Source organism: Bufo bufo, chromosome 1 (assembly GCF_905171765.1).
Source record: "Bufo bufo chromosome 1, aBufBuf1.1, whole genome shotgun sequence".
Taxonomy (NCBI): Eukaryota; Metazoa; Chordata; class Amphibia; order Anura; family Bufonidae; genus Bufo; species Bufo bufo.
Window position 1 is genome coordinate 657,301,194 of NC_053389.1, and position 72,089 is coordinate 657,373,282.

Below are 72,089 nucleotides of genomic sequence, written 5' to 3' on the forward strand. Positions count from 1 at the left end.
GTATTTTTTCCTCGTTCTGGATAACCATTTAAGGCCAAATTGACACCAAGTCAATGGGGCTCTGTCTCCTAATGCATATGACATCTTGCTGTGGCCAAACATATGTCAAAGGCAATCTATCAATGTATTGGTATCATGTACTTAACAATGGTTCCGAGAAGCCAAAGTGCTTAACATTTGAGTGTTGACACGCAGCAGATAACATCAGTTTCTTATAAGCCTTGCATTAATCATATGTTATTTCGGAAAAGAAATGCAGATTTTGTTCTCTGTGGAAAAATTTGAACTGCAAAACAGTTGACATGATTGATTCATGATTAACGGCATGAGCCCACTGCGTTATGAATGATCAATGAACATTATCATCAGAACAATGTCATGCTGTTACAATTATGGAGCATCATAAATGCAAACATAATTGCATTGTATTTAATGATCTCATTAGAGGTTTCTTCGGGAGAGAGAAAAAATTGAAGGGCGCCATAAAACTCTGTAGTCTTTGGAATTATTTTTGCATATTAGCCAGAAGGGAGCACAGTCAGTATACATACAGCGGATTTACAAGGGCGGCATTAACAAGATGCACATTTTGTGCACAGATTAGGGTATGTCTGCCTCCACAGACCCATGAAGAGCACATGAACATTTTGCTCATAACAGGGTGCAGATGTTTGCTTAAAAATAGCATTAGCTTGATGTATGTTGGAGATTATTGAAAAGCCTGTCTCATTTTAAATTGCTGCTCTTCAATTAGCAAAATTTGTACAGTGACCATGCTGCAATAATTGATGTACAGTCGTTTAAAACAGGTTTGTTCCTAGGACACATTCTGCGCCAGGAAAAGTTTTTTTTCTTTGGTTTGCATTAGGATGAATTGGATGCATAAACAAATTTCAGAACAACAAGTTACATTTTAAGGATTCAGCATGCATATACCGTATGTATGATTACAATGGTCGCCTGAGTTTTAGATTTATTCTCTGCAGATTATTACCTGACATGTAACATAGTTGCTAGCGTTACTAATGACTTTCGTTTGACAGATCAGTGCAAAATGATCTGTGGGTTGGCTGAATTTTTTCTAAACATTCTTGCAAAAAATAGTAGGCAAAAGTAAAGCAATTTAATAATAATAAAGCCTATTGTGGAAAAAAATTATAATTGCAGTGTTCAATGTACCCCATATGGCATCCTGTATCTATTCTCAGCTATACAACATAGATCATCATAGGCAAAGTAGTATCCTGCAATGAACAATGGCATGGAAAGCAGCCTCTTTGAAGCTGGATAGCGTACCAAAAAGGTTATAAAGCCATTGAAAACTTGAATAAACAAAATTAAAGGGTTTCTGTCATCAGAAAAATTGTTTTGTAGCTGGCTGACATTAGCGATGTGCTAATGTCAGCAGAACATAACTGTATGACTTATATCTCCCTCCCTGCCGCCGTTCACGCTAAATAATGACTTTTATAATATGCAAAAAAGATTTGCAGGGCACAGAGGAGACCGAGGATGTCAATCACCTTTACAAGGGCGTGCCAAACGGTGAGAGGACGGAGCCTCTAGGTGCTGCAGCAACGCCCAACTAGCACCGAGAGGCTCATTTGCATATTATAAAAGTCATTATTTAGCACGAAATGCGGCAGGCAGGGAGATATAAGTCATACAGTTATGTTCTGCTGACATTAGCACTTTGCTAATGTCAGCTAGCTACATAACGATTTTTCTGATGAATCCCTTTAAATGCACTTAATGCTGAAACCTGTCATCACTGTGTGGTTGGCTGACTAATCTCTTTATATATCTTTCTAGTGTTCGGAGATAGTAGGTGTGATAGAGAGGTCTAAAGAGGCTGAACAGCAGGGTCAAATGGCGATACACCCTACAGGGAAACCTCACTGTGGGCTGACGCCCAGGGAGTCGTCTGAGCTCTTCTCACGACTGCCAACCATGGTAAGTAAAGACCAGATGCTTTCCCCTGATTCCTGAATTTAACTGTATTGTTTTCCTAAGGCAACTGGAGTAGGAGGACAGAATGTGGCAGTTGGCGCTGGCAACCACCAAGGGGCAGTTTTTGAGGAAGTATTTTGTCAAGAGCAGGCTGAGAATTCAAAGTGGCCCTGGAAAAAACTAAAAGTGCCTCTATTTTGTAGTGGGTCCAAATTGACAGAAGGCAGGGTCAACACCAGTAGGTGGGGTCAGCAATAATATAATGTGGCACCATATACCACCCCAGCCAAATACCACAGTACATCACAAAATACTGCCCCAGCAGGACAAAATGCCTCCCTAAAAACTGCACCTTGGAGCTAGCCAGAGCTTCCTTCTACGTTTTGTCCACCTACTCCTGTTTCCTTAAGAAAGCGATACAATTAAATTCAGTAGTCAGGGGGGGATCAGATCATTACTTAACATGGCTATTGTCAGAAAGAGAGCTCAGACAGCCCCCTGGTTATTGGCCCATGAGGGAGTTTCCCTGTAGGGTCTATGGCCAGTCCGTCCCTGGTTTCTAGTGGCCATGGGATCATTTGTTGAAAATAAAACCATGTCTCCAGTGATCTACTTAAAGGAATACTCCTGTAATGACCGGCGTCACGCATAGGGAGGGAAAAGGGAAAGCCCTGCCCAAGGGAGAGGGTAAGGTGGTGACCCCTGACTCACCTTGCAGCTGGTACCTGACTGCCCTGACGTCCCTAGACGGTTTCCTCACCCGTGCGGCGATCATGTGCCTAAACCCTGGCTTTCCCTAAAATGAGCCCTAGATAGTGAACGGGCCGGTGGGATCGCTAGTCCGCACCACTGACACTAAGAGGGAAACACCAGGGAGAGGACAGACAATACAGACAAACACATACACCCAGGTGGGCGACCACAGCAGACCACAAAGGTCCAACAGGGATCCGGAGGGTAGCGTTCTGGACCAACAACCAGAGAACGCAGCAACACAGCTCCAGAGGGTCAGAATAGATGTCCAGGCAGGAAGCTCTATATCTGGCAACCAGAGAAGTGTGAGAGGGGAATATAAGGAGGTTTGGGAGTGCTGGACAAGGAACAGCTGAGGAGAAGGAGCTACGGATCCCTGAGTGAGCCAAAAGGGTTTGCAAAGCAAACCCAGAAAGCTACCATAAGGAAACAGCCCTATCTTACATAGAGCGCGCAGCCAACCGCTGCGACTTCCTGACCCCGGGTATAACGGAGTTAGGCGTGGTTCTTGACACCCTCGTGACAGTACCCCCCTCTCTACGAGGGGCCTCCGGACACTCAGGACCAGGTCTCTCAGAATGAGAGGCATGAAAAACCCGAACTAGCCTGTCGGCGTTTACCTCAGACGCAGGAACCCACATTCTTTCCTCGGAACCGTAACCTCTCCAATGCACCAGATATTGAAGAGAGCGGCGGACCAGACGAGAATTAACAATTTTGGATATCTGATATTCTAGATTACCATCCACAACAACAGGAGGGGGTGGCAGCGGTGACGGTTCTAGAGGTGGAACATATTTTTTGAGTAACGACTTATGAAAGACATTATGGATTTTAAAAGTCTGAGGTAACTCCAGGCAAAAAGCCACGGGGTTGATGATGGCCATAATTTTGTAAGGACCAATAAACCTAGGACCCAGTTTCCAAGAGGGAACCTTCAATTTAATATTCCTAGTAGACAACCACACATAGTCATTCACTCCTAGGTCCGGACCTGGCGACCGTCTCTTATCAGCCATGCATTTGTATTTACCTCCCATATTTTTCAAGTTAGCTTGCACCTTCTGCCATACCGATGAAAGAGATGAAGAAAGCCGTTCCTCTTCGGGAACCCAGAAGACACCCCCTCTTTGAAAGTACAGAATTGGGGATGAAAACCATATGCACCAAGAAATGGTGACTTGCCAGTGGATTCCTGACGACGATTATTTATGGCAAACTCAGCTAACGGTAAATATGATGACCACAACTCTTGGTTTTCAGACACAAAACATCTTAGATATGTCTCCAGGTTTTGGTTGGTACGCTCAGTCTGTCCATTCGACTGAGGATGGAAAGCTGAGGAAAAGGACAAGTGTACCCCCAAACGGGCACAAAAAGCTTTCCAAAATTTAGAAATAAACTGGGTACCCCGATCCGAAACAACATCGGAGGGGACCCCGTGAAGCTTCACGATTTCACTGACGAATAGCTGAGCAAGAGTCTTAGCATTAGGTAGTGCGGGTGACGCAATGAAGTGTACCATTTTGCTAAACCTGTCCACTACTACCAAAATAACTGTTTTACCCGCAGACAAAGGTAAGTCAGTGATAAAATCCATTGACAGATGTGTCCATGGTCTATTGGGAATGACGAGTGGTAATAGAGACCCTGTAGGACGTGTATGTGAAACTTTTGCGAGCGCACAGGTAGAACAAGAAGACACAAAATCCAATACATCCTGACGCAACCTTGGCCACCAAAAACGACGAGACAATAGCTCCAAGGTTGCTTTACTACCCGGGTGCCCAGCAAGTGCCGAATTATGATGTTCCTTTAATAATTCGAAACGTAGGTTCAACGGTACAAACAATTTCTCTGAGGGGCAAGAGACCGGGGCGTCCCCCTGGGCCTCTAACACCTTCCCCTCCAGAACAGAGTGTACCGCAGAAACAACCACTCTTTGAAGAATGGGCACCGGATCACTCACATTACCCCCTCCAGGGAAAAATAGCGACCACCTAGCCTGTCTAGGGGTGAGACGCTTAGCTGATTCGAGGTACAGAAGATTTTTGTGGTCCGTAATCACAGCGACGGGGTGGACTGCCCCCTCTAAAAAGTGACGCCACTCCTCAAACGCAAGTTTAATAGCTAATAGTTCCCTATTGCCAATATCGTAGTTCTTTTCTGCTGCAGATAGTTTTTTAGAAAAGAAAGCACAAGGACGCCATTTGCCAGGAGACGGACCCTGAGACAGTACAGCCCCCACTCTCACCTCTGATGCATCAACTTCAACAATAAAAGGCTGAGAGACATCAGGTTGGACTAGTACAGGTGCTGAGGTAAACCTCTCTTTTAGAGAGGAAAAAGCAACTTTAGCGGCGTCAGACCATTTAGAAAAATCAGTCCCCTTCCTAGTCATGTCAGTAAGGGGTTTTACAATAAGTGAATAATTTTTAATGAATTTCCTATAGAAATTCGCGAAGCCCAAGAACCGTTGTAGTGCTTTGAGGTTCTCAGGAAGATCCCAATCCAAAATTGCCTGGACCTTCCTAGGATCCATACGGAAACCTGAAGCAGATAAAAAATAACCTAGGAATTGTATCTCCTGAACGGCGAAGACACATTTTTCAATTTTAGCATATAATTTATTCGTCCGTAGGACCTGCAGTACTTGTCTGACATGCACCTCATGTGTTCTCAGATCAGACGAATAAATTAAAATATCATCTAGGTATATTACCACAAACCTGCCGATTAGATGACTAAAAATGTCATTAACGAAATGTTGAAAGACGGCAGGAGCATTGGTCAGACCGAAAGGCATAACTAGATTTTCATAATGCCCCTCAGGGGTGTTAAAAGCTGTCTTCCACTCATCCCCCTCCTTAATATGAATCAGATTGTAGGCCCCCCTAAGATCAAGTTTGGAGAACCACCTAGCACCCGCAATCTGGTTAAACAGGTCAGGAATGAGAGGAAGAGGGTATGGGTCTCGGATGGTTATCCGATTTAATTCGCGAAAATCTAGGCAAGGACGCAGGCCCCCATCTTTCTTTTTGACGAAGAAAAACCCTGCAGCCACGGGTGAAGAAGAGGGTCTGATGTGTCCCTTAGCCAAGCTCTCGGAGATATAATCTTTTATGGCTTGTCTCTCTGGACCTGAAAGATTATATAACCTGGTCTTGGGTAATTTTGCGCCGGGAATAAGGTTAACCGGGCAATCATAAGGACGATGAGGTGGTAACTTCTGACAACCCTTTTCAGAAAAAACGTCCTCAAAATCCGAAATAAATGTAGGCAGCGTAGTTATGGGAATAGGTCTCTGTAGCGTACAGAGAGACAAACCCATAGTGCGGGCAAAATGGGCATCTATCAAATTTACCCCTGCTCCACTGTCTAGAAAGAAAGAAATAGTCTCTGTCTTATCACCAAAAACAATAACCGCTGGCAACACAAATTGCGATGTACAGTACAGACCAAAAGTTTGGACACACCTTCCCATTCAAAGAGTTTTCTTTATTTTCATGACTATGAAAATTGTAGATTCACACTGAAGGCATCAAAACTATGAATTAACACATGTGGAATTATATACATAACAAACAAGTGTGAAACAACTGAAAATGTCATATTCTAGGTTCTTCAAAGTAGCCACCTTTTGCTTTGATTACTGCTTTGCACACTCTTGGCATTCTCTTGATGAGCTTCAAGAGGTAGTCCCCTGAAATGGTCTTCACTTTACAGGTGTGCCCTGTCAGGTTTAATAAGTGGGATTTCTTGCCTTATAAATGGGGTTGGGACCATCAGTTGCGTTGAGGAGAAGTCAGGTGGATACACAGCTGATAGTCCTACTGAATAGACTGTTAGAATTTGTATTATGGCAAGAAAAAAGCAGCTAAGTAAAGAAAAACAAGTGGCCATCATTACTTTAAGAAATGAAGGTCAGTCAGTCAGGCAAAAAATTGGGAAAACTTTGAAAGTAAGGGCTATTTGACCATGAAGGAGAGTGATGGGGTGGTGCGCCAGATGACCTGGCCTCCACAGTCACCGGACCTGAACCCAATCGAGATGGTTTGGGGTGAGCTGTACCGCAGAGTGAAGGCAAAAGGGCCAACAAGTGCTAAGCATCTCTGGGAACTCCTTCAAGACTGTTGGAAGACCATTTCAGGGGACTACCTCTTGAAGCTCATCAAGAGAATGCCAAGAGTGTGCAAAGCAGTAATCAAAGCAAAAGGTGGCTACTTTGAAGAACCTAGAATATGGCATATTTTCTGTTGTTTCACACTTGTTTGTTATGTATATAATTCCACATGTGTTAATTCATAGTTTTGATGCCTTTATAGTCATGAAAAAAAAGAAAACTCTTTGAATGAGAAGGTGTGTCCAAACTTTTGGTCTGTACTGTACGTATGGAGGAAACGTATACCCCCCAGCTGACATCCTCCACACAGCCTGGGGTTAGTAGTTTTCTGACAGTCTTTTGTTTCTGAGGAAAGAAGGACAGACATTAATGAAATGACCCCTCTCCCCACTAAAAAAAACAAAAAGAAACCTGTCTACGGCGAGCCTCAGGAGGACGGACCTGACGAGTAGTTCCTCCTAGCTGCATAGGCCCGTCTAAGTCCGTACTGCTGCTTGGGAGGGGTTACCAATCGCTCCGGTTTTTTCAACCTGTCCCTAAGGCGTCTATCTATTCAGATAGAAAGGGACATAACCACATCAAGGGAAAAGGGGGTCTCATATAATGCAAGCGCATCCTTAACCCTTTCGGATAACCCAGAGCAGAACTGACTCCTGAGAGCCGGGTCGTTCCATTGGGTATCCGTAGCCCACCTACGGAAGTCAGAGCAATATTCCTCTACCGGCCGCTCTCCTTGTAGGAGTCTCCGGAATCTTGATTCAGCCAGTGCGACTCGGTCAGGGTCGTCATATATGAGACCCAAGGCCCCGAAAAACTCATCCACTGACCGAAGCGCCTGGGAATCAGTAGGTAAAGAGAATGCCCAGGACTGCGGGTCCCCCTGCAGCAGGGAAATAACAACCCCCACCCGCTGTTCTTCATTACCAGAGGAGTAAGGGCGCAGTTTAAAGTATAATTTACAGGCCTCACGGAATGTCAAAAACTTGTCCCTTCCCCCAGAAAATCTGTCAGGGAGAGGGACCTTGGGTTCCGCAACAACCTGGTTACCAGTAGCAACCGCTGGGCTTGCGGTCTGTTGTAATTGCTGCTGTTGCTGGAGGACCGACGCCTTCAATCCTGCCACCTCCAAAGACAGGCCATGAAATTGTTTGGACAGAGCAGCAATTTGATCCATACTGGATTCTAAGTTTTTTTTTTTTTTACCTACACAAAATAAGGGCCAGATATAATGTAATGACCGGCGTCACGCACAGGGAGGGAAAAGGGAAAGCCCTGCCCAAGGGAGAGGGTAAGGTGGTGACCCCTGACTCACCTTGCAGCTGGCACCTGACTGCCCTGACGTCCCTAGACGGGTTCCTCACCCGTGCGGCGATCACGTGCCTAAACCCTGGCTTTCCCTAAAATGAGCCCTAGATAGTGAACGGGCCGGTGGGATCGCTAGTCCGCACCACTGACACTAAGAGGGAAACACCAGGGAGAGGACAGACAATACAGACAAACACATACACCCAGGTGGGCGACCACAGCAGACCACAAAGGTCCAACAGGGATCCGGAGGGTAGCGTTCTGGACCAACAACCAGAGAACGCAGCAACACAGCTCCAGAGGGTCAGAATAGATGTCCAGGCAGGAAGCTCTATATCTGGCAACCAGAGAAGTGTGAGAGGGGAATATAAGGAGGTTTGGGAGTGCTGGACAAGGAACAGCTGAGGAGAAGGAGCTACGGATCCCTGAGTGAGCCAAAAGGGTTTGCAAAGCAAACCCAGAAAGCTACCATAAGGAAACAGCCCTATCTTACATAGAGCGCACAGCCAACCGCTGCGACTTCCTGACCCCGGGTATAACGGAGTCAGGCGTGGTTCTTGACACCCTCGTGACAACTCCAGTCTAAAGGGTTTATCACCTACCTACCAGATTGTCACGAACCAGCTAATGTAAACCCACTGTGCCACGTGTCCTACCTCTAATAAGGGAGTTGTCTAAGTGAACCCTTCGATCTTCACAGTACCCCTGATGGTGGGGATAGACTTTCCCGAGGGGAACACCAGGTCATTACCTGCTGAGAAGGATTGGCACACAAGGCAGCTGGTCCAGGCGGTCTAGGAGGTACCTGAGCAAGGTACCAGAGGTACAGTCATTGTCAGCAGGCAACCAGGAGCAACAGTGCAGGACTGAAGGATGAGGCAGATGCGAAGTCAAACAGGCAATAGGTCAGGGCAGGTGGCACAGGTACAGGTCAGGCAATTCGGGTCGGCACCACGAGAGTCAAGGCAAGCAGAGTCCAGGAATACAATAGTCCAGGAATACAAGTATGAGTAAGGAATACAAGAACATAAGCAGATATCAGAAACCTTAGCAGGACACAAGGACTTGACACTGAGGCTTCTGGCAAGGAGGCTGAGCCATTTATATATGTGCAGGAGGGCTAATATTGGTCAGCGAGGTCACATGATCCAACCCATAAAGCACAGGAAGTGACGTGCGTCAGCTCTTAAGGAAATGCTGCAGGAAACAAGCAGCAAGCATGCTGTGGCCAGGGCTGAAAGGAAAACTGGCAGCAGATCACCGCTGAACACGGCGCCTGGGACCGCGGCTTTAAGCATGGGAACAGATGATCACAACCGCTGCTTTTACATAGATGATAAAGAATTTTGACCAGAGCGGTAGCGGCAGACTGCATATTTCATTCATTTCAATGTTGGAGGAAACTTGACTTATGGTAGCACTTTAATTCATGCATGTTTGGGGGAAAACTGTCTATCTAGTGCCACCTATAGGTAGTTACCTGTAAACCAATGAACAGCCCATGATTGAGAATACATGATGAATGATATTAGCCAAACCAGAAACACCTATCTGTAGCCAGTACTGTTTTGGTAGCAGAGTAGGATCTTGGTTGGCTGGGTGACATGCCTTTAAGGGGGGTTGTTCGGGAATTAATAAAACAAATGACTGAAAAAAACGAAATATTACTTTCTTTTAAACACATTCCCAAATAGATTTTGTTATTTATAATGGCTTCTTTTCTCTATGAGGCAAGCATCAGGGGAAATAAAATGGCTGCTGCCCTTTTAGCACACACAAAATACGTCCTAATAGTCCTAGCAACACAACTGGACGGGTTACCTCAAAGCAGTTAGCTAAAGAGTTGTCTTAGCTCTCCTTACTACTCTTGCTGCCATGAATTACAATCTCACATACAACTGATAAGATATCAGCTGTGTGTAGTAATGGAGCGAAGTGAAAGTAAAGAAAGGATGGGAGGAGCAGCAGCACTTGTATGCACGGTGCGACATTACTACATCCACACAGCCATCTGTCTTGTCCTTCCTCTCTGTACTTTCACTTTGCTCCATTCCTAATCACAGTGGTTTCTAAACACAGCAACAGACCACCAAAGTAATACCCTGACACAAGTTTTGTGGTCAGCTTCCTCAAGGAGTACTAAAAGCAGCTTGATGTTGTAGGTAAGGCCAACATAAATAGATGGGGCCGGCACTACAACAGAATATCTCCCCAGCAGAACCAATACCACAGTGTAGCACTGTCGCAGTGATGGCCCCACCTACAGCATCAATCTACTTTTCGTTTTTTCCAGGTTCTTCCCAGTCCACCCCTGCTAGCAACCTTCATCTTTACCTCTATTTACTGAACACTGGGAAAAATGTGCTTTGTATACATTCAAATTATTTCCCCCAGTACAGTAGTAGGCAATAAAATGAACAGAAACACAAAGGGGCATCTGCCATTTAGTATGTTAATGCTTCATAAAGTAAAATGATACATTATTCAATCCTCATAAAGGGACATTTCACAAGTCAGAATACTTGCAACATTAAAGAGCTGACTAAGTATATAAGGCAATGTGGGAACATTTCATATTTTTGCAACTGTAACTTCCTTATAAACATGATATTGTTTTTGCTAATTATATGCAGGCCATAAAATTGGTGCTTTCTGTTGGTTTTCTGTGCCTGCACTCCTGAGAGAATACCGTCTAAGCAGCTGCAGATAGAATCAATGAATGGAGTCTTAATAGGACTGATGAATAGATCCTTATTCATATTTTACTTTACTTCTATCACCCTAGGGAACTCACTCTATACTCTAGAAGGCACGTGTTATTTAGAAAATGTTAGATTTTTTTCTAAACACCCTGTTGCATGGTAAAAGCGAGCTATGATTCACAGCAATATGATTGTACAAAAAGTATACTGTCAAATAATGGGATATTTAACTTAAAAGGGAAATCCGTGCAAAAAGATTCCATTGCAGAACCAGCCTCATGTCAGCCAACCCAGGCACACATCACCTTCCATCGTTATTTTATTACTTTCTACTCTACAATCCCCACAAAATGAAGTTTGTACGGTTATGCTGGTAGCTGAAACAAATAAAAGCATAGCATCACTACACTCTCCATTAGAGATGAGCGAAGTATTGAAAAATTTGATTTGGCTGCTTCGTCAAATATTTTTAAAAAAATTTGCTTTGTGAAGAATGACTTAATCATGAAGCACATTTCTTTGTAAGTAGTGGGTGCAATGACGGGGAGCGTCCGCTCCCCGTGATTGTACCCCTCAGATGCCTTGTTCATAGCTGATTGCACCATCTGATAGTAATAACACAGTGTAAAATAAAAATGAAAAAATTAAATCATACTTACCTCATCCATTTGATTGCGAAGAGCCATCGGCCGCCATCTTGACTAAACATCTAGCCGCCCGTGAGGACGTCATACTCAAACAGAGAAGGGAAGTATGATTTTTGACATTTTTTTTACCAGCATTTAGGGAAAATCGATTCCCTACCATCAAGCATGTGGAAATCCGGCTTTGTGGCGAATTGAATTTTCCCTGAAATTCGGATTGAACGCTCAACACTACTTTTCATCACACGGCTGGATCACATCATTGCACAGACTGTATGAGATGTATTGCATTTGCATCTTTATTTTGGCCTATAAAAATGCATACTTCCATGTAACATAAATACTGAATTAAAGAGGACTTGTCACATCTCCTGACATGTCTGTGTTAGAAACTGCTTGCATTCCCTCTTGTAATAACAATTCTAGAGCATGTGACTTTCATGTATTATTCCTGCTAGAAATGTATTACTTGAAGTCCATCTGGGTGTTACCGCTGTCTGATACTGGCAGCACTGATTGGATCGTGTCAGATTGTGCAGGGACACCCCCCCCAACTGGTGACAGCCACTTGGACATTTATTGACAATTCATTCATAAAACGTCTTCTAACCCCTTAGGGACCCATGACGTATCGGTTCGGCATTTTTCCCGAGTCCTTAAGGACCCATGTGTTGTTACGATCACCGCCGCCCGGTGTAATATAGAGCAACCAAAAATCATATGTACCCTGAACTAGTACCAACAATACTGCCACCCTATCCGGTAGTTTCTGAAATGGGGTCACTTTTTTGGAGTTTCTACTCTAGGGGTGCATCAGGGGGGCTTCAAATGGGACATGGTGTAAAAAAAACAGTCCAGCAAAATCTGCCTTCCAAAAACTGTATGGCATTCCTTTCCTTCTGCGCCCTGCCATGTGCCCGTACAGCTGTTTACGACCACATATGGGGTGTTTCTGTAAACTACAGAATCAGGGCCATAAATATTAAGTTTTGTTTGGCTGTTAACCCTTGCATTGTAAAAGTTAAAAAAATATTTAAATGGAAAATCTGCCAAAAAACTTTGAAATTGTGTCTCTATTTTCCATTAATTCTTGTGGAACACCTAAAGGGTTAACGACGTTTGTAAAATCAGTTTTGAATACCTTGATGGGTGTAGTTTCTTAGATGGGGTCACTTTTATGGAGTGTCTACTCTAGAGGGGCATCAGGGGGGCTTCAAATGGGACATGGTGTAAAAAAAAAACAGTCCAGCAAAATCTGCCTTCCAAAAACCGTATGGCATTCCTTTCCTTCTGCGCCCTGCCGTGTGCCCGTACAGTAGTTTACGACCACATATGTTTACGACCACAAATTTTGAAATTGTATCTCTATTTTCCATTAATTCTTGTGGAACACCTAAAGGGTTAACGACGTTTGTAAAATCAGTTTTGAATACCTTGATGGGTGTAGTTTCTTAGATGGGGTCACTTTTATGGAGTGTCTACTCTAGAGGGGCATCAGGGGGGCTTCAAATGGGACATGGTGTAAAAAAAAAACAGTCCAGCAAAATCTGCCTTCCAAAAACCGTATGGCATTCCTTTCCTTCTGCGCCCTGCCGTGTGCCCGTACAGTAGTTTACGACCACATATGGGGTGTTTCTGTAAACTACAGAATCAGGGCCATAAATATGGAGTTTGGTTTGGCTGTTAACCCTTGCTTTGTAACTGGAAAAAAATTATTAAATGGAAAATCTGCCATTAATTCTTGTGGAACACCTAAAGGGTTAAAGAAGTTTGTAAAATCAGTTTTAAATACCTTGAGTGGTGTAGTTTATAGAATGGGGTCATTTTTGGGTGGTTTCTATTATGTAAGCCTTGCAAAGTGACTTCAGACCTGAACTGGTCCCTAAAAATTGGGTTTTTGAAAATTTCTTAAAAATTTCAAGATTTGCTTCTAAACTTCTAAGCCTTGTAACATCCCCAAAAAATAAAATATCATTCCCAAAATGATCCAAACATGAAGTAGACATATGGGGAATGTAAAGTAATAACTATTTTTGGAGGTATTACTATGTATTATAGAAGTAGAGAAATGAAAACTTGAAAATTTGCAATTTTTAAAAGAAAATTGGTAAATTTGATCTTTTTTTATAAATAAAAATGCTTTTTTTTAACTTTATTTTACCAGTGTCATGAAGCACAATATGTGACGAAAAAACGATCTCATAATGGCCTGGATAAGTCAAAGCGTTTTAAAGTTATCAGCACTTAAAGGGTTTCTATCACTTTGTTTCACCTATTTAGCTTTCAGACACTAGCGATCCGCTAGTGTCTGCTTTATCTAACCATCCTAATATAAGAGCTTATTGTCCTGCCGTTTAGCTAAAAAAATAACTTATATAGATATGCAAATGAGCCTCTAGGTGCTATGGGGGCGTGATTAGCACCTAGAGGCTCCGTCTACCTTAACAAACTGCCGCCGCCCAGCGCGTCCCTCCAGCCCGCCCATCTCCTCCGGAATGCGATGCTCCTCGTATTCGGCGCATGCGCAGTGAATGTCTGATCGCTTCCCTGCTCAGACATCTCCACTGCGCCTGCGCCGATGACGTCATAGTGCTCCGAGGAACAGGCGCAGTGGAGATGTCTGAGCAGGGAAGCGATCAGACATTCACTGCGCATGCGCAGAACAGAGACGCGCACGGAGAGGATCGCTTCAGCTGGAGATAGGCGGGCTGGAGGGACGCGCTGGGCGGCGGCAGTTTGTTAAGGTAGACGGAGCCTCTAGGTGCTAATCACGCCCCCATAGCACCTAGAGGCTCATTTGCATATCTATATAAGTTATTTTTTTAGCTAAACGGCAGGACAATAAGCTCTTATATTAGGATGGTTAGATAAAGCAGACACTAGCGGATCGCTAGTGTCTGAAAGCTAAATAGGTGAAACAAAGTGATAGAAACCCTTTAAAGTGACACTGGTCAGATTTGCAAAAAATGGCCAAGTCCAGAAGGTGAAATAGGGCCGAGTCCTTAAGGGGTTATAAAAGTTTAAAAGTATAAAAGCTTCTGTAATACAATAACAATATATAAAACTACTCTCTCTAAAGCCATTTTTACAATAGAAGGCTATAGCAGACAGGCCAGAAAAACAAAAGGATTACCCACTGTTGTCCGAAACACACTTCCTCAGCACACAAGTAATATCCCCTGGTTCCCTGTACAGTTACGGTATTTGTAATGACTACACATTTAGTTATATACTATATGTTAAAAGGATCACATCTAAGACATTTTTTTCCAAGCTGAACAATCCCAATTTTCTAGCTTCTCATTGTGAGACTTTCCATCCAGTTTTTCCTTATATTTTTTACAATGTGGAGCCCAAAACTAAATACTACTTTGAGATGTGGTCTTACAAGGGATTTACAGAGGGGTAATATAAGATTTGGATCAAAGGTTTGGGTAGCTTTCTTTTTATACACCCTAACATCTTCTTTGCTTTTGGAAATTCTCTTTAACACTGAGTACTTCTGCTTAACTGACTTGTAACATTTACGCCCGAGAACTTCTCACATCAGGTTAAATGTCATGGAGAGTTTACCTCTATTACAGGGACCATGGCTGAAGAACATAAAGGTCAGCATTTACTAATCAGTTTTTGGCATAAATTGTGCCTTCCAGGGAATCTGTCACCTAATTTGACTCTATGTACACCTTGGCAATGCTATGTAGTGCTGCTGAACATAATCAAAAACATACCTTCGTTAGTATTAGAGATTATCAAAATTATTCTACAGAATTGATTTGTGCAATCAGCAAGGCTTATGCAAATGAAGAAGCCTCTGATCATTCAGGAGAAACGGGGCTGTCACAGGAAATTAACGGCTTCTTCAATCAGCAAGCAGGAGCCGTTCCAGGCCCAGAAGAATAGCACTTATGAGTTTTCAGATGCCCTGGTCACTTTTGACCATGCCATTTGAAGGGTTAAACATCTGAGATTGGCATTATCATCAATTGCAGCTCCAGGCCTCTGCTGTTTAAAGCCACAATGGTGCCCTCTGCATTTGTGAGTGGGCCCATATTTAAATAGATGACTTCCGTTTTTTGATGAAAGGTGGCGGTCGTCTAAAGGTTATGTACAATGGTAACTATATGAATTCCCATGCATTGAGTTCCTTCTAATAGTGGATGCAGAAAGCCAGCATCAGGAAACTAAATAGCCATGATTCAGTGCATGGCAATTTTTGGAGGGTTGCTAGGCCCACCAGCCAAGCCCTAGCTGTCCAGTCTATCTGTGAAACTGGACATCAAGCCAATCAGGTTTCTGTCTTAGAGTCCAATCCCAGAGCTAGGTAGGGTATTTAAGCCTTGTGCTCACTACTCTCCTTGCCTATGATTTTGTATCCTTCTTCCTGTGCATTGTGCTACTGATTATTACTGCATTTGAACTTCTGGTAATCTGACTGTGGCTTGTTTTCTATGTGGGCATTTGCATTTGTAGCCCCTCTGGTATTTATTTGTTTTCAGGATTAACCTCTAATCTGCTGATTTAGCTTTAACACATTCCCCTCCAGTATCCTGACTGTGGCGTGTCTTCTGGATTCACCTGCTGAATCGACTTCTGAGTTTCCTGGTATTCTGACTGTGGTCAGTTTTTGGATTAACCTCTTGTCCACTATTTTGTGTTTTGACTCTTTGCACTATTTCTCCCTGGTTATTCTGGTAGGTCTACTTCTGGCAAGTTCCCACCAGTTTTCTGCTACTTTATTCTGCTGATATATCTGGGGTCCTAAGCATCTAAGTCTATCAGGCCTTGTGTCAGGCTCTGGTGAAGGACCTAAGGATAACTTTATCATCCTACCAACCAGAGTGTTTAAGGAAGACTATCAGTAGTATTGTGGGTTCGAGATGCTGACTATAGTTTTTCCGAAAGTCAGTTTTTTCAGTTTTATCATGTTCAAGTGAATTGTCGGATTTAGATCTGTATGGGAGAGATGTATTAATGTATTTATACTAGTTGTCTGGTGTAAATACATTGAGCAATATAGTGTTTAGAAAGGGCAACATATTTAAGAGAACTGTAGTTTATTCTGCTCCTGGTCACTGATTGTATAGTCAATATGTGTAACATCTGTACTATTGTTTATCTACTTATTTTATGTTTCTCATAAAACACCTAAATTACATATTTTAAAGATGCCATCAGTTATATCAGTCCCTGCTCTCAGTTCCATTCAAGTGTTTCTTTACAAATATAATACACTGAACAAAAATATAAACGCAACACTTTCAGGGACATCCTAAAACATTTAATGTGAAAATGACTTACTGTAGCTTAACGTACCATAATGTGCCTAAACCTCAATCAATTGCCTTGAAACTTTGCACAACCTAAGTTCCCAGCTTCCCAAACCTATCCTGGAAGTTTCATGAATTTTGGCTACCCACAAGGTAAATGAGTGACATTAAGCTTGTTTTTTGATGAGCTTAATGTGGCTTAATGTACAAAAAACAACTCAGTTGTTAACCAATTTCCCTCAGAACTTCCCATCCCACTATACTCTATCTATGCCAACATATTCTGAAGATTTGGGCTAATTTGATAAAACATACCAAAAGTTATTCACATTAAACTATTTTATTCCTTTTTGAAAACATTTAGCTTAATGTAAAAAGAGCTTAATCTCTTTCTCTCAAGGGAACGAATGTCCTCAGTGAACAGTTCAAAGTATTTGCTAAGGAGCATTTAAACTAAGAAAGGGGGGCAAAAGAGTCATAATCCAGCAGTCCGACTGCCCCCCGGAACAATGCTAGAAGATGCCAGTAGCACATAGGTTAAGAAATGACAAGCTCAGAGTCTTGTCTACAAATGCTCGCAGTTTAGGGAAAAAGATCAATGAACTTGAGTCTATAATGGCATCTGAGAATATAGATTTAGTGGCTGTTACTGAGACATGGTTCAATGGGAGTAATGACTGGGATATAACAATACCAGGGTTCTCTCTATATAGGAAAGACAGAGAAGGCAGGAAAGGGGGAGGGGTGGCCCTGTATGTGAAAGATAGCATAAAATCTAATTTAATACAAGTTAACAAGACCAATTGAGAGTCAGTTTGGGTTACGTTGCAGCTTGATAATCATAAGGTAACACGTGTAGGTGTGATATATAGACCACCTAGCCAAGTCAAAGAATTAGATGATCTACTAGTTGAGGAAATAGCTAAAAGGACATTGAAAGGGGAAGTTATCATTATGGGAGACTTTAATCTTCCTGATGTAAACTGGAAAACCAAAATAGCTAGCTCTGCCAGGAGTACAGATATTATAAATTCCCTACTGGGATTATCTCTACAGCAAGTAGTGGAGGAGCCAACCCGGAAGGAGGCCATTTTAGATTTAGTATTCACAAATGGGAATTTGGTATCTGATATTACTGTAGGGGAAAGCTTGGGATCTAGTGATCACGAGTCAGTGTGGTTTACTATAAGTCACACCACACAAAAACAAAAGTTTTAGATTTTAGAAAAAATGACTTTTCTAAAATTAGATTAGAGGTATATGAGTCCCTATCAGATTGGAACAGTTTCAATGGAGTCCAGGAAAAATGGGACTACTTAAAAGTGGCACTATTGAAGGCAACAGATAATTGCATTTGGCTTGTCAGTAAAAGCAAAAAAAGGAAGAGACCACTGTGGTACTCAAGAGAAGTGGCCAAAATCATTAAAAACAAAAAAAATAGCATTTAGTAATTATAAAAAAAACAAAAAAACGAGGATGACAGGCAAATTTATAAGATTAGGCAAAGAGAGGCCAAGCAAGTTATAAGAGCTTCTAAAGCACAGACAGAAGAGAAATTAGCTCATTCAGTTAAAAAATGCAATAAGACATTCTTAAGACACATACAGATGTGTTATCGCTACAGCTCCCTTATTTCACAATTCGTACTAACTAAACGCGATTTTATCTCCTCCAGTCTATCAATACACACCAATGCCAGTAGATGGAGGTGTTGAGTTAAAGTTAATATCGCTATCCGGCTCCTGATACAGCCCGTAGTCATCCCGACACTATACAAGAGCCGGGCGATGGCACCTCAACATTAAATCATAAAAAAAAAAAATTGGTCCTGTACCCCACTGCACCCGACTGTACTGTCCTGTGGCCCACTGCACCCGACTGTACTGTCCTGTAAAAAATATGCTCAGTACATATAAGAATATGTTAAAATTACACAGTCATTAATATAACCCAGCTATAGCGCTTATTAACCCCTTAAGGACTCAGCCCTATATCACCTTAAGGACCAGGCCATTTTTTGCAAATCTGACCAGTGTCACTTTAAGTGCTGATAACTTTAAAACGCTTTGACTTATCCAGGCCATTCTGAGATAGTTTTTTCGTCACATATTTTACTTCATGACACTGGTAAAATGAAGTAAAAAAATTCATTTTTATTTATAAAAGAATACCAAATTTACCAAAAAATAAAAAAAAATGCAAATTTCTAAGTATCAATTTCTCTACTTCTATAATACATAGTAATACCTCCAAAAATAGTTATTACTTTACATTCCCCATATGTCTACTTCATGTTTAGATCATTTTGGGAATGATATTTTATTTTTTGGGGATTTTACAAGGCTTAGAAGTTTAGAAGCAAATCTTGAAATTTTTCAGTAATTTTCAAAAACCCAATTTTTAGGGACCAGTTCAGGTCTGAAGTCACTTTGCGAGGCTTACATAATAGAAACCACCCAAAAATGACAGATTATACAAACCAAACCATTCTATAAACTACACCACTCAAGGTATTCAAAACTGATTTTACAAACTCTGTTAACCCTTTAGGTGTTCCACAAGAATTTATGTAAAATAGAGATACAATTTCAAAATTTCACTTTTTTGGCAGATTTTCCATTTGAATTTTTTTTTTCTGGTTACAAAGCATGGGTTAACAGCCAAACCAAACTCAATATTTATGGCCCTGATTCTGTAGTTTACAGAAACACCCCATATGTGGTCTGAAACCGCTGTACGGGCACACGGCAGGGCGCAGAATGAAAGGAATGCCATACGGTTTTTGGAAGGCAGGTTTTTTTTGACACCATGTCCCATTTGAAGCCCCCCTGATGCACCCCTAGAGTAAAAACTCCATAAAAGTGACCCCATCTAAGAAACTACACCCCTAAAAGTATACAAAACAGATTTTACAAACGTTGTTAACCCTTCAGGTGTTTCACAAGAGTTATTGGCAAATGGAGATGAAATTTCAGAATTTAAATTTTTGGGCAAATTTTCCATTTTAATCCATTTTTCCCAGTAACGAAGCAAGGGTTAACAGCCAAACAAAACTCAAAATTTATGGCCCTGATTCTGTAGTTTACAGAAACACCCCATATGTGGTCGTAAACTACTGTACGGGCACACGGCAGGGCGCAGAAGGAAAGGAATGCCATACAGTTTTTGGAAGGCAGATTTTGCTGGACTGTTTTTTTGACACCATGTCCCATTTGAAGCCCCCCTGATGCAACCCTAGAGGAGAAACTCCAAAAAGTGGCCCCATTTTAGAAACTATAGGATAGGGTGGCAGTATTGTTGGTATTAGTTTAGGGTACATATGATTTTTGGTTGCTCTATTACACTTTTTGTGAGGCAAGATAACAAGAAATAGCTGTTTTGGCACCGTTTTTATTTTTTGTTATTTACAACATTCATCTGACAGGTTAGATCATGTGATATTTTTATAGAGCCGGTCGATATGGATGCAGCGATACCTAATATGTATACTTTTTTTTATTTATGTAAGTTTTACACAATGATTTCATTGAGAGACATAATTTTTTCAGTTTTTGGGCAATTACCTTGGGTAGGGTATGATTTTTACGGGATGAGATGATGGTTTTATTGGCACTATTTTGGGGTGCGTGTGACTTTTTGATCGCTTGCTATTACGCTTTTTGTGATGTAAGGTGACAAAAAATGGTTTATTAAGCACAGTTTTTATTTTACATTTTTTACCGTGTTCATCTGAGAGGTTAGGTCATGTGATATTTTTATAGAGCTGGTCGATACCGACGCGGCGATACCAAATATGTATACTTTTTTTTATTTATGTAAGTTTTACACAATAACAGCTTTTTCAAAATTTTTTGGGCAATTGTCTTAGGTAGGGGCTCATTTTTTGCGGGATGAGGTGACGGTTAGATTGGTACTATTTTGGTGGGCAAACGCTTTTTTGAACGCTTGCTGTTGTACTTTTTGTGATGTAAGGTGACCAAAAAATTGTTTATTTAGCACAGTTTTTATTTTTTACGGTGTTCATCCGAGGGGTTAGGTCATGTGATATGTTTATAGAGCCGGTTGATACGGACGCAGCGATACCTAATATGTATACTTTTTTTTTTTTCCCTATTTTTTACCATTTTTTTTAACTTTATTTGGGGAAAATGACGTTTTTGTTTATTTTCACAGGCTCTTCACCGGAAGGCTGCCTTCCATGCCATCGGGTCCCCCCCACAGCTCCATGGGGACCTGATGGCACCTCCGATCACCGCCGCCGAATAAGGTAAAAGCCGCAAACCGCAGGTCTGAATTGACCTGCGGTTTGCGGCGATCACCGACAATGATTTGAGCAGGCACCATGTTCCGATCACCGCCCGCCGGGCGGCGGTGATCGGAATAACACATGACGTACTGGTACGTCATGTATCCTTAAGGACTCGGGAAACATGCCGTACCGGTACGTCATGTGTCCGTAAGGGGTTAATATCATACTGGTGCAATCCAAACCAAGTATGATATTATTAAGCTATCTATCAATTTATCGATCTAAAAGTAAAACTTTTTGGTGTGCACACCTTTTGCTGGTCTTGCATCTCAGTTTATTTAACAAATAGCACTGTGAGATAACATACTCCTAATGATTAAAAATTTAAAATTAAAATAAAAAATAAGCATTCAAAGATAGCCTAATCGCCTAATTAAATAAAAAAATACATACAGTACAAATATATATTACTGTATATGGTGTCCGTTTACATTGACACAATATTGGTGCAATTGTAAACGGATCCGTCCCCATTGACTTTCAATGTAAAGTAAGGAGTCCCTATTAATATACCATCGGATCGGAGTTTTCTCCAATCCGATGGTATATTTTAACTTGAAGCGTCCCCATCACCATGGGAACGCCTCTATGTTAGAATATACCATCAGATTTGAGTTAGATCATGAAAACTCAGATCCAACAGTATATTCTAGCACAGAGGTGTTCCCATAGTGATGGGGATGCCTCAAGCTAGAATATACTAAGAACTGTGTACATAACTGCCCCCTGCTGCCTGGCAGCACCCGATCTCTTACAGGGGGCTGTGATCCTCACAATTAACCCCTCAGGTGCCGCACCTGAGGGGTTAGTTATGGGGATCTCAGCCCCCTGATCGGGGGCTGCCAGGCAGCAGGGGCCAGACCCCCCTCTCTCCCCAGCATTAAAAGCATTGGTGGCCAGTGCGCCCCTCCTCCCTCCCCAGTATTAAAAGCATTGGTGGCCAGTGCGGCCCCCCCTCCCTCCCCAGTATTAAAAGCATTAGTGGCCAGTGCGGCCCCCCTCCCTCCCTCCCCAGTATTAAAAGCATCGGTGGCCAGTAGTGTTGAGCGCGAATATTCGAATATCAAATTTTTTTAGCGAATATCGGCACTTCGCTAATTCGCGAATATTTTGAATATAGCACTATAAATTCGCTATTTCGAATATTCTTTTTTTTTTTTTTTTTATTGTTAGATTTTTTTCTTTCCCACTTCCCAAAAGTAGTTCTTACCTGTCCTGAGGATTCCTGGCTTCCTGGCTGCTCCAGTCAGTGACCGTTGCCGCTTCTGCCGACTTCCGTGCTCATGGAGCGTCCCCATCACCATGGGAACGCCTCCATACTAGAATGTACTGTCGGATGTGAGAATTAAGTTGAAATCGCAATTCGATTATTATAACTTGAATTAATCGAATTGCGATTTCAACTTAGCACTGCTATATTCCATATTCATTAACTTTGTTAATTCTAGCAAGCTGACCCATTAGAAACACAGCTCTAAGTTGAAATCGCAATTCGATTATTATAACTTGAATTAATCGAATTGCAATTTCAACTTAGACCTGGTTTACTATGGTTGGCTTGGTAGAATTATCAAAGATGACGAATATGATGAATGTATTCGTCATATTCCTCAAAACGAAGATAACAAAGTATTCTCCATCTTCGTTTTAGCTCCATATTCGTCAACTTCGCTAATTCTAGAAATCAAATAGGAAAGTTGACTATAGAAACAGCTGTGTTTAATTCGCTATGCGATTATATTACTTAGCTTTTTTTTTTATAAATAGAATCATTATAATAATTATCAAGTATTATAATTAATTTATTTATTAAAAAAAAAAAGCTAAGTAATTTAATCGCATAGCGAATTAAAAACTTAGCTGTCTCTAGTCAACTTTCCTATTTGTTGACGAATATGGAGCTAAAACGAAGATGGAAAATACTTTGTTATCTTCGTTTTGAGGAATATGACGAATACATTCGTCATATTCGTCATCTTCGCTAATTCTAGATATCAAACCAATAGGAAAGTTACCTTAAGTTAAAATCGCAATACGCGATTATTTAAATCGCATATTAATCGCGATAACTAGAATAATGACAAATATTCGATTTCAACGAATATGAGACGAATATTCAAGCGAATATTTGCGAATTTCGTCGAAAACGAATATGGCACCTCCCGCTCACCACTATTCTTCACACAATACCTCTGATGGTGAGGAGAGACTTTCCCGAGGGCAGTGCCAGATGCTACTTCAGAGGGGAATTGGAACACAAGGGAATTGGGATCAGAGTGTGGACCCACTGGACTGACCTCCAGGTGACAAAATATACCCAGTGGATGCTGGGAGGCCAGAGGCTGATCAGATGGAAGTGTAGTCAGGGTACGAAGGCAGGAGTCAGGGCAGGGCAGGTAAAGTCCATAAACGTAGATCAGGGTCAGAGCAGGCAGCAATCAGGCAAAGTCCGTAAAACATAATCCAAAGTCTGGTACACAGAATGAAAAGAACCAACAGAACACCTTTGCTAAAACAGGAAACTAGACAAGCTAGGAACCTAAGATTGCTCAGGCGCCTTCCTGCAACCCAGCCATAGGCTAGGGAGATAGAGAGCGTGTACGTGCTGCCTCACAAGGGAGGAGAGACACACCTGTGCATGCCCTAGCAAAAGTACAAGACTAAAGCAGGAAGTAAACTCTGGCACAGAGCACAGATACAACAGTTAAGTTATCTGCTGCCCATGTTTGTCAGCATGGTGTACGAAAATCTTGTAGTGATCACAGCACTATATCTATTGCTGACTGGTTTGGGTGCACGTAACGATGTGTTCCTAGCTCCACCTCTTGGAACGTATAAATCTTCAACAATTTAGACAGCACTCCAAATTTGGTTAATTGATTTTTATTTTGTATTTAGCCAGACATAGTGGTCCTTTTTTCAGACTGAAGCATGGTGTACGGCAGCATAAGGGAATGAGGGACCCCGTGTGTAGTGCCCTGGAGCAAGGGGTACTTTGAAGTCTGGACATTTGTGAACATTTTCCTCTGTTTCCCCTATGCAAAGTTAATACTTCTTACTTTATTTTTCTTAAAAAAAATTAACTTATAGTGTCGATTACTGTGTTACTGCATTTTATATGTATGTTGTGATATATATCTTGTTTATTTGCACTGTATTTGTGAGGCTCTGTTGAAAGGGTTAATGAATACTGAAAGACTTTTGGGACTTTGAATAAGAAACTGGTAATTTTCCACAGCTGCCATAGGGTTTAAAAAAGAACATATTTTAGAGGGAAAAAGCCAGACTTGTTTACCACCAAAACAAGACATACTTATCTTTTGAATGTCTTGTTTAGCTATGTTGTTATGTCTGGAAATAGTTTTTGTCTGGAAAAATTGATGTGTCATTGCAATTGAGTATCACTGAAGCTCTAATGTAAGTCAATGAGAGACAGAAAGTGTAATATTGTATCTGTTTGTGCTGAGTTTCTCCACTCCACCCCTCTCACTAGAAGGTTCAGCAAGAAACTGTATATAAGGAGAGCAGTCAGAGCCCCTAGTGTTCTGAAGTTAGGGAACAGTGCTTGGAGGGGAATACTCATGCCAGTCTGCATGAGTGACCAGTAGAAGATGGTAAGATAGGGACGCTGAGCCACAGACCATGAGTAACCAACCTCATGACCAAGGAGCCACCAGGACTACTGAGCTACAGACAGTGAGCCTTTGACCCTGGTACTAGCCTTTAGAAGAAATAGAGAGGGACAACTAGCTCAGGCCTTTCCTCAGCAGCAAACCCTTCTGCTGCCAAGGAGGAGACTGTAGAAGCCAGCCCTATGCCTCGCCTGCATTGTTTTGCACCTGAATTCCTGCAGTAAAGAAGCACACTGATTTACTGCAGACCCTGACTCTGGGCTTATTTCCGATTGGGGTGCACCATGCCTTATTATCCCTTCCGGAAAGCAGCAACACTTGGTGACACCTCAACGATGTCTGGGGGACCCAGTGTAGTGTTAGCAAACCCGGCCACTGCATCTGTTACCAGATAGGCTGAACAGCACCTGTGTCAGCAAGGCTTGCTACCATAGCAACAATATAACACTGGCAAGTGTTGCAATGGAGGGGCGGGGCCTTCCATAGGAGCAACACCAGATGAATCCATGACAGGCAGATCATTGTGTCGCTGTAAGTCCAAGAAGGTGTTTTTTGCCACATAATGGCTGAAATGCAAGAGCAGTCTCTTGGACATTGCCAGCACCTTCTGCAAGCAAGTGTACTTTTTGAAAAAATTGTTACACAATTAGGACTAGATTTATCACATGTGCCATGAAGGAAGCATATGTTATTTCCCCCCACTACCCATCTGAGTGGCTGATCCAGGCTGTCCAGCAGCCTCGAAGCCAATCAGGGCAAGCCCTACCCCACTTCCAGTGTCATGTGACCATCCTTCTTATTTCTTCCTAATGGTTTTGCCTACCAACATGAACCTGTTTTATGTGATTCATCTAAAGCGAATCAGAAAAGCTTCAAATGATTTTTTGTGAAATTTGTAATGGATCCGATTCATTTAGAATTGACTCGCTCATCCTTAGGTTAGTGCTTTGATTATAGTTCTGGCAGTGGTGGTACAGTAGTCTCCATTCAATATTTATATATGTGTAATGCAGCTCTATATTTCAAAGGGTCACTGTGCTTTCAGAAAACTTTTGATTCGTTATAAGGACAAAGGAAGGAAGTGGTCGCTTAGCACGTTCTCTCTCCTCATTGCAAGATAGAAAAGCGAGACAGACTCAATAGAAAGCATATGGACCTTATTAGCTCCCATCTCATGCAGTTAGGAGAGAGGGCGTGTTAAGTGAGCGCTTTTCTTCCAATGTTCTAGAGATTGGTGGGGGTCTCAATGATCAGACCACCACCAATCAAAAGTTTTCTGAAAGCATAGTGACCCTTTAAGAACTAAGAGAATACTTATTTATATTGCACTCTTATGTTGTTATACAAATACTGTCTTTTTGTAGTTTTATTTTTTTCAGGCTAATTTTGCAAGTCAATTTGTGTGGCCTAAGGTGGTAGGTACTTTATACTTTATGAGATCCAAATACACTACCGCAGATTATACAAATAAATGCATTTACCATAGCTCAATATAAGGCACAGCAAATGATAACCGGGTTGCCACATATGTTCAAAACAGGACTGATTCCATATTAGAAAACAACACATTAAGAAAACATGCACATACCCAAGGTGATAAAACAAACTACTTGGATGTCTACATGTTTTATAACTGTGTTGCTTTCTAGTATGGCATCAACACATATAGGCAACATCCAACTGGAAGGGATTTTATTATAAGACTTTCCTTTCAAAATGTACGCTTTTTCATATAACAGGTTTGAAACTTCTAAAATGCATCATGTAGCCTTCTAGTGCCCTTCACTGTCATTACCTAATGCATTTATAATTGTCCATTCAGATTCTTCACTGAACAAACCATGTTTTTCGAATTAACCATATTGGATAAGAAACACTGTTCTCTTTCATTTTAATGAAAAAGCTTTTCAGTTTTTACATTTTTACTGTTTTGGAGAGTTTTTAAATAAATGGAGTTTGCTATATTTTAGCATGAGTTAAATCATGTATTTGTACTTGTAGGATATTATTTAAGATTACAGTACCTCTCTCTGGGGAGTCCAGCTCACGCCTATCTTGTACGTATAATGTCGAAAACAAGGAGCAGTGACTGATTAAAACATATCTTTTAATTTAAGCTACTAAAAATTATATTATCAAAATCATACTGCTGCTCCAAACTGGTCTAGGAGGCATGCAGAGAGCCAACTCAAAGATGCTGATGCCATTAGTGCTGGTGACATACTGTAGGGGTCTAATACTTGTCCTAATCTATTTCTGGATGGGTGTCTGCTTGATAGTAGCTATGCTCTAACACCAGCATAAGTGAGGACCCTTACTAGAAATCATTTCTAAACTCACCATTTCATTAGATGTAGGGACCTGGCTCATCTGGGAGTTTAATGTCTCTTGGTCTAAGTTAGGGAAACAAGGAGGCAGTTGCAAGTTACCTATGCTCTGTATTGTTTTTTATGCAGAAAGCTCCACCCTTCTAAGGTCTCAGTTGTTTCCTAGGCCAATCAGCAGATAGTACAAGCTCTCTCTTTTCATGATGCAATAGCATTTACTGTATGCTGCCCAGGCCTGCCTCCCTGAGGGAGTGATAATGTGTTCTTAGGTAGACCTATGACGCACGTCTCTCAGCTATTGCTCCTGTATGGCAGCACTTGTTGTAACGGTCACGTACACTCCACACAGGGGGGAGGATAGTGACCACTGGGCTCCACCCTCACCCCTGGCCCTGCCTACTTGCCTCGCAAGTCCCGATGACAGGGGACAACTGGATGGCAGTCCCTAACTTAATATACCTGCAGGGAGGACAGACAATACGGATCGTGAACGGACCGGGTCAATACCAAGAGAGCAACGCAGTACAAAGGGATAAAGCAGAGAATAGTCAGGAGAAGCCGGGGTCAAATACCAAGAGAGTAATGAAGTACAACAGGAGTCCGCAAAGAATTGTCAGGTGGAAGTCGGGGTCAGAATATGCCCAGCTCGGTGCTCAGACCTCCCCTGGTTGCTGGGGGAACTGAGGACACCGGCCACGCGGAGAAGACGTGCGCAGACGGTCCGTCCCGCCCCCTATCACCAAGGAGACGAGGACGCTGTGCGCGTCCTCGCTCCTGCACAGAAACGGGACGTCAACGGCGCTGAGGAGAGCGAGCACCTCGGCGTCTCGTGACACTTGTCCAGCGATCTAAAGTTAATAGGAAAGTTGTCGATCCTCGGTTAAAAGGAGATTGGGTCCTGACTAATTGTTTTACACTGTATGTATGGATGCAGGCATGTAGTAATACAAGACATGTGTCCAGAGTACATTAAAATCTACCTGAAGCATGAGCACTATAAAGCAATTAAAATGTAGGCATTTATTAAAGAGGACCTTTCAACAGTCCAAACATTGTGAATTAAGTATCATGATCTGTACAGTGGCGCCCAGGGATCTCACTGCACTTACTATTATCCCTGAGCGCCGCTCCGTTCTCCTGCTATGCCCTCCGGTATCTTCGGTCACTTGGTTATAGTAGGTGGAGACATGGGGGACTTGGCTATAGTAGGAGGAGACTACCCTTGTTCTCCTGGGCGTCTCCTTCTCCTAGGCTGTAGCACTGGCCAATCGCAGTGCAGAGCTCACAGCCTGGGAGAAAAAACCTCCCAGGCTGTGAGTTCTGCGCTGCGATTGGCCAGTGCTACAGCCTGGGAGAAGAAGACGCCCAGGAGAACAAGGGCAGTCTCCTCCTACTGATTTATCAGTCATATAATTTAAATAATGTTTTTTTTCATAGGAAAGGTTGTGAATGAATCTATAAAAAAATTTCTTTTTTGGGTACACTACCAAGAGATGATATCCTGAAATTAGTGAAACGAGGGGAGGAAAATGGCACAACAAATCTGCCAGCATCCAAATAATTTTGAATCTATTCCTTAACTACTGTATATTTTTATTATAGATTTGAGATTCTCAGTGTACACACCCCAGGCCTTGAAATTAAGATACGTAAAACCCTTTATTAACCCCTTCAGGACCGTGCCATTTTTCACCTTAAGGACCAGGCCATTTTTTGGAAATCTGATTTTATGTCACTTTATGTGGTGATAACTTTAAAACGCTTTTACTTATCCAAGCCATTCAGAGATTGTTTTCTTGTCACATATTGTACTTCATTACAGTGGTAAATTTGAGTCAAAATATTTCATTTTTATTTATAAAAAAAATACCAAATTACCTAGAATTTAGAAAAATTTGCAATTTTCTAAATTTCTATTGCTCTGTTTTTAAATCAGATAGTGATACCTCCTAAAATAGTTATTACTTTACATTTCCCATATGTCTACTTTATGTTTGGATCATTTTGTAAATTATATTTTCTTTTTTTGGGAAGTTTGAAGGCTTAGAAGTTTATAAGTAAAGCTAAGAAAATTTCCCAAACCTAATTTTTAAGGACCAGTTCAGGTCTGAAGTCTCTTTTTGGGGCTTAAATAATAGAAACTAACCATTTTAGAAACTACACCCCTCAAGGTATTCAAAACTAATTTTACAAACTTTGTTAACCCTTTAGGTGTTTCACAAGAATTAAAGGAAAATGTAGATGACATTTCTGGCAGATTTTCAATTTTGATCCATTTTTTTCCTCTAACAAGCAAGGGTTAACAGCCAAACAAAGCTTAATATTTATTACCCTGATTCTGTAGTTTACAAAAACATCCCATATGTGGTCATAAACTGCTGTACGGGCACACGGCAGGGCGCAGAATGAAAGGAACGCCTGATGCACCCCTAGAGTAAAAACTCCAAAAAAGTGACCCCATTTTGGAAACTACAGGATAAGGCCTCATGCACACGACCGTTTTTTTTACGGTCCGCAAAAACGGGGTCCGTAGGTCCGTGATCCGTGACCGTTTTTTCGTCCGTGGGTCTTCCTTGATTTTTGGAGGATCCACGGACATGAAAAAAAAGAAAATTAAAATCAAAGATTAGTATATAAAATGAGAATGCTTGGACTAGGAGAAATTGTCTGTATGTGAGTAAGTAACTAGCTCAGTGATAGAAAACATAGGGTGGTTATTAATGGGCCCTATTCTCTTCAATATATTTATTAATGATCTTGTAGAAGGCTTGCACAAAATATAAATTTTTGTAGATGACACTAAACTGTGAAAAGTAATTAACACGAAAGAGGACAGTATACTGCTACAGATCCATCAAAAGGGGAATTGATGCCCATGATGAGAACATAGTCCAACCACTTTACAAATCACGAGTCAGACCACATATGGAGTACTGTGAACAGTTCTAGGATACTGTGAACAAGGCAGACATAGCAGAGCTGGAGAGGGTTCAGAGGAGGGCAACTAAAGTAATAACTGGAACGGGAGGACAACAATACCCTGAAAGATTATCAACATTAGGGTTATTCACTTTAGAAAAAAGACGACTGAGGGGAGATCTAATAACTATGTAATATATCAGGGGTCAGTACAGAGATCTCTCCCATCATCTATTTATCCACAGGACTGTGACTGTAACAGGGGGACATCCTCTGTGTCTGGAGGAAAGAAGGTTTATACACAATCATAGAAGGTAATTCTTTATGGTAAGAGCAGTGAGACTATGGAACTCTCTGCCTGAGGAGGTGGTGTTGGTGAGTTCACTAAAATAGTTCAAGAGGGGCCTGGATGTATTTCCGGAGTGTAATAATATTATAGGCTATAGCTACTAGAGATTGGTCGTTGAACCAGGGAGTTATTCTGATTGCCTGATTGGAGTCCGGAAGTAGGGAAAATTGGCTTCTACCTCACAGTTTTTTTTTGCCTTCCTCTGGATCAACTTGCAGGATAACAGGCCAAACTGGATGGACAGATATATTTTTTCGGCCTTATTAACTATGTTACTATGTTACCTCCTCCATTTGCTCGCGATTAGTCGCCATCTTGATTCAAGATCTCGGCCGAAATCCCTTGCGTGGTGACGTATGACGTCACCATGTCTGCCGGTGTGATGAAGTAATCTCATGCCGGGCGAGATTTCGCACCAGATCTTCAAGTATGAACGCGGCATCTGAGGGGAACCATGACGGAAGGCGGCGCTATCGCAGCTCCCTGTCATTGCACCCACTACTGAGAAAAAGATTTGCTTTGTGACTAAGTAATTTGTCACGAAGCAAATTTTTTTGTAAAATTCTGCGAATCAGTCGAATCGAACTTTTGAATAATTCGCTCATCTCTAGTTGTTTGTTTCAGTTTTACATAATAAAGCTTTCCTGAAAAAAGCTGATTTTGTAGTGTCTCTATATGTCTTAGGCCTCATGCACACGACAGTATTTTTTCACGGTCCGCAAAACGGGGTTCCGTTGGTCCGTGATCCGTGACCGTTTTTTCGTCCGTGGGTCTTCCTTGATTTTTGGAGGATCCACGGACATGAAAAAAAAGTCGTTTTGGTGTCCGCCTGGCCGTGCAGAGCCAAACGGATCGGTCCTGACTTACAATGCAAGTCAATGTGGACGGATCCGTTTGACGTTGACACAATATGGTGCAATTGCAAACGGATCTGTCCCCCATTGACTTTCAATGTAAAGTCAGGAGTTAATATATTATAGGATCAGAGTTTTCTCCAATCCGATGGTATATTTTAACTTGAAGCGTCCCCATCACCATGGGAACACCTCTATGTTCGAATATACCATCGGATTTGAGTTTGATCGTGAAATTCAGATCCGACAGTATATTCTAACACAGAGGCGTTCCCATAGTGATGGGGACGCTTCAAGTTAGAATATCCTACGAACTGTGTACATGACTGCCCCCTGCTGCCTGGCAGCACCCGATCTTTTACAGGGGGCTGTGATCCACACAATTAACCCCTCAGGTGCCTCACATAAAGGGTTAATTGTGCGTATCATAGCCCCCTGTAAGAGATGAGGTACTGCCAGGCAGGAGGGGGCAGACCCCCTCCCTCCCCAATATTATATTCATTGGTGGCCAGTGCGGCCTTCTCTCTCCCCCCCCAGTTAAAATCACGTTCCAAATCCCCCATCATTGGTGGCCAGTGCGGCCTCACATCTCCCCCCCTAATTAAAATCACGTTCCAAATCCCCCATCATTGGTGGCCAGTGCAGCCTCACATCTCCCCCCCAGTTAAAATCACGTTCCGAATCCCCCATCATTGGTGGCCAGTGCGGCCTCAAATCTCCCCCCCCTAGTTAAAATCACGTTCCCCCATCATTGGTGGCTAGTGCGGCCTCACCTTCCCCCCCCCCCGCAGTTAAAATCACGTTCCGAATCCCCGCACAATTAACCCTTTAGGTGCGGCACCTGAGGGGTTAATTGTGCGGATCACAGCCCCCTGTAAAAGATCGGGTGCTGCCAGGCAGCAGGGGGCAGTCATGTACACAGTTCTCAGTATATTCTAACTTGAAGCGTCCCCATCACTATGGGAACGCCTCTGTGTTAGAATATACTGTCGGATATGAGTTTTCACGAAGTGAAAACTCATATCTGAAAAAGCTTTTATGCAGACGGATCTATGATCCGTCTGTGTGAAAGTTGCCAACGGCCACGGATCACAGACGCGGATGCCAATCTTGTGTGCATCCGTGTTTTTTCACTGACCCATTGAGGAGGAGGTGGTGGACGTAGTGATGTAGGTGGCAAAAAATTGTGAAATTTATTAACTTGTCAACTAGGTAGAGCAGGGGTATATCACAGTAAAAAAAATGGTGAATTTCACCCAAAAATGTAACAGACAAATTAGTGAAATAACATAAAATAAAAAAAATACAAATTAAAAGAATAATCTTGATGTATGAGGTGAAGGTCCAAATGGAGTAGGAGGTGGAGGAGGTGGTGGACGTAGCGGTGTAGGTGGAAGCGGTGGTGGAGGAGGACGAGGTATCCAACACTGGTTTTTGGTTTTAACATTATTTATTTTATTAATTAGGGTACACCCCAAAAGAGTGGGAAATATCAAAAATACAACAGTGAGCAATTGCGCTGTAGTATAACAATGGCTGGGTAAGGGCAGTATAAGTGTTAAGGCTGGCCGCAGGCTAGCCTGGATTTGTGGGAGGGACCAGTACCTGTTTTAAGCGGGCCACTTCTCCCAGGCAGTACGTCGGCATTCGGACGTCGCTACTTCCGGGTGTGACGTCATCATCAAGCGTCCCGCACGAGTTGGAGCTCCTAGACGCCGGGTGGTGCCTTTCCTTTTCAGCCTGCAAGCTGCCACAATCATTTTCGGATCGCTGGTTTGTTCAGGGAGGTTGGGAATGTGAGGGAGGGTAGGAGGTTGCGAGGATAGGGGGAAGTGTGTGGGAGGATCGCTTCTCCTTGCGATCAGGCACATGCGGTTTCGAGTCTTGACACCAGGGGGCAGCGTTGCTACATGCGCAAAGCTCATTGCCTGCTCAGCACCTGCAGCTCATTCTGAATTTTCTAAGTTCACATGGGGCTGCGAGTTACCTGGGCACAGCATGTCTAGGCTCTAGTAGCTGGGTCCTGGTGCCATTACTGTGTTATTTGCTTGCAAGGTTCTCTGACAGTGCACACGTTTGATCTCTCATAACATACACTACATACTTACCTTTAAACACGTAGTTCCGCACATGAGACAGTTTGACGAAAAAATAAAAATAAAAAATAATTAGGGGGCGTGGTTAAAAAAAATAAAAATAATCAATGTAATGTGCAAACCTTTTTCCACCAAGCTTCTTGCATACACCACTAGCATAGGTACATTCGCAAGTACAGCCACACTCTCGCACGACAGTCAGAGACACCTCGCATCATCTCGTAGAATAGTGTCATACGTCATACGGTCTGTTTTCCACAAATCCTATACTTACATACATCACCTACCACGTCTGTAGGTTCAATAGCCCGCAGTGTTCGTTTTTAATGAGTCTGCCACGTCACAGATTCAGACAAACTCGGGCTCGTTTCATACGTCAGTGGAAACGACTATCATACTCCCTGTCAGCCTCCTCGGCTGCTCGTTAAAACGTTCACGCTGTTGGGGGGGAAGTTAGATTCTGTCAGTTTGTCTGTCGGCTTACGGGCAGCAGGTCGTAGGGTTAACAGGTTGTTTTTTTTTTTTCTCTTTTTTTTTTTTTCTTCCTTCTTCGTTGTTTTGTTGTTGTGTTGTTTCAGTCATCATGTCTCAGCCTTCAGATATTGAGGAGTTTGTCCTTGCCTCCGTCTCCAAGAGGGTCCGAACACGGCAGCACTCCATCCCTCAGGGCTTGGACAGTGCCTAAATTGACGGCTGAATTGCTCAGGAGATGGATTCCGTTCGCGGCTACAGCCAGAAAGGCGGAACTATTCAAACTTCTTTTTCCCGCTACACCACAGGCCAGGCCTGCTTCTTCCAGCAACAATACCACCATCACCAATTAATTGGTACAGATCCACTCGGTGTTGAACTCACTCACTAGTTCCATCCAGGATTTACAAGCCCGGATGGAGGTAATGGAACAGCATCGCGACCCCTCCCCAGCAGTTGGGCCGGCTGGCGGCGCGGCACCTCCGGCTGTGGTCACAGGTACCGTGCCTACTCTACTTACAACAGCTAACCTGTCACAGGGCGGGAGAGTGCCTTCAGTGGCGCCGGTATATTTCGTTAGGCCCAGTATAAAAAAGGACATCTTAGAGGGCAAGGATGTCAACTTGGCATCTTTGTTAATTACGTCCCACAACGTAACAGAAAACAAGTCCTTCGGCTGTAGCGAGTTATCAGTGGTACTCAAGGCCAAAGACCCCAGGCTCAGTCGCAAGCTGACCCTGGCCGAGTTCGTCCTGGCTTTCAGCCTATTCAGAGACGTTGTGTGTTCTGCCAGCCCCAATAGGAGAGAAGAGTTGGACATTTACCTCTACAGGGTGGTAGATTTGGCGCATAAGTACGGGGGCACAGCGTTCTATGATTATCATAGGTCCTTCTCGGCCAAAGCGGCAGCCATTTGGGCCCAGTTCCAGGTAGTCACGGACTGGAGCAATATTGATATGGAGCTATTTTGTAGGCACTTTGCCAGTTTGAAGTCCCCGGTGTGCGCCACATGTCAGTCTCCTGCTCATACTACCGCCTGGTGCCCATTGGCTGACCTTACAGCTGCCCCCAGTACCTCCAGAGGTGGGATCAACCCGGGTCCTAGCCAGCAGTCAACCCAGTTTGACAAGCTGGGGAGACCCATTCATTACTTAGGAAAAGCCCAGCTCTGCAACAACTTTAACTATGCTGTCTGCAATTTCAGCCAGTGCAGGCTCCTACATATCTGTGCCACATGTTTCAGGGCACATCCGGTCACTGTCTGCCGTGAAGCCGGCATGACTGAGCCGGGTGAATGTCGAGGTACTAGACCAGCTGCTGCGGCTTCATCCGGTTCAGCCGTTCCGCGCTTTTCTGGTGGAAGGTTTTTCACGGGGGTTCCACACTGGGCTCATCGCCTTGCCACAGCAGACTCATGAATGCCCCAACCTGCAGTCGGCTTCTAAATATGCTGATCTGGTGGATCTGCTGTTGGCAAGTGAGCTAGAGAAGGGCTTCATCATTGGTCCTTTCCAGTCCTCTCCTTTTTGCACATGGAGGGTGAGCCCGGTGGGGGTGGTACAGGGAAAATACTCAAATAAATTCCGTTTGATTTATGACTTGTCTGCTCCACATTCTTCCCACGTTCCAAGTCTCAACTCATTGATTCCGTCTGAGGAGTTTTCGTTGAAGTATACTTCCGTGGACCAGGCTATCCAGGTCATTCTACAGACAGGCAGGGGTGCTTGGCTGTCCAAAGCAGATGTCTCTGATGCGTTCAAACTGCTGCCCATTAGCCCATCTCTCTGGCAGTGGCATGGCATCAAATGGAGAGATGCTTACTATTTCGCCACTAAGTTGACGTTTGGTTCCAAGAGCAGCCCCAGTCTGTTTGACAAATTAGCTCAGGCCCTGGAATGGATTTTGTTGGAAGTACGGGGTTGCCAGAATGTCATTCACTACCTGGATGATTTTCTGTTGATAGAAGAACCCTCCCGGGCGCCTGCTGACTTGCAGGTTCTCTTGCAAGTTTTCAAGGAGTTAAACATTCCGGTGGCTGCCCACAAAACAGAAGGGCCTGCGCAGGTTGTCACGTTCTTGGGGATCTCCCTGGATTCACGCGACATGTCGGCCAGTCTACCACAAGACAAACTCGACAGGCTCACGTCTCAGGTTTGCACCAAGAGAGAATTGCAGTCTCTGTTGGGTATGTTAAACTTTGCTATGAGGATCATTCCTCGGGGTAGATAATTTATTTCAAGATTGTTGGTCTTACTCCAACAGACCAGTGATTTGGACGCATCAGTGCATCTCCATGCCAATGCCCGAGCGGATCTGTTCATGTGGGACAGATTTCTCAGCGGGTGGAATGGCATTTCCATGTTCATTCTAAGGGCCACTTCGGATTCTCCACACGTATTTTCAGACGCAGCTGCCTCGATAGGTTTCGCGGCCATATTTGGCTCACATTGGTTCGCCGGCTCATGGCCCACGCATGTACTTCAGATGCCGGGGTTTTTTCAGATGTCGGCGTTGTTCGAGATCTATCCTATAGTAGTAGCTGCTATAGTTTGGGGGCATAGGTGGTTTTCCACACTGACAACATGGCGACTGCAGAGATCATTAACAAGGGTAGGTCCAAATCGTTACTTATCATGTCTTTCATGCGTAGGTTAACCTGGGTAGCCCTGGAACAGGGGTTTAATTTCCATGCCCAGTTTTTGGACGGGGTCAGCAATGTTGCAGCTGATGCTTTATCTCGTTTTGATTTTTCACGCTTTTTCTTACAGAACCCAGAAGCAGACTCGGTGGGCACCCCGGTACCGGACTGGCGGCTGCTGGTCTTGGACTAGACTCTCTGATGGTGGTCGCCAGTTCACTCATTACAAAGTCTTTGTCGACCAGTACATTGAAGTCATACCGCCGAGCGTGGGTAGTTTTCTTAGACTTCCAATTGGTATATCCTAGGGGTGACACTGGTCAGGTCAAGTATATGGTGGCTTTCGTGTCTTATTGTCACTCGGTATTGGCTTTATCCTCCAACACCATTAGGCTATATTTGGCAGGGGTGCAGCATTTTTTGGCACTTCAAGAGCCAGACAGACCCTCTATATTTTCAGCTCACCCGATTAAGGCCATCCTCAGAGGCATCCAGAAAAGCCAGGTCACGGTCAAGTCGGTCCGTCAACCAATTACGGGGGACACGTTTCGTAGCCTGTCGGAAGTCCTCACATTGTCACCATTCGGAGTCTTTCCCAGCCTGGTGATCAAGGCAGCGATGTACTTGGCGTTTTACGGGTTTTTAAGACCAGGTGAAGTGACACAGGCCAGACAAGGGGCGGTGGCTCTCCGCAAGGGAGACTTAGTTAGGATGGGCAGTGACTTTCATTTGCAGTTGCCTCACAACAAAACTAGGCAGGTAGGTCCCGGCCATGTAGTTAAATTCTTCCAGACCACAAACGCATGGTGTCCAGTGACAGTCTTGGACAACCTCTTGCTGGCCCTTAGTCTTCACAGCCCCACCGACCCGTTACTTCCATTCCCTGTTGGTCCACTGACGTCCAGCCAGTTCACCAAACATATCCGCATCCTGTTGTCCAGTGTAGGATTAAATCCGGCTCAATTCTCGGGGCATTCTTTCCGCATCGGTGCGGCATCCGCAGCGTCCAAGCATGGAGTTCCTGCGCATATCATTAAACACTTGGGGCGCTGGCGCTCGGGGTGCTTTGTACGGTATATCCCGGAGCCACTGGCAGAGTTGGTCCAAGCATTCAGTACATTGGCAGAGTAGCACGGCAGGCCATCCTTCCCTCACTGGTGGGTTTTGCCCCCTTTTTCAGGCATACCGACCTAGTGAGGCCAAGGCACACCTCAGGCCAATTAGGTAGGGGGGTGGTGGTTGGGCATCTTCCACTCGCCAGGTCCTGACCACAAGTGTTAAGGCTGGCCACAGGCTAGCCTGGATTTGTGGGAGGGACCAGTACCTGTTTTAAGCGGGCCACCTCTCCCAGGCAGCACGTTCGGCATTCGGACGTCCCCTGCCCACCCATTCCCATTCTTTATTCAGTCATTCAACCATCACATCCAGGGTATGCCCCCTTTTTCAGGCATACCGACCTAGTGAGGCCAAGGCACACCTCAGGCCAATTAGGTAGGGGGGTGGTGGTTGGGCATCTTCCACTCGCCAGGTCCTGACCACAAATGTCTATTCTGCACAAGGTACGAACAAGTCCTGTGGGATCCATGCCTGGTTCATTTTAATGAATGTGAGCTTGTACACATTAGCTGTGGACAGGCGGCTGGTGATGTCCCAGCTACATTGGCGACCTCTTCCTTCTCCTCTGCCTTTGCCTTGGGCTTCCAGTGTACCCTCACTGTCAGGTGGGAATGCCACCAGCAGCGTGTCTACCAGCGTGCGCTTTTTACTTGCGCATCTTACGATCACGCTATAGTGAGGGAATTAAGGACGATACGTTGTCCTTGTAACGGGGATCCAGCAGTGTGGCCACCCAGTAATCAGCACAAGTTAGAATGTGGGCAACTCGGCGGTCGTTGCGGAGACACTGCAGCATGTAATCGCTCATGTGTGCCAGGCTGCCCAGAGGCAATGAAAAGCTGTCCTCTGTGGGAGGTGTATCGTCTGTGTCCTCTGTATACCCCAGCCACACACCAGTGATGGCCATGAGCTGGTTTAGGTGCCACCCTGCTGTGAACACGGTTCTTCCTCCTCCTCCTCATCCTCCACCTCCTCATCCTCCAGAACTGTGCCCTGGCTGAACAATTGTGTTCCTGGCGTTTGTGGGTGCAGGAACCTACCCTCAGAGCCACTTGTAAAAGACTAGCTGGAAACCCTATGAAATGATCCCTATTCCTCCTCCTCCTCCTGTGCCATATCCTCTTCCATCATCGCCAGAAGCGTTTTTTCAAGAAGGCATAGAGGTGGGATAGAAACGCTGAGAACAGCGTTATCAGCACTGGCCATGTTGGTGAAGTACTCGAAACAGGGCAACAAGGAACACAGGTTTTGCATGGAGGCCCAGTCATTGGTGGTGAAGTGGTGCTGTTCCGCAGAGTGACTCAACCGTGCGTGCTGCAGCTGAAACTCCACTATCGCCTGCTGCTGCTCGCACAGTCTGTCCAGCATGTGCAAGGTGGAGTTCCATCTTGTGGGCACGTCGCATATGAGGCGGTGAGCATGAAGGCTGAAGTTACGCTGCAGCGTTGACAGGCGAGCAGCAGCATAGTGAGAACGCCGAAAGCGCGCACAGAAGGCCCGCACTTTCTGCTGCAGCTCTGACATGTCGGGTAAATCTTTAAGGATCGTCTGCACCACCAAATTCAGCACATGCGCCAGGCAAGGGATGTGCGTCAAACTGGCTAGTCCCAGAGCTGCTACAAGATTTCGCCCATTATCGCACACCATCAGGCCGGGCTTGAGGCTCACTGACACCAACCACTCATTGGTCTTTTGTTACATGCCCGTACACAGCTCCTGCGCAGTGTGGGGTTTGTCCCTAAAACAGATACGTTTTAAAACTGCCTGCTGTCGTTTACCCCTGGCTGTGCTGAAGTTGGTGTTGATTGGTGAAGGTATTATGCTGTCCAGATGAGGAGGCGGTAGAGGATGAGGAAGCGGAGTAGGAGGAGGAAGCAACAGGAGGCAAACTGAAGCGCCCTGCAATCCTCGGTGGTGGAAGGACATGCACCAAACTGCTATCCGCCTCAGTCCCAGCCATCACTGCATTTACCCAGTGTGTTGTTAGGGAGATATAATGTCCCTGACCGTGGTTACTGTTCCACGTGTCCATAGTTAGGTGGACCTTGCCACAGATGGCGTTGCGCAGTGCACAACTGATTTTGTCCCCCACTTGTTTGTGCAGGGAAGGGATGGCACGAAAAGTAGTGGCGGCTAGGCACGACGTTCTGTGGGACAGCCACCGCCATAAGGCCTTTAAAACTATCCATCTCCACCAGACGGAATGACAGCATTTCAAAGGCCGGTCATTTTGAAATTCTGGCATTCAGGGCCAGGGATCACGGGTGGGTAGGGGGGGTACTTCCTCTTCCGCTCCAGTGTTTGGGAGATGGAGAGCTGAACGCTTCCGTGGAACATTGTGAAGATGCTTGGTGACCCAGGTGGTGGTGTTGCTGGAAGATCCTCTGTTTGCGGGATAGCAGGTGCCACTATCACTCCAGAGGTGGATGAAGAGGCCGAGACTGCAACAGAAGAGGAAGCAGGAGGAGCCAGAGACCTTTCTTGTTGTTGGCAGATCCTCTGTTTGCAGGGTGGCAGGTGCCACTATCACTCCAGAGGTGGATGAAGAGGCCTAAACTGCAGCAGAAGAGGAAGCAGGAGGAGCCAGAGACCTTTCTGAGGTTTCTACTCCACTGCAGTTCGTGCTTTGCACTTAGATGCCTGGTCATGCAGGTTGTGCTCAGGTTGAGAACGTTTATGCCTCGCTTCAAGCTCTGATTGCACAGCGTGCAAACCACTCTTGTCTTGTCGTCAGCACATTGTCTGAAGAACTGGCACGCTAGGGAACTCCTTGTAGCTGGCTTTAGTGTGCTCAGTCCCTTGCTGTGGTGGGCAGTAGCAGGCGTACTGTCTAGGGGTCAGCAGCTCCGCTTTTGCACCCTGCTCCCTCTTTGTTGGTGGCTCTGTGTGGCTCTGTGCGACCACCGTCTCTTCCTCCAAAATACACAGGGCACTCGCATGACCTTGATTCCATGTGGGGTCGAGGACCTCATCATGCTCTACATAATCCTCCACCCAGTTTTCACCAGTTTGTCGGTCTGCACACTGCAGAAAGCCACAGCAGTTGGCACCTGTGTTTCGTCATCCGAGACATGCTGCGGTGGTCCTCCCATGTACTCATCTTGAAAAATAAGTGGTTGGGTATCGGTGCACTCAATCTCTTCTAGGGCAGGGCTATGTGGATGGCCCTGGGAAACCCTGCTAGCAGAGACATCAAAAAGCATAAGAGACTGCTGCATGACTTGGGGCTCAGACTGTTTGGCTGATTTGCAAGGTGGTGAGGTGAAAGACTGATGGACATCGGCTGCAGGTGCCAACTCTGATCTTTCAGCAGGAGACTGGGTGGGAGACAATGTAAAGGAACTGTAGGCACTGTCAGCAACCCAATCTACTATCGCCTGTACTTGTTCTGGCCTCACCATTCATAGAGCCGTATTAAGCCCGACCAAATACCGCTGAATGTTCTGTCGCCTACTCGCACCTGAGGAAGGTATTTCACTTGTGCGTGTAGCTGGCACAGATCGACCACGTCCTTTCCCTGCAACAGGAGCTCCACCATCAGCACCACGACCGGGGCCACGTCCCTTTTTCGACGTTCTCCTAATTTTCCGCAACTTTTGTCTTTTTCCCAAAATGGGTGTATTTTTTAGTAACAGAAGATAACAGCAGTATATAACGCGTGTATTTCACACTGACAGATGCAGCAAAGTCTGCAAATTTTGTATTTTTCCCAAAATGGGTGTTTTTATTAAATAACAGAAGATAACAGCAGTATATAACGCTTGTATTTCACACTGACAGATGCAGCAAGGGCTGTAAAATATAGTAATTTGCCCAAAAAGGGTGTTTTTTAAAACCCAGAAAATTATTGCAGTATTTTAAGCTTAAATTGCACACTTACAAATGCTGCATAGGCCCCAGATGGAGGGTATTGCCAAAAATTGGTTTTTTTTTAAACCCAGAAAATTATTGCTGTATTTCAAGCTTGTATTTAACAATGACAGATGCAGCAAATGCCGCAAAATTTGGATTTTGCCCTAAATGGGTGTTTTTTTAATAACAGAATATGACAGCAGTATCTAACGCTTGTATTTCACACTGACAGATGCAGCAAGTACTGTAAAATTTTGTATTTTGCCCAAAATTTGTGTTTTTTAAATCCCAGAAAATTATTGCTGTATTTCAAGCTTGTATTTAACAATGACAGATGCAGCAAATGCCGCAAAATTTGGATTTTGCCCTAAATGGGTGTTTTTTTAATAACAGAATATGACAGCAGTATCTAAAGCTTGTATTTCACACTGACAGATGCAGCAAGGGATGTAAAATTATGTATTTTTCCCAAAATGGGTGTTTTTGGAATCACTGACAAATGCTGCATAGGCCCCAGATGGAGGGTATTGCCAAAAATTTGTGCTTTTTTAAACCCAGAAAATATGTGCAGTATTTCAAGCTAGTATTTAACAATGACAAATGCTGCAAAGGCCACAGATGTAGGGTCTTGCCAAAAATGGGTGATTTTTTAAAACCCAGAATATAATTGCAGTATTTCAAGCTTCTATTTGACTGTCACAAATGCACATATGCTGTGCTGGTGCATAGAACTTGCATAAAATGGCCACCGCCGCCCACCTAACTAACAGACAGATAAAAGTTATTTTTCTATGTCACTGGGCTCAGGGCAGGGTAAAAAGATTGTGCACTGCACCCACAAAACAAAATCTAGGAAGATCACTGAGTAAACAAGCACTTCAGATTAAAGATTCTGTCCTATTCTCTCCCTCACAGCAGCAGCATCCTATCCCTACACTAATCAAAGCATAGTGACGTGCAGCGCTACGTGACTCCAGCTTATATAGAGGCTGGGTCACATTCTGCACTGGCCAATCACAGCCATGCCATTAGTAGGCATGGCTGTGAGGGATTCTAAGGTCACACAGTTAAACGCTTGTTGATTGAATGCTCTGCAGCCTTTCAAAAAGCGCCATTAAATCGCCGAACACCGAACCCGAACTTTTACTGAAAAGTTCAGGTTCGTGTCCGGGGTCCAAAAATCCTAAAGTTTCGTACGAACCCGAACTTTACATTTTGGATTCTCTCAACCCTAGTGATAACTCAAGTGTGACTGTTAACTCTGCTGCATTTACATAGAGGTACAGATGCAGTAGAGTCAATGGTCACAGTCGTAACGCACTAACTAAAGTGTGACTCTTAACTCTGCTACAGCTGTACAGCTGTTTGTTACCAGGAAATCTATCAGATTTTCATGCTGCCTGTGGTTCGGCTAGCATGATGCTCTTGACAGGTTACGTTCAAATGACTATGGAGACATCAGAAGAAATTAACAATGCTGGAGGGGGGAGCCTCATGAAACCTATGCACTGGGCCCACCAATGCATTAAAATGTCCCTGATTTAATATAACTTTCAATTTGTTCCATGGGATCCTAGAAAACTATTGCATTTTCTTGGCTGATTATTTTTCTAACTCTTTATTATTTGGAGCTGAGTGTCATTCTTTGACGTTCTGCCGACAGCGTAGATATGAACCAAATGGCATTTGAAGTTTTGCGTGGTTCATTAATTGAGTTCAACAGCAGGAAAGGCTGTAGCAATCAGTCAAGAAACAAATATTATTAACACTGAGGCACCATTCCCATTATAAAGGTCTCCACATGAACTTTTCCAGTTAAAAAATTAAGGAAACTGCATGAAAATGAATGAAGATTACAGTCAAATCAATTACAAAATATTAGGTTTCAGCATGATAAAAAGTAATGGAATTTTCCACACTTAGGCCTCATGCACACGACTGTATGTATTTTGCGATCCGCAAAAAACAGATCCACAAAAAATACGGATGACATCCGCGTGCATTCCGTATTTTGCGGAAGGGAACAGCTGGCCCTTCATAGAACAGTACTATCCTTGTCCGTAATGCGGACAGTAATAGGACATGTTATTTTTTTACGGAACAGAAATACTGATATACGGAAACGGAATACACACGGAGTAACTTCAGCTTTTTTTGCAGACCCATTGAAATGAATGGTTCCGCATATGGTCCGCCAAAAAAACGGAACAGACACGGAAAGAAAATACATTCGTGTGCAAGAGGCCTTAAGACTGAATGGTATAATATAAAGGCTAGACTGATATAGCATTTGTTTCTATAGACAAGAGAAAGAATATATCCCTCGTTTACCAAAGCTGAACAAACTTACAGTTATTTTTCAAGCCTATCATTTAAGGCCCCTTTCAAAAAAGCGAGTTTTCCGCACATGTGCAATGCGAGAAGTGAACGTGTAGCACCTGCACTGAATCCTGACCCATTCATTTCAATAGGTCTGCGTACGTGAGCGTGTTTTTTTTTATGCATCAGTTCTGCGTTGCGTGAGAATCGTAGCATGTTCTATATTCTGCTTTTTTTCTCGCAGCTCTGGCCCCATAGAAGTGAATGGGGCTTCAGTGAAAAACGCATTGCACCAGGATGTAATATTAATACTGTCTGGGTGAAATGCATTTTTCACTGATGGTTGCTAAGAGATGTTGTTTGTTAGGCTAGATGCACACGCAAAAAATACAGATGACTTCCGTGTGAAATCCGTATTGCATCTGTTTTTCTTGCGCAAAATGGACAAGAATAGGAAATGCTCTATACTGTATAGCAGGGCTACAGAACGGACTTATGGATGCGGACAGCACACAGTGTGCTGTCCTCTTTTCTTGGGGACCCATATAAATGAATGGGTCCAAATCCTATGCGCAAGAAAATGGAACGAGCACGGAAACAAAATACGTTTGTGTGCATGAGACCTTAATCTTCAGTTTTTTATCATGCATGTGAAAAACACATAAAAACCGATTGCACCCACGTGGAACGCAATCGCTGACAAAACTGACTGAACTTGCGAAATGATGCGAATTTCATTGAACGCATCCTGACACAATCCGTATCGTTCGTGTGAAAGAGGCCTTACAGAGACCTAGTCAATTGCCTTTGAACCTTCTCCAGCTCTCCTACATTATTTTCAGAATATTCAAGATACTATACGACTTTACAAGGGAATTCTTTCTCTCTTTATACACCCTAACATCTTATTTGCTCTTGCAGCTGCTGCTTGATATTGAGTTATATTGCCTAGCTTACATTGTAACCAAAATACCAAGGGGTTTAGGCGTAGAAGATGGTCTAAATGTAAGACAGCAAGGAAGCTGTCTTACATTTACAATCTGTTTTGGATACGCCAAAGTTAAGTAGAGGCCGGCCCTCTACATAACTTTGGCAGTCCCCCGCCAGCGCAGGGGCTTATTAAGACTGGCGTCTAAAACGCCGGTCTTAATAAATGTGCCCCCAAGTTTTTATCTTGTTCTGCTTTATAACTAGTCATTAACTAATACAGTACTAACAACTACATATAATGCCACCCAGAACCATTCCCCTCCTTGCATCTCTGACCTGCTTTCCTGATACATCACCACACGTAATCTCCAATAATCACCTCCATGCCACTCACCTCCACAGACAGCCACAAATGGAAGGGCAAAGATAAGACAGACATTGAAGATATGACAGAACATCACACAAGAGGGAACATGAAGCATCAGGTCATGGGGATGGTGAGTCCAGGAGTTGCCATCTATATGGTAATATGTTTAGGAGTACTGTTTCCCCCCTTCCCACATACGGACATAATTAAACGACCAATTTTTGAAGTGCGTCCCCACAAATGGACATAGTTATGTACAAGAGCTGTAGCTGCTTCATCTGCAGCATAAGATGGCTGTCATATACATACAGCCCACATCCTGCAGCAACAGCTCAGATGGGAGATAGCGCCATACTGGCTGTAAGATGCCATGATCAATAGTGATCACAGCATCTAAGGCGGGGTTCACATCATATATTTGCCTTACGTTGGGGAAAAGAGGAGGCAAATGCATAACACACAATGGTTTTCCATCCCGCATAAATCAAAAAAAAAATGGAGTATAATATATCAGATTATGGTTATGTAGCTTTAACTTTAAGTATTAAAACACAGGAAAAAAATAAAAAATGTGGTATTGCTGTCATAATACTGACCCCAACAATGAAGTTGACAGGTCATTTTTTTCCGTGTAGGGAACACCATAAAAACCAAACCCTTAATTTCTCCCATTTGGATTTTTTTTCAAGCTTCCCACTTCATCGTATGCAATATTAAATGGTGTCATTACAAAGTACAACAAAGTACAAATAAAAGACTTATGGCTCTGGGAATGCAGGAAGTAAAAAAATTTTGTTGCAATTTTCTTTTTGAAAAGTCTCAGTGATAAATCTGTGAGTGAACCTTACTAACACAGCTAACCACACCCCATCAGTTTCTGCACTTATATTTTAAAACTGGAGTGGTATAAAAATGCAAAAAGTAAAAAAAAAATTGTGCAAGTGAGCCCAAAAGGTCAGAATTCTGGAGTAAAGGCATAATAAATCAAGACCTTTTGTTTTCTGTTCTCTAACAACTGTGCATACATATTTATAGTTTTTTTTTCTATTTTGTCAAATATTTAGGAGCATTTACTAATGAAAGTGCGCCTGTTTTGGAGGAATTTGTGATACGTTTGAGAATTTTCAATTTTAGACTAATTCTGTTTCAGGTCAGGTGCGTAACTACCGTAGCAGCACACCATACGACTGCTATGGGGCCATGGGCAGGAGGGGGCCCAGTTGGGATCATCCCCTCTTCTAGAGGAGGTGAAAACTTGGTCAGGACTCTACCCTCTAAAGGAACAACTTTTAGCAAATGAGGCAGTGGAAAAAAGCCCCAATGGTCATTAAAAAGGGTTTAGGCAGAAACTCTTCTGTCCTGTGTGGGGGGCCTGGTTTGATCCCTGCTATGGGGCACTTACTTCTCTATGTACGCCACTGTTGAAGTTTTTTTTTTTTTTTGTTTTGTTTGCACATTATTTGGCCATTATTTTTCTTCCAGTCCAAGGGTGGCTTAGTTTTTCATCAGCTTTGTGTGGGGCTGTGCAACAACTTTAAAAAGTTGCATTTTCTGATTGATGTTGCATTTTCACAAACATATGGCTATGACTTTTTATATCTTCTTCCAGGCACTTTTGAGCCTAATTCATGAGCTGTCTAATTGCACATGATCTACCTACGTCCTGATGAATACAAAGACACATCGCCTAATTCATCACCTGTTGTGCGACTCTCTGTAAATACTGTGCAAAATAGTGACAGGCTAATCCACTACGCCGGTCTAATTGTACTCTAAAAAAAAAACTGATGAGAATTATTATGTCTTAGAAATGAATCATTCAATACAGAATAAGATAAGTATGCATTTGTAGAATAAAGCATAGATTGAGGGGTAGACACATGTTCTTCATGCCATGTGGTGCTCAGTCAGGTTTACAGCTTTCTTTCATATGGTTAGTATTAAAATGACATTTGATGCACATTTAATAGTGGATGATTCCTTTATGTACACCCATTAACTAAAACACTTACTGGAGTATTTCCATAGTTCAATGATGGTTCACTGAACAGTGTTTTAGACTATGGGAACATTACATTCAAGTTGTTTAGGGTCCTCAGAAGATCAGTTAATGGAGATGGGCCCTGAAGCTGTGACCAGCTAAAATTGTGCTAACAGACCTATTCAGCGAGTCTTATTTTCATTCATCATCAGATACTTTCATATTAGATCTCTACCTAAGTTGCTGAAAGCTCCACCAAATTACATGTTTATTAAAAATAAATGTTCACCATTGAGCTTTTAACTCCAAAATGATGTACTAATTAAAGGGGTTGTCCAGGTTCAGAGCTGAACTGAAACATGTCCTCTTCTTCACCCAGGCAGCCCATCTGATAAGAGCATCAGAGCATTTCATGCTCCGATGCTCTCACTTGCCCTGTGCTGAATCTCATATGTCAAGGGCTTTTTCAGCAGATCCGATGACGTATCGGGTCTCTGCTAGGCAGTGGTAAACAAAAAAGCCATTGCCAAGTGCGATACAGCGCACGGCAAGGGAGAGCATCGGAGCATAAAAATGCTTCAATGGTCTTATCAGAGGGGTTGCCTGGGTGAAAAAGGGATATGTCCGGGTTCAGAGCTGAACCTGGACAACCCCTTTAAAGAGATTCTCACTACAAACTGCATTGCTCTAATAGATGGTAATCATGCAATAATGCCTGTTGAGGGACATGTTGGATTTAAATATATATGTATATATGCCCTTACATATATGCATGTATATTGGCCCTTTTGCATGGGCCGGTCCAGGTGGTATGGGTGTATACATGGAGATGTATGTATGCCCCCTTGTCAGCATGCATCTCTATGTATAATATATCCATATGCAGGTGTGCTTATTACTGCCCATTTATGATATTGTGTATATGTACATGCATGTAGATGTGCCCCAAGCATCTATATGGATGTATATACCTAAGTATCCCCAGGTTGTGTAGTGTGTATATGTGTACATATATATATATATATACAGTGGGGGAAATAATTATTTGACCCCTCACTGATTTTGTAAGTTTGTCCAATGACAAAGAAATGAAAAGTCTCAGAACAGTATCATTTCAATGGTAGGTTTATTGTAACAGTGGCAGATAGCACATCAAAAGGAAAATCGAAAAAATAACTTTAAATAAAAGATAGCAACTGATTTGCATTTCATTGAGTGAAATAAGTATTTGAACCCTCTAACAAAAAAAGACTTAATACTTGGTGGAAAAACCCTTGTTTGCAAGCACAGAGGTCAAACGTTTCTTGTAATTGATGACCAAGTTTGCGCACATTTTAGGAGGAATGTTGGTCCACTCCTCTTTGCAGATCATCTCTAAATCCCTAAGGTTTCGAGGCTGTCTCTGTGCAACTCTGAGCTTGAGCTCCCTCCATAGGTTTTCGATTGGATTAAGGTCCGGAGACTGACTAGGCCACTCCATGACCTTAATGTGCTTCTTCTTGAGCCACTCCTTTGTTGCCTTTGCTGTATGTTTTGGGTCATTGTCGTGCTGGAACACCCATCCACGACCCATTTTCAGTTTCCTGGCAGAGGGAAGGAGGTTGTCGCTCAGGATTTCACGATACATGGCTCCGTCCATTTTCCCGTTTATGCGAATAAGTTGTCCTGTGCCCTTAGCAGAAAAACACCCCCAAAGCAAAATGTTTCCACCCCCATGCTTGACGGTGGGGACGGTGTTTTGGGGGTCATAGGCAGCATTTTTCTTCCTCCAAACACAGCGAGTTGAGTTAATGCCAAAGAGCTCTATTTTGGTCTCATCAGACCACAGCACCTTCTCCCAGTCACTCTCTGAATCATTCAGGTGTTCATTGGCAAACTTCAGACGGGCCTGCACATGTGCCTTCCTGAGCAGGGGGACCTTGCGAGCCCTGCAGGATTTTAATCCATTGCGGTGTAATGTGTTTCCAATGGTTTTCTTGGTGACTGTGGTCCCTGCTAATTTGAGGTCATTAACTAACTCCTCCCGTGTAGTTCTAGGATGCTTTTTCACCTTTCTCAGAACCATTGACACCCCACGAGGTGAGATCTTGCGTGGAGCCCCAGAGCGAGGTCGATTGATGGTCATTTTGTGCTCCTTCCATTTTCGAACAATCGCACCAACAGTTGTCACCTTCTCTCCCAGCTTCTTGCTAATGGTTTTGTAGCCCATTCCAGCCTTGTGCAGGTCTACAATTTTGTCTCTGACATCCTTGGACAGCTCTTTGGTCTTTCCCATGTTGGAGAGTTTGGAGTCTGCTTGATTGATTGATTCTGTGGACAGGTGTCTTTTATACAGGTGACTAGTTAAGACAGGTGTCCTTAATGAGGGTGACTAATTGAGTAGAAGTGTCTAACCACTCTGTGGGAGCCAGAACTCTTAATGGTTGGTAGGGGTTCAAATACTTATTTCACTCAATGAAATGCAAATCAGTTGCTATCTTTTATTTAAAGTTATTTTTTCGATTTTCCTTTTGATGTGCTATCTGCCACTGTTACAATAAACCTACCATTGAAATGATACTGTTCTGAGACTTTTCATTTCTTTGTCATTGGACAAACTTACAAAATCAGTGAGGGGTCAAATAATTATTTCCCCCACTGTATATATATATATATTGATCAGCCTGGTTCGTTTATGACGTGGGAGGCTTACAGCTTGGGCAGGAAGTCCTTTGTTTCAGTTCTAGCATTCCGTCACACGACCCCACGATGATGTCATCACCCTCCTGTTGAAGAAGGAGGAGGGGGCTGCTTTTGGGCTATAAAGCCCCAAGCAGGGCAGAGGTGCGGCCTCTTGGATACCTGGACTGCAATGAGAGACACATGGGAGCTGCACCCTGAAGGAAGAGAGGCCACATGGCCCTGAGGATGGCTGAGTAACCCTTTCCCTCCAGACCCCTAATAAACCTACCTTGATTCAGCCCTTCCCTGCCACCAACATACCCCTGTAGCTGCCCTGTAATCCTACCCCTTTACTGATGCCTGCTTACCCCAGTAGCAGCTGAGTGTGTGTTTTGGGCTGCTAAGGAATGTATGTATGTGTATTGTACAGCTAGAGTGTGGGGTGGAATTGGGAATTGTCTAGTGTAGTGAGGTTTGTATTGTGGTGTGTGCGTCTATATGTATATATATTTATAACCATTGATCTATAAATATATATAGATATAGCGTATAATTAGACTTGTTAGACTTGTATTGTTGTAAGTGATCCCCCCCTGGTTAACCCCTATTTCCCCCCCTGGTTAACCCCTGCATATCCAAACCCCTACTCCCCTGAATAACCCCTGGGCCTCACTGTACACTTGTAGGGTATTATTGAACCCCTGCATTGCTGTACAGCCCTGAACACCCCCATTGTCAACCCTTACCTACCCTGTCCCACCAACGATCCCTGAAGCCCTGATCACCCCCCCACTGTACCTCACCCCTATTTGTGTCTGTGGCCTGCATTAATTCCTGCAGTGCCACAATTGTGTGATTAAACCCCTTGTCCCCTGTAGGGACAGTGAGTAGCCAGGCGGGTGGGTAACTGATATTTGTGTGTATGTAAGTGTATTATTGTATTGTATAGCTAGTGTGTGGGGTGGAACTTGGGACTGTGTTAGTGTAGTTAGAACCGTATTAGTGTGTTTTTATAGTGTGTTTACTTATATTGCTGTGTGCTGCTATAAATATATATATATATATTCCATTGATATAGATATATATAATTATAAGCAAATATTAGACTGTTATAGTGTGTTAATAAATACCTTATATGTAAGCACAGTGTGTAGTCTTTTGTAGTATAAGGCACCGCAGCAATAGACGCAGGTAGTTCAGTGGAGTGTATAGGTAACAGAGGTAGTTAGCTAGTTAACATAGCTAAATAGGTTAACCTAACTAGGTTTATTTATGTTATTATTTAGGCATAAATAGGCAGAGTGTCACGGCCATGCCCATGACCGTGACTCCTTTACCGCATGCGGTTGCCTGCGGTTTTGTATGGGCGTTCAACCACGGGTGAGGGCTGCTTGTCTGCGGCCTCACTTGTGGTTGCCGCGGGCAACCAGTGTTGTTGTTAGCAGCAGAGCAGCCTGAGCGTCGCTAGGCAGCTTGCTGCCCTGGCATGCGGTCTCACCTGACGTTCCTTTTGTTAGGTGTGTTTGTTGTGTGCACTGTGTTGTAAGTTATTGTGTGCACTTTCCCTTTATGTATGTTTGTTTTCCCTTCTGTGTTACTGGAAGGGTTAACTTCCTTCCCAGTGTGTGTGTGATGTCACTGGGTGTGTCCAATCCTTGGGTGTGGCCACTTGGGCCTATAAAGACCCTCTCTCTTGCAGAGCTCAGTAGGTTGCTTCAGCATGCTTGCTGATAGCAGCCTCCTGTGTTTGTCATCCGCCAGTGAGAGCCACCACTGTGGTCATAGTTTAAGTTTGAGTTTAAGTTTTAGTATAAGTTAAAGTTTTATGTATGCCTATGTCTTTATGTGTGTGTTGTAGCAAGTTTGTCTGTTGGGATTTTCATATGTGTTTGTGCAGCATAACGGTTCTGGATCCCTGTCTGTTTAGGGATCCAGTCAGCAGGGCTGTGGCAGGTTGGTGAATGTCTGTTCACCTGCCATTTCCGTATTGCTGTTTTTGTCCCCCTTTTCCCAACAGCTTGGCCATTGAGGCTCCTGCTCCTCCGTGTCAAGGAGGAGTAGGTTGCCTTACCCAGCTCCTAGCTCAGGGATCTGCGGAGGGTAAGATAGGGCTCCGAGGTTCCGGCGCATGGGCCCTCCTACCTTAAAGGTCGGCCCATGCAGGTTAGGAGTTAGGGTCAGGGTAGGGACGCTGTAGGAGGTGACCTGCTCCCTGTCCTGTGGCTTCATGGCCGAGTAGCTACTCCAACACCTGGCTCCTCACGGCTGAGGGTTTCCCCCATCCTCAGCCGTGACACAGAGTCATCAATAGACGGCTCCTCCTATTTATGAATATTAATTATTGATATTTGCATAAATATTGGTGATTAATATTTCTCCTTAACAATGTCCATGATATACCATCATGGATAAGGAGCCTGACATGAATGCTCACTATTGTGTAGTATATGCAAGTGCCAGAACGTAGTGTGTAGCGAGGCCTACCCTCTCAACCACCTAGGCAGTTCAGCAAGTGAAGACAAACATCCTTGCTCATATTCTAAGACAGGTTGCTTGCAGCCATTTTAAATCATTCTCAGAGAATCCCTTTAATATCATACTACACTGCTCAAAAAAATAAAGGGAACACTTAAACAACACAATGTAACTCCAAGTCAATCACACTTCTGTGAAATCAAACTGTCCACTTAGGAAGCAACACTGAGTGACAATCAATTTCACATGCTGTTGTGCAAATGGGATAGACAACAGGTGGAAATTATAGGCAATTAGCAAGACACCCCCAATAAAAGAGTGGTTCTGCAGGTGGTGACCTGACCACTTCTCAGTTCCTATGCTTCCTGGCTGATGTTTTGGTCACTTTTGAATGCTGGCAGTGCTTTCACTCTAGTGGTAGCATGAGACGGAGTCTACAACCCACACAAGTGGCTCAGGTAGTGCAGCTTATCCAGGATGGCACATCAATGCGAGCTGTGGCAAGAAGGTTTGCTGTGTCTGTCAGCGTAGTGTCCAGAGCATGGAGGCGCTACCAGGAGACAGGCCAGTACTTCAGGAGACGTGGAGGAGGCCGTAGGAGGGCAACAACCCAGCAGCAGGACCGCTACCTCCGCCTTTGTGCAAGGAGGAACAGGAGGAGCACTGCCAGAGCCCTGCAAAATGACCTCCAGCAGGCCACAAATGTGCATGTGTCTGCTCAAACGGTCAGAAACAGACTCCATGAGGGTGATATGAGGGCCCGACGTCCACAGGTGGGGGTTGTGCTTACAGCCCAACACCGTGCAGGACGTTTGGCATTTGCCAGAGAACACCAAGATTGGCAAATTCGCCACTGGCGCCCTGTGCTCTTCACAGATGAAAGCAGGTTCACACTGAGCACGTGACAGACGTGACAGAGTCTGGAGACGCCGTGGAGAACGTTCTGCTGCCTGCAACATCCTCCAGCATGACCGGTTTGGCATTAGGTCAGTAATGGTGTGGGGTGGCATTTCTTTGGAGAGCAGCACGCCCTCCATGTGCTCGCCAGAGGTAGCCTGACTGCCATTAGGTACCGAGATGAGATCCTCAGACCCCTTGTGAGACCATATGCTGGTGCGGTTGGCCCTGGGTTCCTCCTAATGCAAGACAATGCTAGACCTCATGTGGCTGGAGTGTGTCAGCAGTTCCTGCAAGACGAAGGCATTGATGCTATAGACTGGCCCGCCCGTTCCCCAGACCTGAATCCAATTGAGCACATCTGGGACATCACGTCTCGCTCTATCCACCAACGTCACGTTGCACCACAGACTGTCCAGGAGTTGGCAGATGCTTTAGTCCAGGTCTGGGAGGAGATCCCTCAGGAGACCGCTCGCCACCTCATCAGGAGCATGCACAGGCGTTGTAGGGAGGTCATACAGGCATGTGGAGGCCACACACACTACTGAGCCTCATTTTGCCTTGTTTTAAGGACATTACATCAAAGTTGGATCAGCCTGTAGTGTGTTTTTCCACTTTAATTTTGAGGGTGACTCCAAATCCAGACCTCCATGGGTTAAAAAATTTGATTTCCATTTTTTTATTTTGTGTGATTTTGTTGTCAGCGCATTCAACTATGTAAAGAACAAAGTATTTCAGAAGAATATTTAATTAATTCAGATCTAGGATGTGTTATTTTTGTGTTCCCTTTATTTTTTTGAGCAGTGTATATCTGTACAGTGGAACTCTGTTTTTCTGACCTAAATAATTATAGAATTACTAGACATTAAGTCTGTTAATAACAGGCACTAGAATAGTAGTGTATAAACATTAGTAGGAACAGTCTATATTAAATAGCAAGGGAATTTAACCACATTGTATTTCTTGTTTTATTTTTTTTTTGTCAAAAATATTTTGCCATGTACTGGAAATGGAAATGTATATATCACAATACAGTAAGTATAATTATTATTGCCTTAGTGTAAAACTTTGTAACAATCTGCAATATACAATATCTGAAGCAGATATTCAGGAAAAAAGTATTTTTTTTTTTACACCTTGAAATTTTTCTATAAAATGTAGACATTTCTTGTAAATATTCTGTCTGAATTTGGCAACATTTTGCCTTGTTCAGGACCATCTACAACCTTTACAACCACATCTGAAAAAGTTCTAACTCTTGATAATCCAACATATAACTGACCGTGGCTTAATACTGTTTCTGGCAAGTAAATGCCAAGTAAATTGCCCCTGAGCTTTATTAATTGTCATGGCAAAGGCTAATGTAACAGGAAATTGTCACCTTCTTAAGGTAAATGATAAATTAGTAGAAGACGGAGCCAAATCAATACGGGAAATAAAGACCATATCCCCTTCAGCTGAACCTGTTATTAGTTGAGCAATAATGAGGTTTCTTTTCAAGTTTTTATTTTAACAAAGAGACGGGTTGCATTGCACAATCCTCTTTAATATTTATATTCTTAAGGAGCATAATTATTGCTCTCTTTTTAAGGTTCAGCTTATGCCTCGGCATTTCCGTTGGAGTTAGCTCATTAAGAAACTCTATAGGATAGTTTGGCATATTTTCCTCAGTTGAATCATCAATTGAGTTTGAGCTGAGGAATGTCACAGTATCTCCTTCCAAAATGTTTAGCATCTCTTCATTTATGCTATCAACATCAGAGTTCTTCTCCTCCTGGACCATCCAAAAAAAACAAAAAAAAAAACGGTTGCAAAGGTTGTAGAGTTGATCGGACATCTGGATGTTCGGGTTCGACGGGTTCAGCCAAACTTTGGAAAAAAGTTTGCGTTCGGGACCCGAATTTAACCCGAACTTGACCCTGAACCCGAATCCCATTAAAGTCAATGGGGACCCGAACTTTTGAGCTCTAAAATGGCTGTAAAAATGTCATGTAAAGGGCTAGAGGGCTGCTAATGGCAGCAAAATGTGGCTAAGAGCATGGCAAGTGCTCTGCAAACAAATTTGGATAGGAAAATGTCTTTAAATAACATAAAATACGTAAAAATAAAAAATAATAATCTTGATCTAGGAGGACAAGGTCCATATGGAGTAGGAGGTTGAGGAGGCGGTGGATGTGGCGGTGTAGGTGGAAGCGACGGTGGATGAGGAGGCAGCCTACACTGCTTTTTGGTTTTAAATTTTATTTTTTAAATTAGGGTACACCCCAAAACATTGGGAAATATAACCTATGATAATCCCCTGCAGTCGTGCTAAACACACGTTCAGACAATACACTGGCTGCAGGGCAGGCCAGCACCTCCAAGGGGTAAAGGGCAAGCTCCGGCCATGTGCCAATTTGGAGACCCAGAAGTTGCAGGGGCTGACGCCTGTCAGTCAGTTCGTGTAGGCATGTGCAAACTTATTGCTCCACCATGTTGCACGTCCCCGTGATGTTCACAATCCAATTTGATATCTGCTCTATCAACTTTAGATGTTCTTTTCTGCGCCTACCATGGTGATCAAGGGTGGCGGGGAATCAGGGTTCCACGCCGGGGAGGGAGCGTAAGAAAGAGAGACCACATCCAAGGGAGGATTAATTTTTTCAAATTTAAAATTATAGAGTTGAATTATGGGAGAAATTATTAAAGCATAAAAGTGTGACAACTTTTTAAAGTTTAAGCATTGAATGAAAGGATGTGACGTGCATTAATAACTGAATAATTTATTAAATTTTATTCTCTGTCACCTATCCAGAGCAGGGGTTTATTCATGTCTAAAATTGTATAATGTCAACCCAAGAATGTAATAGAAAATTTAGTGAAATTTATTAACCTGTCTACTTGGTAGAACAGGGGTCTATGACAGAAAAAAATTGTTTATTGTCACTTGAAAATGTTAAAGAAAAATTATTGAAATTTATTAACCTGTCAACTAGGTATAGCAGTGGTGCATCACACCGAAAAATTTGTGAATTTCCCCCGGAAAATGTAACTGACAATTATTTTTTTTTGTTAACCTGTCTACTAGGTATAGCAGTGGTGCATCACACCCAAAAATTTGTGAATTTCACCCGAAAATGTAAAGGACAAAGTATTGAAATGACAAAAAATTAAATACGTACAAATAAAAAATAAAAAATTGGGTTTATGAGGTGGAGTTCCATATGGAGTAGGAGTTTGAGGAGGTGGTGGACGTAGCGGTGTAGGTGGAAGCGGAGGTGGAGGAGGACGAGGTAGCCAACACAGGTTTTTGGTTTTAATTTAATTTTAAAAAATTAGGGTACACTCTAAAAGAGTGTGAAATATCCAAAATACAAGAATGAGCAATTGTGCTGCAGTATAACAATGGCTGCTTAGTGCAGGTATACATGTCTATTCTACACAAGGTACGGACAAGTCCTGAGGGATCCATGCCTGGTTAATTTTAATGAACGTGAGCTTGTCCACATTGGCCCCCTGCCGTGCTAAACACACGTTCAGATAATACACTGACTGGCCAGGACCTCCAAGGCGTAAAGGGCAAGCTCAGGCCATGTGCCCAATTTGAATACCCAGAAGTTGAAGGGGGCAGACCCGTCATTCAGCACGTGTAGGCGTGTGCACACATACTGCTCCACCATGTTGGTGAAATGCTGCCTCCTGCTAAGACGTTCCATATCAGCTGGTGGTGCTGGTTGTTGTGGCGTGGTGACAAAGCTTTTCCACATTTCGGCCATGCTAACCCTGCCTTCTGAGGTGCTGGCGGTGCCCCAGCTGCGTTGGCAACCTCTTCTACTGCCTTCGCCTTGTGCTTCCACTGTGCCCCCGCTGTCAGGTAGCAGTGCGTCTACCAGCGTGCGCTTGTACTTTATGCAGCAGCTCTGACATATCGGGGTACTTTTTAAGGAATCTCTGCACCACCAAATTCAGCACATGCGCCAGGCAAGGGATGAGCGTCAAACCGGCTAGTCCCAGAGCTGCTATGAGATTTCGCCCTTTATCGCACACTTCCAGGCCGGGCTTGAGGCTCACTGGCACCAACCACTCATCGGTCTGTTGTTCAAGGCCCGTCCACAGCTCCTGAGTGGTGTGGGGTTTGTCCCCCAAACAGATAAGTTTTAAAACCGGGATGCTGTCGTTGACCCCTGGCTGTGCTGATGTTGGTCGTGAAGGTGTTATGTAGAGATGTCCCGAACTATTCGCCGGCGAACAGTTTCCGGCGAACATCGCTTGTTCGCATTCGCCACGGCGGGCGAACATATGCAATGTTCGGTACGCCCCCTATACGTCATCATTAAGCAAACTTTGACCCTATACCTCACAGTCAGCAGACACATTCCAGCCAATCAGCATACCCTCCCTCCCAAACCCTCCCACCTCCTAAAAAAAAGCAAGGCAGCCCTCTTAGATTCATTCTGAAGCTGCAGTGTTAGTTAGAGCAGGGAGAGTGCGGCTGCTGCTGAATAAATAGGGAAATCGTTAGCTAGGCCAGTGTTCTGTGTCCACTCCAGTCCTCAAAGACTCATCTGCTGTAAGGACAGCGTCCTGACAGCACCCCAAAAAGCCCTTTTTAGGGCTGGTACATCAGTCTGCTTTTAATTATTTTTTTCTATATATACAGTACAGACCAAAAGTTTGAACACACCTTCTCATTTAAAGAGTTTTCTTTATTTTCATGACTATGAAAATTGTAGATTCACACTGAAGGCATCAAAAACATGAATTAACACATGTGGAATTATATACATAACAAACAAGTGTGAAACAACTGAAAATATGTCATATTCTAGGTTCTTCAAAGTAGCCACCTTTTGCTTTGATTACTGCTTTGCACACTTTTGTCATTCTCTTGATGAGCTTCAACAGGTAGTCCCCTGAAATGGTTTTCACTTCACAGGTGTGCCCTGTCAGGTTTAATAAGTGGGATTTCTTGCCTTATAAATGGGGTTGGGACCATCAGTTGCGTTGAGGAGAAGTCAGGTGGATACACAGCTGATAGTCCTACTGAATAGACTGTTAGAATTTGTATTATGGTAAGAAAAAAGCAGCTAAGTAAAGAAAAACGAGTGGCTATCATTACTTTAAGAAATGAAGGTCAGTCAGTCAGCAGAAAAATTGGGAAAACTTTGAAAGTAAGGGCTATTTGACCATGAAGGAGAGTGATGGGGTGCTGCGCCAGATGACCTGGCCTCCACAGTCACCGGACCTGAACCCAATTAAGATGTTTTGGCGTGAGCTGGACCACAGAGTGAAGGCAAAAGGGCCAACAAGTGCTAAGCATCTCTGGGAACTCCTTCAAGACTGTTGGAAGACCATTTCAGGGGACTGTGGGAAAAGAGGAAAAATTAAATGACTTTTTACAGCAAGGTGCTGTGCCACCATATATGAGTGGGGGGCAGTGGGCACAGTACATTCTGTGGGTCTGAATGCTTCAAGACTGTTGGAAGACCATTTCAGCTCTTGAAGCTCATCAAGAGAATGCCAAGAGTATGCAAAGCAGTAATCAAAGCAAAAGGTGGCTACTTTGAAGAACCTAGAATATGACATATTTTCAGTTGTTTCACACTTGTTTGTTATGTATATAATTCCACATGTGTTAATTCATAGTTTTGATGCCTTCATAGTCATGAAAATAAAGAAAACTCTTTGAATGAGAAGGTGTGTCCAAACTTTTGGTCTGTACTGTATATATTGCAGTTGCCTGCCCGTGTGTAAGAGGCCACAGGCCCACAGACTGTACTGTGTGCACACCACTAATATAGGGTGGCACAGTACCTTGCAGATAAGAAATTCTTTTATTTTTTCTTCGGTAATATAATTGCAGTTGCCTGCCAGTGAGTGTCAGGCCCACTGACTGTACTGTGTCTACTGCCCACCACTCATATAGGGTGGCACAGCACCTTGCAGATAAAAAATTAATTTAATTTTTCCTCTGTAATATACTTGCAGTCGCCTGCCGGTAAGTGTCAGGCCCACAGACTGTACTGTGCCACTGCCCACCACTCATATATGGGGCACAGCACTTTTCTGTAAAAAAAAAGTCATTTAATTTTTCCTCTCTAATATACTTGCAGTTGCCTGCCAGTGTCAGGCCCACAGACTGTACTGTGCCCACCACATATATAGGGTGGCACAGCACCTTGCTGTAAAAAGTTATTTAATCTTTCCTCTGTAATATACTTGTAGTTGCCTGCCAGTGAGTGTCAGACCCACAGAATGTACTGTGCCCACTGCCCCCCACTCATATATGGTGGCACAGCACCTTGCTGTAAAAAGTCATTTAATTTTTCCTCTGTAATATACTTGCAGTTGCCTACCAGTGAGTGTCAGGCCCACAGACTGTACTATGCCCATGCCCACCACATATATAGGGTGGCACAGCACCTTGCTGTAAAAAAAAAGTCATTACATTTTTGCTCTGTAATATCCTTGCAGTTGCCTGCCAGTGAGTGTCAGACCCACAGAATGTACTGTGCCCACTGCCCCCCACTCATATATGGTGGCACAGCACCTTGCTGTAAAAAGTCATTTAATTTTTCCTCTGTAATATACTTGCAGTTGCCTACCAGTGAGTGTCAGGCCCACAGACTGTACTATGCCCATGCCCACCACATATATAGGGTGGCACAGCACCTTGCTGTAAAAAAAAGTCATTACATTTTTCCTCTGTAATATACTTGTAGTTGCCTGCCAGTGAGTGTCAGACCCACAGAATGTACTGTGCCCACTGCCCCCCACTCATATATGGTGGCACAGCACCTTGCTGTAAAAAGTCATTTAATTTTTCCTCTGTAATATAATTGCAGTTGCCTGCCAGTGAGTGTCAGGCCCACAGACTGTACTGTGCCCACTGCCCACCACTCATATAGGGTGGCACAGCACCTTGCTGTAAAAAAAAGTCATTACATTTTTCCTCTGTAATATACTTGCAGTTGCCTGCCAGTGAGTGTCAGGCCCACAGATTGTACTGTGCCCAATGCCCACCACTTATATAGGGTGGCACAGCACCTTGCTGTTAAACAATTCATTAAATTTTTCCTCTGTAATATACTTGCAGTTGCCTGCCAGTGAGTGTCAGGCCCACAGACTGTACTGTGCCCACCACATATATAGGGTGGCACAGCACCTTGCTGTAAAAAGTCATTTAATTTTTCCTCTGTAATATACTTGCAGTTGCCTACCAATGAGTGTCAGGCCCACAGACTGTACTATGCCCATGCCCACCACGTATATAGGGTGGCACAGCACCTTGCTGTAAAAAAAAGTCATTACATTTTTCCTCTGTAATATACTTGTAGTTGCCTGCCAGTGAGTGTCAGACCCACAGAATGTACTGTGCCCACTGCCCCCCACTCATATATGGTGGCACAGCACCTTGCTGTAAAAAGTCATTTAATTTTTCCTCTGTAATATAATTGCAGTTGCCTGCCAGTGAGTGTCAGGCCCACAGACTGTACTGTGCCCACTGCCCACCACTCATATAGGGTGGCACAGCACCTTGCTGTAAAAAAAACTCATTACATTTTTCCTCTGTAATATACTTGCAGTTGCCTGCCAGTGAGTGTCAGGCCCACAGATTGTACTGTGCCCAATGCCCACCACTTATATAGGGTGGCACAGCACCTTGCTGTTAAACAATTCATTAAATTTTTCCTCTGTAATATACTTGCAGTTGCCTGCCAGTGAGTGTCAGGCCCACAGACTGTACTGTGCCCACCACATATATAGGGTGGCACAGCACCTTGCTGTAAAAAGTCATTTAATTTTTCCTCTGTAATATACTTGCAGTTGCCTACCAATGAGTGTCAGGCCCACAGACTGTACTATGCCCATGCCCACCACGTATATAGGGTGGCACAGCACCTTGCTGTAAAAAAAAGTCATTACATTTTTTCTCTGTAATATACTTGCAGTTGCATGCCAGTGAGTGTCATACCCACAGAATGTACTGTGCCCACTGCCCCCCACTCATATATGGTGGCACAGCACCTTGCTGTAAAAAGTCATTTAATTTTTCCTCTGTAATATACTTGCAGTTGCCTACCAGTGAGTGTCAGGCCCACAGACTGTACTGTGCCCACTGCCCACCACTCATATAGCGTGGCACAGCACCTTGCTGTAAAAAAAAGTCATTACATTTTTCCTCTGTAATATACTTGCAGTTGCCTGCCAGTGAGTGTCAGGCCCACAGACTGTACTGTGCCCAATGCCCACCAGTCATATAGGGTGGCACAGCACCTTGCTGTTAAACAATTCATTTAATTTTTCCTCTGTCATATACTTGCAGTTGCCTGCCAGTGAGTGTCAGGCCCACAGACTGTACTGTGCTCAAATGCCCACCAGTCATATAGGGTGGCATAGCACCTTGCTGTAAAAAAAAGTCATTAAATTTTTCTTCTGTAATATACTTGCAGTTGCCTGCCAGTGTGTGTCAGGCCCACAGACTGCACTGTGTGCACACCACTCATATAGGGTGGCACAGCACCTTGCTGTTAAAAAAGTCATTAAATTTTTCCTCTGTAATATAATTGCAGTTGCCTGCCAGTGAGTGTCAGGCCCACAGACTGTACTGTGCCTACTGCCCACCACTCATAGGGTGGCATAGCACCTTGCTGTAAAAAAAGTCATTTAATTTTTCCTCTGTAATATACTTGCAGTTGCCTGCCAGTGAGTGTCAGGCCCACAGACTGTACTGTGGTCGTGGTGCGGTGATTTCCTTTGGCCCTAGAATAATGGCCAGTGTTCAGAGGCCACGTTCCCTGAAGTCGAAAAATTCGGAGGACATAGTTGACTGGCTTACACAGGACACCCAATCTTCTACAACTTCCGCACAGAACCATCCTCCTCCAGCCTTAGCTTCGGGCATCTCTCAAGTTACCACTCGCCCCCCCGCCGCCACAACCAACACTAGCACAACAGCCGCTTCGCCTGATCTGTCAGAGGAGTTATTTACACATTAGTTGGAAGAATAGAGTGATGCTCAACCATTATTGCCAGATGATGTAGATAACAGGGATATGTCTCAGTCAGGCAGCATTACCCACATGCACTTACGGTGTGATGATGATGATGATGTTGAACCCGCTGCTGCTTCCTTTGCTGAGTTGTCAGATACAAGTGAAGTGGTTGATGATGACGATGTGTCCGTGGATGTCACGTGGGTGCCTGCTCGAAGAGAAGAAGAACAGGGGGAAAGTTCAGATGGGGAGACAGAGAGGAGGAGGAGACGAGTTGGAAGCAGGGGGAGGTCGTCGCAAGGAGCTAGTGGCACAGTCAGACAGCATGTATTGGCACCCGCGGTCAGCCAGACAGCACGCCAATCAACGCATGCTGTTGCCACCACCAGAATGCCGTCATTGCAAAGCTCAGCAGTGTGGCATTTTTTTTGTGTGTCTGCCTCTGATAACAGCGATGCCATTTGCAACCTGTGCCAAAAGAAACGGAGTCGTGGGAAGTCCAACACCCACCTAGGTACAACTGCTTTGCGAAGGCACATGATCTCACATCACAAACACCTATGGCAGTGGTGGCAAACCTTTTAGAGACCGAGTGCCCAAACTGCAACCCAAAACCCACTTATTTATCGCAAAGTGCCAACACGGCAATGTAACCTGAGTACTACAGTCCAGCATAGTGTATGTTCCATGTACTTAATCATTTAGCTATAATAGCCTGCCTACATTCAGTGCGCTGTCTATGCTGTTCATAGTGCTCCCTGCACTGATGAATGGCAGGAAAAGTTGGTACACCATAGACTTTTTCCAGGGCCTGGGTGCCCACAGATAGAGCTCTGAGTGCCGCCTCTGGCACCCGTGCCATAGGTTCGCCACCACTGATATAGGGCATCTAATATCTTGGTGGTGTTATTCTTCCCCTCACGTCCCTTAACAAATCCCACCTGATCGGGGTGGATCAAGCCAGGTAGTAAGTTTTGTAATCTTGTGGCTAGTATTTTGGCTAAAAGTTTGAGGTCAACGTTGAGTAAGGAGATAGGGTGGTAGTTGGAACAAGCCGTGGGGTCCTTGCCCTCTTTGGGGATAATTGTAATAATGGCTTTTGTCATATCTGAGGAGAGAGGGTGGTTGGCCATTGCGAGATTACAAATAGGGAGCATAAAGGGCAGTAATATATCTCTGAAGGTCGAGTAGTAAGATATGCGGAGACCATCAGGGCCGGGGCATTTTCCATTAGGAGTTGACTTAATGGCTGTTGTTAGTTTTAAGATAGTAAATGGCTTGGTCAGAGTTTTCTGTTGCAACGGAGTTAGGGACGGGAGGTTGAGAGTGTCTAGGAAGGATTCAATGTTGGCCTCTCTTCCCAGGGAACGGTTCGGAAGATCAGGGGATTGGAGATTGTAAAGGGACTCATAGAATCGTCTAAATTGTTCAGCAATCTCTTCTGCTTTGAATAGTTGGGTGCCATGAGGGGATTTAATGCTCTGAACATATCGAAAGTTTCTTCTCTGCTTTATTCTGTGCATCATATATTTTGAGGCTTTATTGCCGTGAGCGAAGATTTTTTTGTTGAGCAGACAAGAAGAACTTGGCTGATCGTTCATTCAAAAGGTTTTTTAGCTGAGAGAAGAGAGAAGAGAGTTCCGACAGTTGATGGGCGAGTAGAGATTGCTTATGAGCTTTTTCTGCCATGTGTATTTTTGATAATAATGTAGGGAATTTTTTCTCAGATTCTTTCCTAAGGAAGGAGCAGAGACTAATTAGTCTGCCTCTAATATAAGCCTTATGGGCATCCCAAAGGACCTGGGGGGATATCTCTGGAGTATTATTGATTAAGAAATATTCCTCCAGAAAGGAGGATATTTGTGCTTTATGTTTGGCATTGCCCAGCAGAGACTCATTGAACCTCCAACCTGAGTGTCTATCTGACTTGACATCTGAACGTATATCACAATATATAGGGGAGTGGTCAGACAAGATAATGTTGTCTATCCGAGAGGATGAACAGAATTGTAGCTTTTCTTTTGGAATTAGGATGTAATCTATCCTGCTATATGAGTTATTCGCCGGGGAGTAGAAGGAGTAGTCTAGTGTCTCAGGATTAAGGCAACGCTATAAATCTATAATACCCAAATTGTATAGTTTTGTATGTAGCAATTTAAGCGCTCTCGCTGAAACGGGGGATTTTTTTGAGGAGGTGTCAATGAGTGAGTTGAAGGCTAAGTTAAAATCTCCGGCTATGATCAGAAATCCTTCCCTATGGGTTTCTACTAGTGAGAGGATAGCGATGAGCCAGTTAATTTGGTCTGTGTTAGGAGCATAAATGTTCACAAAAGTGAACAGTGATTGTCCCACCTGGCCTTTGAGGATAAGGTATCTACCATCTGGGTCCTGGGTGTGGGATTTATATTAAAAGGGAAGGCCTCTATGAAAGCCTATGCTAACTCCTCTCGAGGCGGCACCCCCAGCCCCACAGTGGTACCAGCTGGGAAATTTAGAGTGAGAGAGGTTGGGATATTTATCATGTTTGAAATGTGTTTCCTGGAGGAAGACTATTGAACATTTCTCTTTATTTAGAAGAGAGAAGATTTGGCATCTTTTGGAAGGGGATCTCAGCCCCTTGACATTGTATGATAGTAGTCTGAGATCAGACATATTCGGGTATGTAAAGGGGTACATGGGGGGCAGTGAGTAGCTTAGTAAAAGGGTAATGACCAACCAGTATTAGGAGGAGAGAGAGGGTGCCACCTCGAGAAGAGCCCACCATCGGCCACCATCTCAGACATTAACAGTTCTGCACTTTCTTTCTCTGCACAACCCCAAGTTCACACACATGAGAGAGTAATAAAACTGTTTGTAAGTACCTGTCAAAACAATAAAAGTGTAAAACATAAAATGTAACAAAGAATAAGAAACAAAAATGGCTGGTTATTCGCCAATCAGGAGAGGTCTTGACAACTGCGCATCTCTGGTTAGGCAACATAAGGGGGAAAAGGTGAAATACCTAGAAGCATTTCCCTCTTTGGAGACATTATTACTGGAGAGTATTAATTTTTGCGGGACATGTGAGTTTACATTAAACTGGGGAGCACCCATTTTTTGAGACTGTACCAACAAAGAGTGGAGGGGGGGAAGGTGATTAGCTTTTACTGATCTATCCAGTGAAGGAAGCTGAGCGGATTGTTGCAGGAGATAAGGGTATAGGGGTGGGAGCTCCACCCTTTGTGTCTTGAGGGAGGTAGGACATTATATTACGGGAGTTATCATATATATCACATAGATTACTGTTTGGTTATAAAACTATCCTAGCCTAAGGACAGATGGGAAAAAATCCCTACTGTCTCGTCATCCAATACTGAGTGGAGATAGGGCATAGCTGGGTGGAGTGAGAGTATAAGCACCTGTATCACCACTCAGTATAGAAAGCAGAATTATGTGGGGAATACTATATCATTAAAGTAGTGGCAGAAAGTCCCGTATTATAAGTCTTGTAGCTCTCTTTTCATAATGAGGAAGGTTGGAAGCAGGTTACTTATCCGCCAGAGCTAGACGCTTAGGGGTGGAAGAAAAGTTCCCTCTTCTGAGCCTTTGGCGCTTTGGGGTGCAGAGAGGCTCCCATGGTGTCACCGTAGGTAAGTCCGGTAAGGTGGTCAGATTCTGGACCATATCCCAGTTTTCTATGGGCAATGGGGAAAGCTGAAGGAGATTGTATGCTTTGTCCAGATCACTGAAAGAAGAAATGTGGATGCGATGACCATCATGGAGGGATGAAAGTCCGAATGGAAATGTCCATCTGTAGATGATTTTGTGGTGACGTAGCCAATCTGTGAGTGGTTTCATGGCCTTGCGTTTTCTGAGGGTTGATTGGGCTAAATCTTGGAAGATGGTGAAGGCATTTTCTTCCCACTCTACTGAGTTGGAGTTTCTGGCGCTTGTCAGTATGGCTTCTTTAACTGGGAAGCGCAAAAACTTGCAAATCACATCCCTGGGGGGTTCATAAGCTTGCGGCTTTGGGCGGAGTGCTCTGTGAGCCCTCTCAATTAGGACCTCATGTGCAGAGTCCGCACCCAGTAGTTTAAGGCAAATCTGGATCACCGTTTCAGGTATGTCTACTGCTGAGATTGTTTCAGGGATGCCTCTGAAGCGTAGGTTGTTGCGCCTACTCCTATTCTCTTGATCCTCCATTGCAGTGTACAAGGAGTTGATGTGGTTTTGGGCTAACGTTAAGCTGAAGGTCACCTCGTTCTGGTGATGCAGGATTGCGGCCTGGGTTTCTTCTAAAGTTTCCACCCTCCGGCCTATATGGCGTACATCCTCTTTTATTGAGGAGAGGTCCAGGCTAAGGGGTCCAATGGCATCTGCCAGAGATTCTTTAAGGTAAGCTCTAGAGATGGGTAGGCAGTCTATTTCATTGGGATCTTCCCCTACCTTATCGCCACCTGTAGCCGTTGCTTGCTTGTGGCTTGTGCGAGGTGTGCCAGGCGCCATCTTGGATTCTCTGCTCACCGCTGCAGCAGCCACCTTTTTTATAAATTTCTCCATTTCTCCGGATTGACTAAGAGAGCGACTGTGTCCCATCTGGTCAGCGGGTTTCTGGCCACGATCTTGACCATTTTGGGGTCCAGTATGCTGAAAATAAGGAGCTATGAGGGATATGTTGGCAGAAGAGCTGCACTTCACACAACCATCCGACTCCGGTGCAGGCTCCGCCTCTACTGTGGTTCTATTCTGTTATTTGAAAAACAGCCATTTTGGGCAAATTTTTTTTTTATTGCGGCCTAGTCTGTATCTGTACGTGTGAGATACACACTTTAGATACTGTGGTTATATTCTTCTATTAATAGAACACCCTTTTTGGGCAAAATACACAATTTTACAGCCCTTGCTGCATCAGCACGTGTGAAATTCAAGGGTTATATACTGCTGTCATATTCTGTTATTAAACAAACACCCATTTTGGCCAAAAATCTTTCATTGCGGCCTAGTCTACATCGGTACGTTTGAGATACACCTTTTACATACCGTGGTTCTATTCTGCTATTAGAAAAACATCCATTTTGGGCAAAAAAACTTTAATTGCGGCCTATTCTGGATCTGTACGTGTGAGATACACACTTTAGATACTGTGGTTATATTCTTCTATTAATAGAACACCCTTTTTGGGCAAAATACACAATTTTACAGCCCTTGCTGCATCAGCACATTTGAAATTCAAGGGTTATATACTGCTGTCATAATGTGTTATTAATTAAACACCCATTTAGGGCAAGATCCTAAATTTGAGAAATATAAGGAGGGCGTCAAATAAGGGACGTGGCCTAGGTCGTGGTGCTGCTGGTGGAACTCCTGTTGCAGGGAGAGGACATGGTCGATCTGTGCCAGCTACACGCACAAGTGAAATCCCTTCTTCAGGTACGAGTAGGCGACAGTATCTGCAGCGGTATTTGTTTGTGACGAATGTGGCTCTACGAATCGTGAGGCCAGAACAAGTACAGGCGATAGTAGATTGGGTTGCTGACAGTGCCTCCAGTTCCTTCACATTGTCTCCCACCCAGTCTCCTGCTGAAAGATCAGAGTTGGCACCCGCAGCCAATGTCCATCAGTCTTTCACCTCACCCCCTTGCAAATCAGCCAAGCAGTCTGAGCCCCAAGTCATGCAGCAATCTCTTCTGCTTTTTAAAGACTCCATCCACCTATCCCTGCCCCAGAAGTGGAAGAGATTGAGTGCACCAATGCCCAACCACTTATCTTTCAAGATGAGTACATGGGAGGACCATCGCAGCACGTCTCGGATGATGACGAAACACAGGTGCCAACTGCTGGGGCTTTTGAAAGTGTGCAGACCAAAAAGGAGGGCAGGGGTGAAGACTGGGTGGAAGATGATGTGGAGGACAATGAGGTCCTCGACCCCACATGGAATCAAGGTCATGCGAGGGACCTATGTAGTTTGGAGGAAGAGGCGGTGGTCGCACAGAGCCACCAGCACAGCAGAAGAGGGAGCAGGGTGCAAAAGCAGAGCGGCCGTCCCCTAGACAGTACGCCTGCTACTGCCCACCGCAGCAAGGGACCGAGCACATCAAATCCAGCTCCAAGGAGTTCCCTGGCGTGGCAGTTCTACAGACAATGTGCTGACAACAAGACACAAGTGGTTTGCACGCTGTGCAATCAGAGCCTGAAGCGAGGTGTACACATTCTCAACCTGAGCACAACCTGCATGACCAGGCATTTAAGTGCAAAGCACGAGCTGCAGTGGAGTAGACACCTCAAAAACTAAGAAAGGTCTCTGGCTCCTCCTGCTTCCTCTTCTGCTGCAGTCTCGGCCTCTTCATCCACCTCTGGAGCGACAGTGCCACCTGCCACCCCGCAAACAGAGGATCTGCCAGCAACACCACCACCTTGGTCACCAAGCATCTCCACAATGTCCCACGGAAGCGTATAGCTCGCTATCTCCAGTAAGCACGGTCAGGGATGTTATATCTCCATAACAGCACACTGGGTAAATGCAGTGGTGGCTGGGCCTGAGGCGGATAGCAGTTTGTTGCATGTCCTTCCACCACCGAGGATTGCAGGGACCTTCAGTTTGCCTCCTGTTGCTTCCTCATCCTACTCCGCATCCTCATCCTCTATCGACTCCTCATCCGGTCAGCGTAACACTAGAGATGTCGCGAACATAACATTTTCAGTTTGCGAACGGCGAATGCGAATTTACGCAAATGTTCGCAAACGGGCGAATTGGGCGAACCATAGACTTCAATAGGCAGGCGAATTTTAAAACCCACAGGGACTCTTTCTGGCCACAATAGTGATGGAAAAGTTGTTTCAAGGGGACTAACACCTGGACTGTGGCATTTCGGAGGGGGATCCATGGCAAAACTCCCATGGAAAATTACGTAGTTGACGCAGAGTCGAGTTTTAATCCATAAAGGGCATAAATCACCTAACATTCCTAAATTGTTTGGAATAACGTGCTTTAAAACATCCAGTGTGTGTATACGATCAGGTAGGATGTTGTATCGATCAGGTAGTGTAAGGGTTACGCCCGCTTCACAGTGACAGACCAAACTCTGACAGACCAAACTCCCCATTTTAACGCACCGCAAACAACCGCAAAGAGTTGTCGTCAATAGTTGACACATTTATGACATAAATTTTATTCCTCTATGCGTCAATCTTGGTGTAGTGATGACTGTGCTCGTGCGCACGTTCGGGAGATTGCAGGCAATGGCGGTTTTTCAAAGCCTATGGTCGTGCTGAGGTAGTTCAGTGACAGTTAAGTGACCCAGAAAACAATGATTCTGCAGTGTGGGCCCATTGTTGGCCTAGTAGGCTTTAATGATCACCTTAGATCAGTGGTGGCGAACTTATGGCACTGGTGCCAGAGGCGGTACTCAGAGCCCTGTCTGTGAGCACCCGCACCCTGGAAAAAAATCAAAGGCATACCAATATGCCTTAGACTTTAGCCGCCATTCATCAGCGCAGGGTGCACTATGTACAGCACAAGCAGCGCACTAAATGTAGGCAGGTTATTATAGCCAAATGATAAAGTACATAGAAGATGTACTATATTGGACTGTAGTATTCAGGGTAAATTGCCGTGTTGGCACTTTGCGATAAATAAGTGGGGTTTTTGTTGAAGATTGGCACTCGGACTCTAAAAGGTTCACCATCACTGCCCTATATTATGCCTCACATAAATCCACCCCTCTGGTCCTGATTGGCACGGACGCTGAAAAGGCATTTGACAGAGTTGATTGGACATACATTAGGATGACCCTCTCTAAATTTCAAATACCAGAACAGTACATCAATGCTGTGCTCTCTATGTATTCCCGCTCTTCGGCGTCCGTGTCAGTCAATGGGCTCCTATCCTCCTATTTCCCAATTAGGAACGAGACAGGGCTGTCCACTCTCACCTTCTATATTTGTCTTGGTGATGGAATCACTTTTACAAGCACTTAGACAAGATAATGAGATCAGAGGATTGAAAGTTGGGGGCCGTGAATTTAAATTGGCTGCTTTTGCAGATGACTTACTGATCCTTAACACAAACCCACATGAATCCATGCCCATAATACTATCAAAACTTAACCTATTCGGCTCCCTGTCCAAATTTAAAGCCAACCCCTCCAAATCCCAAATTCTACATGTTGGCCTCTCTCCCTCTAGTCTCTCATCCCTTCAGACAAATTCTCCATTTAATTGGCAAACCCAACAACTAACATACCTAGGGGTAAAGATCTCCCCCTACCTGCCAGACCTATTTCAACTGAACTATAAACCCCTTCTATCATCCATGCAGGCCCAGCTGGAATCACTTGACTTTCCATACTTTTCCTGGCTTGGGAGGAAGAACATCCTTATGTCTCTGGTTATGCCGAGACTCACATATCTGATGCAAGTGCTCCCCATTGAGATCCCTAAATCTTATTTTGTTTCCCTAAATAAACATATACATAAGTTCATATGGCAAGGTAAAAACCCCCGTATCTCCTTTGACACACTAACCAAGTCTAGAGCTAAAGGGGGAATTGGACTTCCCGACCCTGAGATGTACATGAAGGCTATCCAGCTTTCAAGAGTTGTAGATTGGATGAAAGGCCCAACTCATAAGTCCTGGCTCATACTAGAAAATGTCTTACTACCCTCCCCTATTCGGGCCCTTCTGCTGGCTGACAGACCACCTCTAGCACCAGGCTCAATACCTAATCCCCTCATTCGTAGTACTCTGAAGGTCTGGAGGTGGTTCTCGTCCAGCTCTGGGGCCTTAACACTCCCCTCTCCTCTTATGCTTATAAAGGATGTTATTGACTTGGCACCCAAGGAACTGAGAGAGAGCTGCCCAATCTCCCTGAGATCTTCGGAAGCTGCCATTTCACAAATTCTAGATCAGGATGGCTGCATACTCCCCGACCTTGAAATCTGCGAATTGCTTAAAACGCAGATCCGCAACCTTATCCTTATGCACTTCCTTAGATCAGAATCACTCCTTTTCGCAAAGACTACTCCCCCTTCAAAGAAATCTAGCTGGTTTGAGGAAATGATAAGTAACAAGAGATACCCCCCTAAAACCATTTCCACAATATACAAGCATCTGAAATCACCTCCCTCTCTACCCAAGCCTGCAGTAATTGGTCTCTGGGAAAAAGACCTACAGCGGACTCTGACACCCCCTGAGATAGCTAGAGTACTAATCTCTCCTCATAAGATTTCCAGATGCATACGTATCCAAGAGAGCAGTTACAAAGTCCTTACGCGTTGGTACAGGATTCCAGACAAGACATGTATGTATAAACCAAAAGCCTTTGATGTCTGCTGGAGATGTCACAAATCTAAAGGCTCCTTTATACATATCTGGTGGTCATGTGAGCTAATCAAACCCTGGTGGCACAACATAATTAAGCTGAGCAATCAGATTTGCCAGACCTCCCTCCCCTGCACCCCTGAACTAACTCTGCTATTTTTGGGAATTGGGGGAGTGAGTCCCCATAAATCATCACTCTTCTCTCTCTTAGTAGCAGCTGTTAGATTACTTATACCGACTCATTGGCTGTCCCCTGAGATTCCCAGTATTGAACATTGCGTTAACAAAGTAGACCAGATATATAGGCTAGAAGAAATCTCTCACTGGGAGTCACGCTCCAGATCCACCTTTCTTCAAATTTGGTCTCCTTGGAGGTCCTATAGAAAATTCTCTTAGCTTTTATCCCCTACTGGCTGCATGTCCACAATCTAAACTTAGGATTCTTCTGCACTATTTAATCCCTACCTCACAACACACTATTTGCGCTTCAGTACTTACAGTTGCAAGAAAAAGTATGTGAACCCTTTGGAATGATATGGATTTCTGCACAAATTGGTCATAAAATGTGATCTGATCTTCATCTAAGTCACAACAATAGACAATCACAATCTGCTTAAACTAATAACACACAAAGAATTAAATGTTACCATGTTTTTATTGAACACACCATGTAAACATTACAGTGCAGGTGGAAAAAGTATGTGAACCCCTAGACTAATGACATCTCCAAGAGCTAATTGGAGTGAGGTGTCAGCCAACTGGAGTCCAATCAATGAGATGAGATTGGAGGTGTTGGTTACGGCTGCCCTGCCCTATAAAAAACACACACCAGTTCTGGGTTTGCTTTTCACAAGAAGCATTGCCTGATGTGAATGA